The sequence below is a fragment of the Calidris pugnax genome, unplaced genomic scaffold (assembly GCF_001431845.1).
Source record: "Calidris pugnax isolate Ruff unplaced genomic scaffold, ASM143184v1 scaffold24, whole genome shotgun sequence".
Taxonomy (NCBI): Eukaryota; Metazoa; Chordata; class Aves; order Charadriiformes; family Scolopacidae; genus Calidris; species Calidris pugnax.
The window spans coordinates 27,246,030-27,308,390 of record NW_015090922.1 but is presented as its reverse complement, the minus strand read 5'-3'; the positions used below and the strand labels follow the sequence as shown (position 1 = coordinate 27,308,390).

General features: G+C 37.7%; 1 protein-coding gene across 1 annotated transcript; it reads right to left on the bottom strand.

The window, feature by feature from the left end:
- Positions 1-1,741: 1,741 nt before the first annotated feature.
- On the bottom strand, positions 1,742-46,234 carry GALNT2 (polypeptide N-acetylgalactosaminyltransferase 2). Its single transcript, XM_014951124.1, has 15 exons — positions 46,144-46,234; positions 40,076-40,229; positions 35,194-35,292; positions 34,550-34,617; positions 33,568-33,633; positions 31,587-31,708; positions 25,472-25,559; positions 21,600-21,687; positions 20,937-21,040; positions 16,292-16,418; positions 12,325-12,417; positions 12,038-12,121; positions 10,163-10,289; positions 5,926-6,045; positions 1,742-4,644 (listed from the first exon to the last, which is right to left on the bottom strand). Exons 1-15 carry the CDS (start codon positions 46,160-46,162, stop codon positions 4,489-4,491), a joined length of 1,515 nt encoding a protein of 504 aa, XP_014806610.1. The 5' UTR covers positions 46,163-46,234; the 3' UTR covers positions 1,742-4,488.
- Between the last annotated feature and the right edge of the window lie 16,127 nt (positions 46,235-62,361).

Sequence of the window (62,361 nt, the reverse complement as noted above, 5' to 3'; positions counted from 1 at the left end):
AACAAGAATAGTCCTTACCTCAAGTAGAGGTAGCCTTTTAATCTCTCTCGATATTCATCTTCCTTACCAAATGCACGCAGGCATCTCCTTGAAACTTCGGGATTTAAAATATGCTTTTTATTAATCCACAAAGAGGAAAGATTAAACATTCCTGTATAAAAGGGATGTAAATATATCTGGTTTTATGCAGTGTGGCAGGCATGTACAGTAAAGCTGTGCATAGAAACTGGCTAAAAAGCATGAAATTCCAGCTAATTAATTATACTGAATGGGAAACTTTTTTCATACATATACTTAGGTATAAGGCAAAGGAAGCAATGGAGTTGTGGTCAGAAGTAATGCAAAACTTGCTGGATGGGTCATTCAGTCCTGATACTTATACCAAGAAGTTCACTGAGAGCAGCACGCACAGAAAACCTGTAAGACTCTGGGCAGAGAGACACGAGAGACAGACTTCTGCGTTTAACACTGGATTAGATTAAAAGCTTCTACTGCCAGAAGCCTGTTGTAATTATCTTTTAGTATGACCTGTCAGCTGACAGGTGTCAAAGGTCATTTAAGATGGAGAATCCTCATCTGATTTCTCAGACAGAACCTGCAAATGCAAGGTTGTGTTTTTTTTGTTTACTCAGTTTGACAGGGCCTTTGTATTTTTGCCAACCATAAATATTAAAGAGCTATTTGCTTGATTTAATTTCGACTTCTTGGAAGGTACCAGCTAGTCACTGACTGGCACACGGGGAAAGCAGGTTTGTACCAAGAACTCTCCTTTGCTACAGCATAAGTAAGTTCAATCAAAAGAGTAGAAGTGCTTAAATCTTTCCTATAAATGCTTCTGCAGGTTGTGCAGGACGTGTCCTTGGGGCTAACTGTAAAACTAAGTTCCTTAGACCAGGAGCAAAGATCCTAGTCCTGTATGCCACAGTGGGAAAGAAGGATGTGCCCCAAGATCTGACTCGAGGCATCTCTGAAGCTGGACAAAACATCACAGATGAGATTTTTTTTTTTTACCTCCTTGATTCTCCTGCTTCCCATTTACCCTCCTGGAGAGCATCATACCTTCCCCTGCCTGTTTTGCTTGAGCCCACCTCTGCCAAGGTGACACTGCAATCAAGCACCATGCCCTGGCTGCAGCCCCTCTTACTCTTACAGCAGTAGGAGAATCTCACACTTTCACAGTTGTCCATCACCTACCATGGAGGATTTGCTCCCTCCCCAACTGTGCCAGTTCAAGTTCATTTAAGATCTAGCTTCCAGTGCACCACAGATGTCTGAATTGCTGCCCTGCACAACAGAGAGCAGAAAGACAATGTGAGCAGACGAGGACCCAAATCAACCCGGAGAGCTGCTGCTGCTGCTGCAATCACCTTGCAGGCTGCAGGAGGCCCCATCACACTTGACACAGTGGTTTCTGGCAGCAGAGAAGGTCAGTGGAAGTCTGGAGAAGATCACGCCTAATGGGGCAGGAGGGAGGGTACCTTAACAGTATATTTTCAGGTGACTACAGTCAGCTTTAACTCACTCTTCAATGTGAAGCAGCTTCCAAGAATAAGACAGTTTTCTCAACTATATTAAATACAGACAAATTATCTCTTCATAAATACAAATATACACCCACATATACACACTTTTAGAACAGGAACTTTATGAAACAAGTAAACTGAAGCATTTGAATACTACTTCAATTTACAAGCGCCAGGCAGACTTCTCGGTTCTAATGAGTTATATTAACCGCCACACATTTATCTATAAAGCATTCTTCTTTATTTAAGTTAAACAATTTTTCAAGGATGGTTTCCATCTATAAAATGAACAAAGTACAAGCTCTGTACAGCAGACTTTTCAAACCAACTGAAAAAACAGTTTCCAAACTATGTTTCGAAAATCTGCAAAACAATATCACCGTTCTTGCTCTGAAGACAATAAGAAAAGTTCTCAGGAGACTCCATTGCAATTTGCTTCAAGGGCTCTTAATTTATCTTTCAAATGGGCAAATTTCTTCAACATTAAAAACCCCTAAAATCACAGTAAGTAACTTTGGCACACGGTCATGTAAACATAACAAAAGGATACCACTTCTTGTGTGTTCTCTCAAAGAAAAGCAATGCTGTCTTTAATGTACAGCTCCTATATTGAAACCCCTATGCACAGCATCCGTGGGGAATTAGTGAAAATATTCCTGCCTTACAAGATAACAGTTGACATTAAAGACTTAAGAGATGGAATATGGATTATTTTTTTTTTACTGGCAATTCTGATTCAGAGTTAAGAGACAGGTCAATATTCAGAGTTGCAACTGCTGATTTCAGTTAGTACTACCCTTACTATGATCAAAGTTGCAAATGGAAATACCTCCATGGGAGCGGCTGAGCAGTGGGTTTTTTCTTTTAAATTCCATTTTTCAAAACCTCTAACAATTGACTTGCTGCTGAGCCCGTATTTCACCATTTATTTTCCAGAATATGAAATAATCTACTGCTATGTTTATGAATCACGTTCAAGTTCTCAGCTAGGTTAAAAGCTACAGATAGGGAAAGACTAAAAGCTGAAAAAATAGTTTATCCACTGCATGGCCTCTAGAACTGGCAAGTTTTGAAGAAAGTTGATTGCAAAGCAGCGGGGAAAAAAGGTATTAATTATTCATAAAAAAGTCAGATGATGGATGGGAGAAACGAGATTTAATGCCCCCATCCAAAAGGTATGCAGGTATTTGCAAGTCATCACTTCAGACACACAAGGTGTTTATGGGCACACTGACTAGCACAGTGAAAGGCATTTTGCCCAGAAGAGTACCACCCCTACACCGAGTGTACAGATGCAGCCAACAGAAAATGAAAAATAGGGAACTACTCTACTTCCAGGAACAAAGAAAGAGGGGAACTGTACCAGCATACTACAGTACAGCAGATGCTTTTCACCTCCTTATGATCAACTTTTACATTTTTCCAAGATCCATCATCTTACCAAAACCACATTCTAGCACTGCATGTCTGCACTGATTTTTGTCAATGCTGTATCACTTATTAATACTTATATACCTTTCCTTCTCATTTTAAAAGCTCATTGAAGCATTTGCTTTTAATAAAAAAGTATACAGTCTATGCAAACATAAGAAAGGACAGGTCAAAGTTGGGGTTAACTTCGGCAGTATTATTTTAATATAAAAATGACATCAGCTGGACTAAAGCTGCAAAATGCATGGGGTTCTATGGTTAAAAACACATAGAATTTGCTGGATCCAGGCTGATTCCCAGAGCCAGGCCTGAATCCATTCAAAAGCTCCATTTAAAGAAACAGAATGGAAGAAAATTTCCCAGTAGTAGGTCTATAAATTAAGCAAGTGCAATTCAGAGATATTACATAGCTGCTCATCCTTGCAAATTAAAATTCAGATCTTGTGCTCTCAGTGACGTTACTATTCTATCTTATTTCTACAATTCAAAAGGGGGCTTTGAGACAAAATTTTTTCTCATTAGGGCCCAGAATAAAACTGTGCTGAACCCACATGGCTGTATGAAAGATCTGCACTGTTTATATAATTTTGTAACAAAGGAAGAAGTATTTTGAAGACAAAGTACTACAGAAATGATCAACACAAATATCAAGTACAAGTTTAACGATGTCCAGAGCACATGTAATGAATTTCCAAGTTGGAATAAACAATCCGAGCAATCATCTGTGCAGATGCACTGACTTATTCTGCTATTTTCTTTCTCCTCCTGAGTTTCACGATCTCCAGTGAGGGTGAAGTGTTACGAAGTAGATCCAGTTTGCAAAGCAAAAGCATCCAGTGTTAGCACGGACATCATACTCAGCAGCACAAAATCCGCACCTTCATAAAGTTTCACTCTCCTAGCATTCCAATCCCATTTCTGGTTATACATATGTCAATCACTTCTTTGATAATTATAGGATGATGAGAACTGATATAAACCGTTGGGAGCTGACAATATATATACTTTTATATATTTATATTTAGAGTCCATCATAGAAAAGTTCATATTCAAATTACCAAGTACACATAGGAGAAAAAAAAAAAGCCTTCAAAATGACACTTCTGTTTCTGGAAACAACAAACCATGTTTTCTATGCAAATGGAGATTCCAAATGACCTTCTCCTAGTAATTTTTCCCACCCTCCCTCCCACACCCTGTTCCCCACAGGTGTTTCTTCAGATCCTTTTTTTATCATACATCAGTTGTTCCTAGAGTTAATTATCTGCTGTGCAAGTACATAACTGAAGACAGAAAGGAACCGTTGAAGTCTTCACACCAAGAAGGAAATGTGCTGCAGTCATGTTCAGTGACATCTTTGCAGTGCTCCAAGTCTCCTGGATCCCTGCTGTCGGCTTCAGCACTCTCCTACTTTCAGATAAAGGTGGAATACTGAGGTATATAAGTTCCGTGGAAAGTTTTTAAGAAATACATCAGTAATTCAATCAAAACTTTGCCCAACGTCTATGAAACAGCATTTTGCTTGTAAGTCCTTCTACTGCTGCAGATTAAGTGTGAATTTCCACTGTTGTGACAAAGAAGGACTGCAGATCTCCACAGTGAGACCACCATTTTTGGCATTTCGGCTGTCTAGACACAGGTTGCTGCCAACGTGCCTCAGTTTAGAATTGCTTTCAATTTGTTCCCATTTCTGGAAGAGAAAAATACAGTTACTGAGCTGGAAAAGCAGGGAAAAGATGAGTTCTACATCCTGCCATTTGAAGTCTTCATAAACTTTCCTGGCTTGTGAAAACTGCAATAGTAGTATGCAGTTTAGATGATCCTTGAATACAAGTACATAAGTTCTGGCAAGCCCTGCCAAAACAACTGTTTATTCAGCTGACGCACTGCAATAGATACAGAATGCACCAAATCATTTTCCTCTACATCAGCACTTCTCAAATATGCTGCCCCGCCATCTTACCTGTATGAAACCTTTGGTCTGATGAAAAAAATAAAAATCACAAAACCCATCCACAAAACACAACACTTCTCAACATAGAGAAGCAAAAAGCACAATCACTAAAGACAACTTCACAGAAATCTGTCAGACACCTTACAGTTATACAGAAGACAACCAGTCAATCTGCAGTCTCAGAAACTCTTTGCCCAAGGTGATGCCAAGGACAGAATAAATCCAAAATACAAGATGTTAAAAAGTAAAAGCTTTTTCTGTTGTATTTCTCACATATTGTGCCTTTAAATCTAATCAAGATAATTTTGATTCCTTAGTTTCCTCTTCTGAAGAGTGGCAAGAATATTCTTCCTTCATCAAGGAATAGGCTTTCATTTATCTGTCTGCAAAAATTGAGACACAGAAGCAAAGAAGCTGGCAGACAACCAGAACTGATGACTTAGCAGAAAGAGATGAATTGTTATAGGACTAGATCAAAAAGATGGAATGACTCTGCAAATGTGATTTTCCTCAGCCATGGAAAATAGGTGAAGTTACAATGCTGCATTAATAAAAATGAGCTGAAGGAGTCTAGTACTGTTATAAACAGGTCACAGCTGAAAAGAGGAAAGGAAAGCCAAATCACACTCTGACACACAGACTACATTATCTTCAAACTTCACTGAATAAGACCTTTCAAAAATACATTGTGGAATGTATATTCTATTTCAGAAAACAGACGTGGCAGTTGAAGACTGCTACACATCGATGCTGTTGGGTGAAACCTTCGCATAAGGCCAGCGTTGGGATAAAATCTCTGTATGTTCTTAAAAGATTGTCACTGGCATGTGAAAAGAAAAGCTATTTCCAGCTGCTCTGCCCAGATGTCACACATCCTAACTTTACACACAGAAACAACCGCGAGACAGTGATGAGTAGAATGGATAGAAGATACAATTACCAGGGCATGTTCTTGGATTCTCATTCACAACCCTTGTTTTCCCCACTGTTTGCAGAGCGCGTTCACAACATACTAACCTGTCTGCTGTCGTTTTCCCTACATCCCTGAAGTTTTATTAGCGAACCAGGTGCTCTGTCCACAACAGTAAGGCACAAATCCATGTGTTTCACCGACTTGTCCTTTGTTAAGGCCCACTCCTAGAAAAAGGAAGAAAAAAAGTGTACAAAATTGTGTATACGAACATATGGACACAGTGCACACGCAGTCTCAGTTAAAATCTTGTAAATAGCTCTGTATGAGCATTAGAAGAACCCATTGCTTCCCATAAAGCAGGGGAGGGAAAAATTGTTTCAGTACCCCAGAGTCAGTGCAGGGCTGGGCTGGCTGTTTGCTCCCTCTGCTGGCTTTGCACAAGTACAGCAGGCAGTCACACAAATCCTCGGGGTTAAAACATTTGTCCTATTATATTTTTATTTCTCTCTCTCTCTCTCTCTATATATATATATATGTATGTATGACGGGGGTGTGCGTGTGTTACATACTCCCCATATATTATATGTAGGATAAATTTATATATATGTAAAATATGTGTGTATATATAAAATTTATATAAACTCTAAAAATGTGGTTTGCAACCCTACCTACACTCTAAACAAAGCATATGTACTACAGCGAGGAAAGAATAGTTCTTAATATGATAGAGACCACCAGAAAACAATACACAAGAGGGCCAAACTCAAGGGCTGAGGGAGATTATTGCTTCCTATCCAAGGCATGATTTACAACAGAATTTTTTTGAAATGCATTTAAGTATACAACTCAGAGAGCAAAGACGAGCTGTTCTGTATGTATTGTTGCCCAGCTTGTTTGATCTCAGCATCCATCTAAAGGGCCTGATCTTGCACTGGTGTTCAGACTTTCCATGCCCTTCCAAAAGTTTGGTCTCCAGAATCCAGACTTGTCTTCATTTGTCTAATTGTCCTTAGAGTAAGAAAGCTGATCTATCCACTGAAACCATGCTAATTATCCAAATTGTTCTCGTCTGTACTTAAAATGGCACAATTAGCTTTTCTCCAGCAACTAAAGAGAATTCAGAGTTGTATAAGACAAAACGCTAGATATATTGGGTAGCCTGGCTACACTCAAATGTTATTTTGCAAGCAATCAGTGTTTCAGAGAAAAATTAAATTACTAATCCTATCCCATTTAATTATTATTATTTTTTTTTTACTTCTTTTCTGATACCGTGACTGAATTATTCACTCATGTAATCACTTTTGAACTCAGCAGATTTACCAGTTATTAAATTTCTTTGAGAACAGATGCTCAGGAAACAATCAGAACTCTAAGCCACACGATTACATAAAATCGCCGTTGTACAGGTAGCAAGCTATTAGATAGGTACCATATTATGCAAGTACTAGAATAATGACAACTATGCAAAACAAAGCAAAGACAGGAGACTCTGTGTAGCCCTTTGTCTCCAAAATCCTTAAGCTGAAAACTTTCCTTTCCATATGTTAATCTCAGATGACAGCAAAATTACTTGCTTTCTCAGCTCTGTCCAGTTCCTAAGATGTCAACAAGAATCATTAATAACACTTTTAACAACTTAAGAAATTAAACAAGTTATTTTCAGAGCTTATCAGGAATCACAAGCAACCCTGAAACAGATGGCCCCCTTATAAGATTTATACTGAGTAGTGACAGCTGAAAATACGGCCAGGGAAGTGGTAAAACTTGTTGGAGAACCCTGCAGTCAGAGAAAGTTAGAGCCTTGACAATATTGCTTTATACATCTTCACCTTTCCATCAAAAGGCTGCAAGAGCCCCAGACACAACAGAAGTCACACAAGAAATTAACACATTTAAAAGTCACAGGTACTGCTTCAAAAAAGTTCCAAGCTCTGCTGCTGGAGATAATTATGTGACAACCCTTTATGCTACGAAACACGGTGTATAGATGCTTTTCTCCAGCCATAAGAAACTATGACTAGCTATAATGCAGATTGAGCAAGTTCCACCGCACCAGAAGAGAAGTTGCAAGCAGTCTATGTGCTTAGTGCATGGGCTAGAAATAGGATAGCTCTACATAACAATTTGAAAATCAGGACACCTGAAAAAAGCCCGAGTCATAAATCAGAAACATAAAGTTAGTGGAAGAACCACTGTCCTGAAACCTTCCCCTTGCACTTAAGTGCACATGGCTTTACCTTTAGCTCCTTACCATAACCCTACATATTTGTACATAGCTGTCAAATACACCACAATTCCTTCAGCCCTTCAGACTTGGGCACCTGCCTTTTAAACCACGGAATTCTCGTAACCTCAGCAGAGGTGGGGGGAGACAGGGCAAAAAATCCCATTCTTACTTAAATTTTGCACTTAAAAGTCGTGTTAAGCGTAAGCCAGAGTACACTCATCAAATTATAGTAGAAGGCCTATAATGTTTGAGTACTCTTAACACCCCCCCAAAAAAAAACTCTTGATAAAAATAGGTACAAACCACACAATACAGATTTAATAACTCTGGTTTGTTGCCTATCCCTCTTCTCCCATGCTGTTCACTCCTTCCAACACAAATTATGCTTGGACATAAAAATCTTTTTTTGACCCATTCTGCTTCCTAATTTTTCTGCATGGCCTCTCAGAGACCTGTTCAGAGCAAGTGTACATTTCTTTGTCAAGGTCAGCTTCACAGGAGAAACTACAGAGAAAGGAGGGTCAGATACAGGGGAGGGGAGTTTGAAAGAGGAACATAATTTTGTTCATCTACAGAGAATATACAACATCAGCAGAAACTTCCAATATTTCTGCACCAAGGCAATTCTGACATGTCCAGCCTTTCTGCTAAAAGCCATTGTGGTGTTATGAAAAGATGAGTGTACTTTCATAAAGGTAAAAGAAAAAGCCTCCCCAAATATATTCTCTTTAATGACAAGAAAAAACAGGCGTATCTCAAATGTACTATGGCAATGCATTCAAATCAACACAGAATCATAGAATGGTTTGGGTTGGAAGGGACCTTAAAGACCATCTTGTTCCAAATCCCCTATCATGGCAGGGACATCTCCCACTAGACCAGGTTGCTCAAAGCCCCATCCAGCCTGACCTTGAACACTTCCAGGGATGGGGCATCCACAGCTTCCCTGGGCAACCTTGTTCCAGTGTCTCACCATCCTCATAGTGGAAAATTTCTTCCAGATATCTAATCTAAATGTACCCTCTTCCAGTTTGAAGCCATTACCCCTTTTCCCATCACTACATGCCCTTGTAAGAAGTCCCTCTCCAGCTTTCTTGTAAGCTCTTCAGATACTGGAAAACCCCTATAAGGTCTCCTTGGAGCCTTCTCTTCTCCAGTATGCTACATCTTCCAGAAAATAACCCCTTTACTCTAGTCTTGAGTTGAATTTAGAGTTTTACCATTCTAACTTAAAACAGAGTGAGCAAAATTCTGATACTCATTCAACAGTTGATTTGTAAGTGGTCAGCACTCCATTTTAACAGATGTATTTGAAGTATTAATCTTACATTTGATTTATAGTCAGGTTGATTTTGAAAGGAATTTAGCAACAAAGCAGCTCGCAGAACAGTGAGCACGTATGCACAGACTTCATGATAACTAAGTCACAACTGCAGAAATAGATTCTTTGAAATAATTAATGCTCTCATTTACTGATTTGACACATTTGCAATTAGTTTAAGAGTAGGATTAGGAAGGATTTGTTAAAACACTCCCTTTATTGTGAATGAATAGGATTATGACACTTAGGCACCTCTGTTTTCTAGAAGAGCCAAATAGGGATTTAAGACCAGTTGGTGGGGTTTTTTTTATATCCCGCTACCACAAATTTGAAATGACTAATAGGGCATCACAGTAAAGCATTCTTCTATTTTACTGGCCTTAGGCAATTTGCTTAATACAACCTAAATCTTTTCTGAAGTAAAAATCCTTCCCCCCAAAAAAATCAAACACACCAATTCTTTGAAAAAAGCTTTCTATACAAGCATAAAGCTCCGGGAAAGGAAGTTATTGGCCTCTAGTGTAAAAACAAATATTAATAGAGACAAAGGAAGGGGTAATCTGATGCACATTGAATGAATCTCTAGGCTTAGATTCTAATCCTGAAAATGCAAAATTATATTTGAGGGAGAAGTTATTTAGCCAATCTTATAATAACTGATCTGCTGATTGGGGTTCATCTTCCTATCACCAGCACACAGTACTTGCTTTAGTTGAAAAGTTTTACTTACTATTTTTATTTGAGATCACATATTGTGGGAGAGAAAAAAAAAAAAAAAAGGCATACAGACCTGGTTTCCCCCGGCATTATGACATTCATAAACTCCAACAACACCATCTGCAAAATGGCCCAAAGTGTCAAGGCAATTGGTACCCTGCTGCAAAGCCCCAAAAGCTATATCTTGATGATCAGGTACCCTAAAATAAAACCAGAAATATCTGCTTAATACAGGTTTTTTGTTGTTTTGTTTTGGTTTTTTTAAAACTTGTCTTTACTTGGAGTATTTTTAAGATGACAGGTTAAACATGAGTGATGACTACTATCTGGAAATCTCAATCATCTTCTGAACAGAGAAGGCAATTATCTCATCATGAACTGACCAAACACGAATAAACTTGCAAACTTAAGACAGAATATAAAAAGACTTGTACCAGAAAATGAGGATGAACATACAAATTCTGCACAAAAAGCTAATTAAAGATGACTTAACGTCCTCATTTAAGGTCACTCAAGCTTAATACTATCAGTTATGGTCATCAAGCCCTCTTGTTCTTTCAGCCAAGCTAGCTTGTGGCAGAAATATGACATTTTACATTTTTCCCAGACTGTTGTTACTGAAATGTTAGAAAAGGGGTTAAGAATTAAAAAAAAAAAAATATATATATATATAAAAAATCAATGTTTTGCTGATATCTATTTGCACATAAAGTACACTCATATAGTATGGAAATACTGAGGCAAACCCATAACCCAAAGTGAAGGGCAAAGGGCTTATTAGGTCTTTTTAAAACTTCAGGCTATAATACGAGTGCAATAATTCAGGCCAGCAGAATGAGCACATGAGAGATGACACAGAGTAAGACAACATTACACGTAAGTAATGCTTATGATAGCACATTTTCCAGCAGAGCTCACAAGGTATATTTTTTCTGACAAATCAAACAAAAATAAATATGCTCTGGCACTTTTAATAGAAAAATAAAGAATAATTTACTTCCTCAGCATCATCCTAGTTTATGAGATTCTTTAGTATGTGTGTTTCTGTACATGTTCCACTGGGCTATCATGGCTGGTGCTTTTGCATTCCAACCTGAAATGCCACTAGCAGTTACCTGACTCTACTGACATGAGGTGCCCCCAGGAAAAAAATGAGTATTCTTATAAGCCAAACACAGTATCTTACAATTACACTACCAATATTAGGTTGACAGCAGACAAACCAGTTCATAGACTTATATCTGACAGACATTTATTAACGGGTTATTGAACAAAAACCTTTTTTAGCCTTTCAAAAAAAGTGTTTCTCTTTGAGGATTTTTCATTACTTAGGATGCATTCATGTTACCAGGACTGTTAGCAAAGTTACCCCTCATTTTCCTCTTCAACCCCCCCCCCCCCCCCAAGTTAGCGATTATCCAGTGACAGCGAACAAGAGACAGAAAGAGCAGAAGACTCAGTTTCTTAAGGCTTCAGCATCTACCCTGGTCTGCCAAATGGACAAGGCTCTCTTGTCTGCCGACTCCCATTACTTGTTCTGTGCTGAGATTCAGCCTCCTCACTCAGTCAGGCATGTGCTTTGGTGAAGGCAAAAGCCTTTAAGGGGCAACAACCGGATACAGAACAGTGCACTTTTAAACAAATGGCCTATGTAGGAGACTAACTTCAGGCTCATAATTTGAGTCCTTTGGGCCCTGTTCTCTAAAACACCTGCCACTGCAGCTGTAGTCGCAGTAAGTAGAAAAAGGAAAAGGAGTTTACTAGGGGAAAAATGTCTCTTTATGAATGGAACTAATAAAAACAAACAAAAGAAGCCTGCAAATCATTCCTTTCATGAATAAATTAAAAAACATCCTTTAAATCCAAGGAAGGGGAAAGAGTAACTGATGATTTCTGGGGAGGGCAAAAAACAAAACTCCATACTATCATCAATTCAGCCAAAACTCACCGTAACTCAGGATAAACATTTTCAAGATACCACTTGAAGGGTTTGCAGCTAAGTCTCTTTCTGAGTTCCATTCGGCTTTGAATACTAGAGGGGAAAAAAAGGAGCAGTTTTCCAAGTCAGGCTGGTGTCTTGATATACATTAAGGAATACACAGAAAACTCAAGAAAGTAGAACCGTAGAACTATATCTTAAAGCAATAACACATGAGAGCTAGCACTGCTTTCACCTCAGAAGGTGCTGTCTCATGAGGAATACATGAATAGGGCAAAGAAGTACTTGTGACTTACTTGCCATAAGGTACATTCCTGGCTGAAGGCACTGCTGCATAATAGAAATTTTTATACTCATCCATCCAGACTTCTGCTGCCCTGCGTGTATTTCTAGGAACAACCATATGATACGCACAGGTTAAATTTTCTCTAGTTGCAATTAAACCATGTCATTTACCCTTGGGTTGATTTTAATCCCTCATAGTACTACATAGTCGGCTGCTTCATGCCAGGCATATTAAAGATCCAAGTAACAGAAAACCATTAGAAAGTAACATAACTGAAATCAATGCATTTAGAACGAAATAATGTTTTTTCCACACTCATCACTGCTTCCGGTTTTCATCCAGAATTTAATACGCATCTTGGAGTTCTTCCTGCAAACTTCATGGAAGTGTTAGGTTGTTGTTTGGTTTTTTCTTTTTATAAGAATAACTTGCCAGAAGCCAAATTCAGTGAGTGTTCACCTGGATAACCAAGCTAATTTGAAACATAAAAATCTCAACAATTGGCAATATTTAATAAATTTTTTACCTTTCTGAAAACATATGCTAAACACAGTCCTGACATTTTCAGTCTTCATCCTACTTCTACTATTTAAGGCTATGAACTAAGCAAGTCTGCTGTAGCTGAGGTAATGGAGGAGATCCAGTAATTAGAAAATACTTTTAATGCTAAAATTCCTGCATTTATGTAACTGGTGTCTCTAAATCTCCTTTTGGACTCCCAGAGGGTAATGCCTTTTACATGGAAGCCAAGGGATGGAAAAACTCATTTACTTCTATTGTTCATAATTTTATGTTTAGAAAATTAAGTCTTATTTCACTTGCAACTGGCATGCTCTGAACTTATTTCACATTTGGCAGTAAGTTCATCTAAAGCAACTGGAGTAAACTCAGTCAGCCAATAACTTCTTTTATATGATTTTTCCAATTCAAAAGATAAAAAATAGTCAGTATAAAGTGAGTTGTTCTTGCCGACTGCTGAGAAGGAAGGACACGGGGAAGGAAAAAACCTCACAAGACAAAACCCAATCTTTTATTTTGTTTGAGGACTCATTTCTCCCTGCAAAGATTCCTTTAAGGTTTTTGTAAGCAAAATTCCATTCAATCCAGATGAGAGAGCTATTTGAGTCTATCTTCCCTTGCAGTCTCTCAGGCCTGTGTGAGAGCCAGCCACTCAGCACCTGCCCCTGTTGCTTGCTCAATCAGCTTGGCTGCCCACAGGCCAAACAGATTTTGGCGGTGGGAGAGGAACTATTAATGTTTGCCAGGGTTTAACAACTCCAAAGGCACTTCCAAGGCCAGAATGCATACTTTCATCACGCTTCCCCATACTCAAAGCAGTTCAGATTTAGTGTGGCACAAGTTACAGAACCCATGTAGATGCTGAGAAGTGCCTAAACTAGAACGACCCCAGAGAAGGCACTGAGGAACACAATGTAGGGTGTACTCAGCACTTAATGCTGAGCGACACTCAATGAACCCTTGCACTGAGCGATCAGAGGTAGCTTTCCATGGAGCAGACCAGGGTATGCAAGGTTTATTAGCTCGTCTGAAGTCATATATTAAGGCAGTGCATAACAGTCTAACAAAACCTGCCAGACACAAGCTGTATCTGCCCACACCACAGAGCCAGGATGTGGTCTCCCCCTCACGAAACAGGACTCCCAGACTCTCATCCAGAATCACCCATGTGTTTTGGCTGCCAAAAAGCAGTGCATACTGACTAGTCAGATAAAAATAGGATGCTCTACCCCGAGCATTAACCCAGCACAAATTGCACACAGTCAAGGGACAGATGATGGTATAAGATAAGTCCTGACTGCAAGACTAGCACAGATTCCACACAGCAAGTTTCTTGGCACCATGATCCAACAAATATCTGATAAAACCTGTATTATACTACCTCAGGTTTCTTGTTCTGTCATTGCTAAAACTGATTTTAAGGCTTTTTGTTACATTTGACACCCAAGAAAGCTGACCGATGAGGAGACCTTCAAATATACAGCAACTTGTCAACCCTGCTTTTAAGTGACATGCAACTTTTCCAGGTCAATTTAAAAATAATTCCAATGAAACAAAGAATTTTAATGGCATTTCAGAATTTGAGACAGCTCAAATGTATCTAACGACACAGTTAATAAACCACTTGCATAGAAAGGTAGACCTGGAAAGGGCTGTAAGTACCCAAGACACTAATTTTCAGGCTTCAGCTGAGCTCACCATTCAAGTACACATGGGATTACTTTTTCAAGTCATTTTGAATACAAATGACTGGAAAACACAATGTGACTTTAAAAGAAAACTGTCATAGCAATTGTCAGGACATTTAAGCAATCAAATCAAGATGATGATTTGACTTCACCACAAAATCCAAAAGCTTTAATCCCAGTATGAATGCAGAATCTTCAATGCCTGCTAATATGATGCATTTCTGATGTCTCCTGTACCCTTGCATGCATATAGCCACACTTTTTTCCTAATTTTCAGTTCAGCTATGTTTAAGTATCTATTTAAATCACAAGAAAAGCAGCATCTTAGCAACAGCCCAAGGATGGAAAAGCTGCAGAGAAGTGGGAAAACTGCACAGCTTATATATTTATTTTTATTAACTATGCTCCTTGTTATGACACTAATTTTAAAACCTACCATGACATTAAAACATGGATCCCAAGCCTACAGGATACAGTTTAATTGGTAGATCTTTCTACCCTCCTGATGCACACTATAAATACTGGAATAGAGATGTGACATATTAAGATGTATATTTCATTGCTAGCTTTTGCTTTCCTATAAGTACTATTATTCATTTTTCACTGTAGCATAAAATACGGATCTCAATGAAAAAGACCAGAAAAATCCCTACTGGAACTACTGGAAGAACCAGGACAATGACTTTATTTTAGCAAACAAATTCATTAGAGCCATCTTGGTGGCACAACCAGTGTGGAAGAGAAGAATTACACCCTAAGGAGGTTCCTCAATCTAAGGTGAAACAAGTCCAAACATATTGGCAACTTACAACATTTTCATGAATTTAAGTACACTCTGATCTCTGTGTTTCTTCTTGTTAAACCAAGTTTGGGCTCCATACCCCTTCAAGGATAAATAAACAATTTTTTTTGCAGTTCTTAACCCACAGAACCTTTAGTTGAGACTTGTAATTCTTCAGCCCCCTGAGACTCAAGTCCAATCCTCTAAAACAAAGCATACAGTGATTCTTCAGCTACAACTGATAGAGCCTTGGTCAAAACCTCCACCGTACACTCATGCAATACATTCATCGATATTAAACATTATGAACATGAATCAGGATTGCTGTTCTCAGTCTATAGAGGAGAAACTGAGGAAATAGCTCAGTATTTTAGCAACCGTGGTATGTTTTATCAATAGCAAAATTAAAAGACATATTAACCTAATCAGTTTCTTAGACCTACAGAAAAAGCATTTTTAAACATAGCACAGGAAAGGCACATATGATATAGAATGAAGTTGGCAACAGAATGGCACAAATGCCAGAATCAGTCAACATAATCATTTGCATATCACTTACTGATAAAGTATTAGCAAAAAGCAAGCAAAGCATATTCATAACAGTGTATTCCGGCTCTTAGTGAATGATGAAACTGTTTCTATAAAATGAAGATTTATGAGACAGTTCTGAAAATAAAGCCTCCTTTAAAACCAAATAAACACAAACTTCTCAAAATTTATGGAATGCCAAGCTAAGCATTTCCTTCTTTACCAGTTTCTCAGGCTGCGCCTACTGGAATTTTTCCTTTTTGAACTTTTAGATTCTTCTCTCAATCTGCATAGTTGCCTCAATTAATTTATTTCCTTTTAATTAATAGTTTTCCATGCTAGATAACATTGTAAATATTTCTAAAGAAAAGATCCTTAAAATGAAATTACTGCCACCTGCTGATCATCTGAAGAAATCCCAAACATTGCTATGTAGCTGAAGAACTTGACTTAACAGTTACCTTGCAAAGACGGTACCGCTGCCACCAGGAAAGGTGTAAGGATGCTGTTTACGGAACACATGACCCACTCTGCTGCAAGGGATGATTTCTAGGCTGCCACCACATTGCCAAACTCTGAACGAGATCTCTGAAATGTAAACATGAAAGACAGACCTACATCACAAAATACTGTACATTTGTAGTATACTATTTACAGAGAAGGCTTTTAGTAATTATTGCGGAGAAGATCAATAAGATGGTTTTCTGATAAAATCTAGGATAAAGACATATCTGAGCATTTGTTATTCTCCAAGCTCAGAAGAAATAATTATATTAACTTAGAAGCAAATCAATGTGTATTCTCTTATCCAAGGTTACCAGCATTCCCCAAATTCATAAACCCCACTGCAATTTCCCAGAGTAAGGTAGGTCTATATGTACTATTACTCTGCTTTATCTAAAGGGTAAGCGACAGTATGTACCCATAACAGATAAATTAATGTTCTAACTTATTACACAATTTTTTAGCTAAAGATGGAATAACACAGTGGACAAAATCAAGGCTCGATAAAACAATCAATAGATTAGAGGTGCTAACTTATAACAGCAGATAACCAGTCACTCCCGAACGCTGGCTGTGGAAGGAATTATATTAAGTCACAGAATCACAGACTCGTCTAGGTTGGAAGGGACCTTTAAGATCACCTAGTCCAACCTTTAAAAAAAACCAACCAAAAACACCCAAAAAACCCAAAACCCAAACAAAACACACACACCAACACTAAACCATATTCCCGAGCACCATGTCAATTTGTTTTTTGAATATCTCCAGGGACGGTGCCTCAGCCACTTCCCTGGGCAGCCCATTCTAATGCCTGATAACCCTTTCAGTGAATAAATTTTTCCTAATATCCAACCTGAACCTCCCCTGCCACAACTTGAGGCCACTTCCTCTTGTCCTATTGCCTGTGACTTGGGAGAAGAGACCGACCCCCACCTCTCTACACCTTCCTTTCAGGGAGTTGTAGAGAGCAATAAGGTCTCCCCTCAGCCTCCTCTTCTCTAGACAATCTTTATTTGAAGACAGACTGAGCTAAAATGCAACTTCTGTAAACTGAAGGTTATGGACAGTACACTTCTAAGCCAATCTAGTGAGCTGACCCTGCTAGTGAGGTCAAAAAGGTTTCCAGTTAAATTAACATGGAAAAATAGGCTAAACTATTTTTTAAAGCAATTGAATGAGACATTGTCTCTGTACATTCTTCACAGCACTGACTTAATTCCTACAACTCTTATTTTGAACTTAGAATGAAAAAAAAAGAGAATCACACTAAATGACTGGTCAGCATTTCTATTAAGTTAATAACAAAAGCACTTGTAAGTTTCTACCAGAATAAATTACGCATAGAAGACTTCAGGCTTTCCCATATCTAGCTCAAATTTGGTCCCATGCTTCTCAAACTGTGAAAGCAGAGGAGTAATAGTTTTTTTGTATACCACTTTGAAGCATTATTTATGGAGTTTTGCTAGCAAGTTCATACAGTTATTAGCCCAGCGTGAGGGGATGCTGCACTCAGTGAGGACAGCCTAGTGAAAGACAACAGGGCGATCTGATCAAAGATAAAGATTTTTGCATTAGACAAGCAAGTGCAGACTAAACACTCAAATGTAGCTTGAGACTTACATAAGTATTAGGAAATAAATGCCTCTGAAATGACATAAAGCGAGATTTTGGTTAAAAATGAAAGGTCAATGGAGTATGCTAAAGCTCTTTTCTTAAATTATGCATTTGAAGGTTTAATAAAAAAAGTCATTGTCATCTATTGAATGTACATGGGCATTGAAAAAGTATTTTTGTTTAATAAGTAATTTAGAAATATCTTGTGTCAACTTTTTTCATTATCCATAACTTCCTCTACTGTGTACATGAATTTGATTAATTCCCCCTCCATAAATTCCCAGAAATGTAAACCCACATGTATACTTTCCAGCACTTTTGATTCTGAAGATGAAGTGAAAATGAAAAATAGCTCTATGGGAAAGAGAGCAAAGGACTACAATAGGAAGAAGCAAACTAATTCTTATTTACACCAACATGGCTTCTAAAGTCTGCATGGATTTTTAAAGAAAAAGGAATGTACAGCAACTAAAATGTAAAAATGCCCCACAAATTCCCTTTAAACATCTTTTCTGCCACACTCAGTGGGAGAAGAAATGTTACTATTGTAACAATTTCAGCGGACACAGTTTTTCATTAAAAAGGCATTAACAGCATGTCACACACACTTCAGTTGTGTGAGATTATGTTACATCTCTCATAACAGATTTGCTCTTTTTACTGTAATGTGTCATTGGCACAGAAGACAGGGGATGTCTTACTTGCTCCCTGATTTTAGCAAAATTATTACAAAAAGCACAGGTTTTCAAACAAGACCCAAACCTTCTAATGGTCCATCCAGTTCTCCAGCGTACTCCAATCCTTCTCTGCTTGTCAAAAAGCATTCTGAGCATTAGAGTTTAGAATTCAAGACAAGACTGAAGAAACCTTGATCCACGTTTTGTACAGTAAGCACATGTCATCGGTTACATTTAGCAACAAACTGAAAATGTACCATGTCCTCACAGTAAGAGCTGTCTCTTGGCTAATTTAGGGAAAACACTACAGGCCCATCTTGAAATTTGTGAAGATGAGACTATACTAACTTATGAACAAAATCTCATATAAAAGCTGCTCTATATGTGCTTGAAGGAAAAATGTTAAGTTTTATGAAGCATAAATATCACGTATAGAATTATTTTGCAAGTCCATCTAGCAGGTTATTTGCATGAAACATCAAGCTGCTGATGTAGAGATACGCTTGAGAGTAAAAGGCCTGATGAGTGCGCATGTTGAATTTTAAACTGCGCTACACAGATTTCCAGTATCTGGTGCCTATGTCATTTATTGCCAATAAAATCATATGCCACATGATTTTTACTCATCTTCAGTTAGTCCAGCAGCTATGAACAAATCATTAGCTGTCTGCTGTACTGACTGACTTTGCCTTTTCAGGGAGAAAAGGTACCCCAAAGTCTTCATCTCCTCCTTGTGGAGGAGAAGGAACAGAATGCAGCAGGAGTAACAGAAACAGTCTTCTCACCTTGAGTGAGGAGTTGTTGCTTGTGCCCTTTCCTGCTATCAAGGCCTCAATTACCAAAGCAGCTGCTAAATTTTCAGGAAAAACTTGGTTGCTTAAGTACATGCTTGCAGCTAATCAAATATTTAAGTGCTCTAGTGGCAGAAGAGGTTTTCAAAGTGAATGCAAGTATTACTGTATTAAGTTTATCCAATGACTTTCCAGGACATTGAAAAAATGAAAAATTATGATATTACTATTAATACAATTTAGCAATATACAGCCAGAATAGTGAGAAAACAGAAACAAAGAAAGTTATTGTTCAAAATATGTAAGAGCTTTTTTCGAGTATTGCATAGGAAGGTCAGAGACTGGACTGTAAGGATGCCTCTTCCAGCCTCTAAGTTTCTTACAGAAGCGCTAAACATTTGATTCCCATGTCTCCATACTCTGTGTGCTGTATACAGCAGACATTTCCTTGTAGGGCAAGCACATGCTCAATGCATATGCATATATCAGTAACTCAAAATACTCATGGGTTTTTACAAGTTCAAGGTATTTTAGGATTTTGCAGGTAGCACGTGCAGTACAGAAGTTTCTATCCTTAGAACTGGTCCCAAAACCACTATTTCGAATGTCTGAGATGCATCTCTACCTAAAAAAAAACCTAAATTAATGACAGACTGGAAGTCTTGAGAAGTTGTACAGTTCTGGTCCTCCCACATCTGTTTTGTTTTAATACAAGTATAACAGTCTTAACTGGAGAAAAACTTGGTACAATACTGTAATGCAAAGCACCAAAAACCTACTCAAGTCAGATCGAAACACCAGGTCAAAGAAATGGCTAAAGCACAAGTTCTCTCAGCCCCTGCTACCTCTTCCCTGAATCCCACCCAAACATCTGAAAATAAGCAATTTCAGCAAAAATGCCTTCTCAACGGTAGTTATCTTGAAGGGCTAAAATAGGCGTGTAAAATTAAAAAACTCAGTAAGTTTAGTAATACCCCGGCACCTGCCTGGTATCTAAAGTTAAGACATAGATTATTCTTCAGTCAGCCAAGTTTTAATTGATTTAAGGTGTATGTAAGACCAGTAAACTCATGAACGCCCGCGTTCTACTTTTTCCAATTAAATTTCAGCAACTTCCTACAACATGCTTTAAATTGCCAGCATTTAAACATTATTGTATTTTAATCAATAACTTTAAATAAGGATATGAATTTCAAACAAGATAACATTTTTTGAAAGTAATTGCTTATCTATATCCTGTAAATTTTTTTTATTTTATCAGCCAACTTCCATTACAAAAAACCTTCATGGCTTAATAAACAAATGTTTATTCTCTCACATTTAGCATATAATTCCTAAGTTGTTTTAAACCTTTAATTGGAATAAACCCTTTGGATTTTGCCAATAATTCATGTGAAGATTTAACTCTGCTTTTAACCCTCTTCAGACAAAATCAGGGAGACCATGATTCCGTGACAGTAAAGTCTATGATGAAACCCAATTTCTTTCAAGACTGATCCAAAGGTAAATAATATACATACCTAAATTTTCTCCACCCCAGACATCCATCATCATGTCATACTTCCCTAGTTCTTCAAAATAGGATTTGTTCATCACAAATAACCCACCAGCTATCATGGGTGTCCTAAAAAGAGGAGAAAAAAAAAAAAAATCAAATACTTACAGAACCGTGAACTGGTAGGTAGCTATTACTTGCATCTCAAGGTTAATATCTCCTTGAAAAAATTTGCAATGCTTTGAAGTGAAACTGATTTTGTATCTATCACTTCAAATGTTGTCTGCACAAATTTCTATAGCATATATGGTATTATGACCACCTTCTGAGACAGTTTCCAAATCTCCATTTGGCAAACAAGTTCTTTATGTGAAGGGTAGCAATCTGTGCCAGCAATAAAGCATTAAAACTGATGCTGTATCATTAGCCCTCAAAACATACCAACTTTAAACAAAGTCACATCCACTTTTTCTTAAAGGGAAACAATCTACTAGCGTGCTTTAAAATATCTTTTTCAAATATAATTTATTTCTGAGAGTCTCATAATACTACATAAATACAAATGAAATTTCAGTATTAATGAAAGCTATAGTAAAGATCCCCTTTCAGACTTAGAGAAGATGATTTCTAACTTTGCTCAGCTGCAAATTACAATCTTTTAGAGGGAGAAGTGGTGGTACAGACATACTTTATGGGAGCAACTGGATTTCCTTGCCGTGCTCTTCTTTGCTCTGGTGTCATGTAATCCCACTTGAACACTAGGTTCCAATCAAAGCCTTCAAGAAAAAAGAAAACAGAGTAGGAAGCAAAAAGTTACGGTCATCATTCAACTTGTAGTAACATAATGTTGACTGAAAACACTGGGAACCATTATTTAAATATGTAAAAACTTCTGGGTAGAAAATAAACAAGTAGGAGTCCAGATGAAAGGTAAAGAAGTTGACGGGACAATAAGAAAAAAAAGTAATCTCAAGTACAAAAACCCCTTTGATTTCCCTTGTTTCCATCTATTACACAAAGCAAGAAACTCAGACAATAAATGACAAAGCAAAAAACCTTGTATATGAATCCGGTGTCTCATCTTTACATCAAATAGAACATCATATGAAGATCTTCCAGCCATTTCAAATGCACCCAACAGTCTGTACTTTACAATTGCTTTTCAGCTCATATCAAATGATCACATATTTATGTTTATACAGGCTTTAAGTACTCTTAGTACTCCTCTATCAGCAGAAGCTCTGTATCATGAAGGTCACAACAGGTTATGTAACTGCCACTTATCTTATTAACATTCATTTAACTTCCTGCTTTCCCACTGCATGCTTTAAGTGCTTCACTTCTTAAATCTGAGGCAAGTGCTAAAGCACTAAAATCTTACTTCCCTTATGTATACACATATATGTGTGTACACACACAGCAACAGCTGTCCCAGTCCTTTGGTGAGTTTAGCACAGAAGCACATAGAGATCACTAGAACAGACAAGACCAGTTAGCCACCAACAGCAGCAAGGTTGTCTACCTGACAACCATTTGAATTCACTCCTTTAGGCAATAATACACAGTTGGTATAAGACTAACTTCCTATAGGAAACACTTTCATAACAATTTTTGAGCTGTTACGCCCATAAGCATGAACATCTATTAAAAAAAAAAAACTACAGAAGGTTCATAGCCTTCTCCCAGAACACCTAGCAATCAGCCTGCTGCCACACATATTTAGATTCTATTAGGTCATATAAGGAATGACTTCCAGATTTCTGGTGCACAGATGTCAATAGTTTTCTTTCTCCAGCATGAAGATAAAGCAATTACTTTGTGGAGAAGTGAGGAAAAAGCTAAGGTAAACAGACAAAAATTACAGTCCTACAAACTGTCTGTCTGCATCCATAAACATGCACAGCAATGACTGATGCAGAGTTAAAAACTAAACAGTTTTTATTTTAACTCACAAGATACTTATCACACACAATATCCAGAAATTATCCTGAACAGACTTTACAGCACACATGCCAACTCTTTCTCTCCATGTTTGAGTATTTCATGAAGCGTTGCACCGTAAAAATGAAAGACTAACTACTCCAAAACTCCAAGTAGTGAAACAGTAATATGGCTGCAATCGATAGTACTGCAAAGCCTCCAGCATGAAAAGCAAAATGAGCTCCAGTATTTCCATGCAGTTAAAAAGTCACATTTCATCATATATATGTAGCAAAACTACTTGCATCTGGGAGAACTTGAAAATACCTACTGTTCTCCAGCAGAAGCTGTAGAGATAGTTACGTACACTCCAGTGAACACAAGGGGTCTCTTTTGGAACACAGCACTCTGTTACAAACTCTGAACAAGTGCATAAATTGTCTACCCATAAAAACTGTTTTTCCATCTCCATTTTCACTGACTCTGGGAAAAATCTGCACTCAATGAGATAATATCAGTAACTCTGTAAAAGGAGTATTTTTAAACACAAGCGCATATCCAATATGAAATTCTATCCAGTGTAAACTGCATCATAGGCATAGTCTAAATTATTAGATCTCAGTTAACTACAGTTTATTCCAGTACTTAAAGTATTTCTCAGGGTGGCATAAACATTTTTGCAAATCTCCCCTCAAAAAAAAAAAAAAGAATTGTAACATGAAGTGCATGGATTTAGTATCAGACTTGGGAAGTATTTCAGCCCTGTCAGTTATAAAAAGTTTGTAGCATTTGCCAGGTTGCTTGTCTTGGGTGATTAAGTCCTTTCAAAACAGGCCAGGCACAACTGCTGTCCCAGCTGTCTCAATTCTCCCTGCTTCAGCCACACAGATACTATATCTAAGGTTGAAAGCATAGTTTGGTCTCCATGTTTAGACTTGGCCCCAGTGAACGCCCTGTGATGCCAAATGCTGTAGCGCCTCTAACACTGTAATCTGTCCTCTGGGAACTGAAAAGAAATATATTATTCATGTTTCAACAGACCGCCAAATAGCTTTAAACACTGGTATGTGCAACATTCCTATTGTTAACATTAAAAAAAAAAGACAGCCTCTCACTCCTTAATCCAGAAGTATGAAGGTTTCATACACTTTAAATTCTTTTTTTTTTGAAAAAGAACCTCTCTCTATTGTGTGCGAGAGGACAAAATGAGCACTAGAAAGTAAAAAAAAGGAAAAAAAATTGGGAAACGTAGTTCCAAAGATGAAACATGAAAAGCAGTAACAAGTGAAATGATCTCTCAATCTTCTACCACTTCACTTGGGAAGAATTAAAGAGCATGAACCCCACAGGAACCAATCGAAGGTTTCAATGGAAGAATTCCTCCTCCTACTGCAGACAACAATAAAAGCAACATAATGGTATAGAGATTTCCATACTCAAGGCATAATGAATAGACTGGGTAAAAGCCTTAAGGTTTTAATAAAGCTGGCACGCCAACAATAGCACAGACCTAGCCATTAGCATACTGTGAATATACGCACTGTAGGTGTCATTTCAGAACGTTAATTAAAAGGATATAGAACCTCTCACCTCCAAATCACTGACTGGAAGTTGAAGCATATGTGACATTATGCAAATATTGCTTTTATTTTAGTATACATGAACAACACTTGGTGGCCAGCTAGGGACTGACAGAACAGGCTCAAAATTGCTTTTTCCTTCCTCACTCATTCAGGAAAAGCTGAAACACTGTGGGAACAGCAGTGCATAATTTCTGTATTGTGGCTCACCTTAAACCTTTGTGCAAACAGTTCGGTTTCCAGGGCTGTGGGAACAATTATTTCAGAAAAAAAAAAAAAGGGGAGAGGGTGTGGTATGTATGTACAGAACAGCTATTTTAAATGCTAGACTCTTGCTTACAGTGAAAAAGGGGAGGTTTGTGGGGGTTTTGGGGGGTTGAGTGTTTTTTTCTTGTCTTTTTTTATTTGAGAGCTTCACAGGTCTTTTTACTATTTGCTGTCAGCAATTTATACTAGCTAGACATAATGAAACTAGTACTTCTAAACTCAATTTAACAATAAATTTTGTAACTGTAAAGGTATAAATACTACAAATTTTCAGGGTCACATGTTGGTCTCTTCACAGTTACAGATTACGGCCAACAAAAACGTTCAATTTTGAAACACATTCCAAAGCTTTCTGCTTATTCAGAAGAGTTTAATTTTTTAAGCAAACCAGCATCTGGAAAAAAAACCTCATAGGCAGTGCATTGCTGATGGGCTTAAGTTAGAGAGCAATTAAAGCCTATCTTATCTAAAAAGAGAATCGTAAGCTCTAGCCATAAGCTGCTTCCAACACTTTTACACAATCCTACAAAGACTGGAGTGAGTACTGCACATTGGAAAAAGGCAGCATAAACTTAAGAATTAGTATAATAAAGATAAACTGTTTTAAAGGAGAAGGCAATAAGGCCAATTAAAATCCAAGCCTAAAAACAACTGACCTATAGAACTTAAACTAGATATATGAAAGGGAAGAACAGTATGTTAAGTGCCCATTCCACAACTGCAGTGATTATGAGCTTTGATTCTTGATGCTTTTTAAAAAAAAAAAAATTTGTATTCCAGTACAGGTACATACCGCCTTTTAAATCAGCTGACGCCCCCACGTACTGGAAGTTGTCCATATTAATAACATCAATAATAGGTGACACAACTCTGGTCTTGTCCTAAAATAAATATTAGAAAGTAATATTGAAATAATGAAATCAATATATAAAGGTTCAGGCAGAATGAGATGTTGAACAGTTCAGCAGATTTCATTAGCACGTCTTCCCCAGCTCTCCCTTCAACTTATGGCTGTGAAAAGCCAGTGCTGCGAATAGCATTGCTCAGCGCTGCTTCAGAAAGCAGAAACCACACGATAGGGCTGGGAATCCTGTTTCTCTTCTAGGCTACTTAGAGTCAAGTAATCCCCCTCTTCTGACTTGCTCTTGAAGGTGGCAGCAAACTCGTTCTAAAGGCAGTCAAGCAAAGAGCACTTCCATTCTTAGTTTTAAAACTAGCTCAAAGAAAAGAAGCATCCAGGCAATTCTTATTTTCCACAGGAAATCTCTAGCCATGCAATGTATTATGGTCTTATAATTTCAACCTTTAAGAACACTTGGGCCTTTCTGCAATCAGAGAAGTCTTAGGTTAACACTAACCCATTTTACCCTAGAAGAATCACACTTCACAATCAGATACTTATATAAGAAAGAGAACCTAAAACCACCCCAAACTAATGAATGCTATTAATCTCCAGCAGCCAAGATTCCACATTCCTCTGTCCAACCATGGTCTCATATACTTCTCTGAGCAATATTAATTACCTTAACTGATGTTTTTGGCAAAATAGTTTAAGAAAAAACAAAAATCTTTCCAACAATCCCACGTGCATCATCCAGTAGGATCACAAGACATCAGTACTCTAAAAAAAGACTCATCTAATATTAGAAATGCAGTATCATGGTTAAACCAGTTTGTCTCCATGAACTATTGGAGAAAAGAAAAAAAGTTACATAGTGAAGCATAACTTCTATGATAGTTTGATGGAACACTTTGCTTGAGTTCAAAATAAAAGTTTAAGGTCCACAATTTAACATCAGTCAGAGAGCACAGATAACTTCAGAACAGTGTATCACCAAAAGCGTGAACATAAAAAATTGCTGAGTAAACAGGAGATATTTTGGTAGCTCTGTTATAAACAGATCTCAGTTAAAAAACATACCAACCTAAACATCTCCATTTTAAGAATTTATTTTATGTCTTCAAACAACAATACATATATCCTAAGCAGTGGTTCAGCAAAGCATCCCTTGTGCTAATCAGTATTAAACAGAACAGATTGGAACCAAACTAATGTAGAGAGAAAAGCTTGAGCTCGTAACAAGAGACTTAAAAGCCACTCTTTCAGTCAAATGGTTTGCTTGGTCCAATAACAACATTAAACGCCCGTTTTCACTTACTGAATCTTAACTCTTCAGCCTGTGCTGATTTTAATAAGCCCTAATTCCATAGTTGGCATTTAGTAGGTCATTCTGCCTGAGTGAGCAAAAGGTCACTAATTTCTGTATCAGCCAAAAGGAGAATCCAAGAGAATCCAAACTGAAGACTAAGCTAAAAGCTGAAGTCTCATTACTGATTTCTATATTCCTTTTAAGTATCACTGCAGCTATAGCACCCGGGCCAAATATCTGCTTTTATGAGGGATGTAATATAAAACCTAATCAGGTCTGCTACTAGGTATTAATTAGCTTGGCCTAAAGCAAACTAGAAACACAGACAAAAAAAGACCAACCTGTCCTACCCCCATCAATCACATCTTTAGCTCCTGTTTCTGTTAGCAGTAGCCCCAAGTCTACATTTTTAATGGCAAGCATACAGTTTTGCTGTGTTGAACTTGAAAGCCAATTATGATTTACTGCACCTTAACTGCAAAACGCTAAAGCACTTCAGATGCACCCATGATCTTACTGTAGGCATTTTATAAAAGCGATAGAATTAAAAAGCTCCTTTATTTATAGGCTGATGAGACAGAAGATATCCAGCCTATCCAGTTATTCATAATACATCCATCAGCATAAAACACAAAAATGAAACCACTCTTCCTGTCTTTTTCTTTCTGTCTGAAATTGAAACACCTTCTACACTTATACCCATCTCTAAAAACCTTTCTTGACAAAAATTTGCATTTACTCAAATGGTTGTACTTGGCAGAGTTGAACATGGTGGTAAAAGTTGCCCAAGCTATCAGGTTTCACGTTAGGTAGAGCTTCAGTTAAGCTTCAACTTTTCTTCACTGTGCTGAGTAAGTGAGTTATCATGCTGTTACCATACTTTTGGTATTTCCTCAGGATTTTACTGCTGGTCTGATTAGTTTTATCAATATCTGTGCAACGCCACGCTAACATCACTTGCTATACCTAACATATTATTTAAGCAACTTACAGTTGTTTCTCTAACACACAAATAGCCAGGTTGTCAACATTCAGTTTGATGTGTAACTGCCACTTTTGTTGGCTTGGAAACATGCTGTTCCTTCCGTGATTGGAAATTACAGATTTGCTAAGCAGCAAATAGACAAGACTTGGACATTAAGGTGATCCTTTGCAGGACATTACAATGTTGTCAATCCAGAGACTGCTAAAAAGAGCTTGTGGGTCTCCAAAGTACAGGGAGCTCATTCACTCAAAATACTAAAACACTGCTGCTCCCTTTAAATTTTCCTAAAGCTAGACACTTATTCATAGTATGATTGAAGTAGAAGTCTGATGTGCATTTTAGGTACAAATACACAAGCAAAAAGGAACTCTTCTTTTTGTAATCTCCTGTTTTGTTCTGACGGGATGACACCATAACTCATAATGGAACACACAACTGGAAAACCATGTGCTTCTTGATGAAGGATAATGGAAGGAAATAGCCTGTGAATACTGCAAATCTGTAGTGCTTGGATATTTGTAGCAGAATATTTCATTTTAATATTTCATAAGGAGGCTATATATGCTCTAGAGAGTTTGACTATATAAATTATTCTCATAAACCATCAGAAATTATCCTCGATTCTGCATACATTGCTTCCTCCACTCTCTAAAAATCCCAAGACACTGCAAAGATTAAGTTTCACAATGTTCTTAAGAGAAAATATAAATATTTTCCTTTCAGCATTGTGCCAGTTAAAGGGTGACTCATTCAAGGTCACAAAATCTGAGACAGATATGAAAAAGGAATCCACATCTCAATTCTTAATTTTAGTTCTTTCTTTTAAGATCCTCTTTATTTAGAAATACCTTGATATGTGGTACAGGTTTTGCAGCTATGCCACAAAAAAAAAAAAAAAGATTAGTCATTTTTTTCATATAACTGATGTTTTATAAGACTAGAAAACCAAAGTGATTAGAAATTGGAAACAGAAAAAGCCAAATAGACAAGCGTTCATGGAATACCTAGTAGTTAACATTGTTTTCAAAATTGTGTATACTTATTGCTGTGTTGACATTTTGGGAGAATTAAAGGGCTAAACTGCACTGACTCCTCATTTAATCTCCCCTAACCAATGTACACACAAAAAAAACATCTAGAGGCATAAAAAATAGCCTTATGGAATCAGGCAGAAAATCATTCTCCAGGAGGGAGCAGATATACCAGCTCCAGATTACACAGGTATCTGTATGTTCTGAACTCTAAAATAATCACTTTATGTGTATGTTGCTTCTGCTTTAAGCCTTTGCTCAAATTACCAAAGAAAAACCCTTAGCAGTATCAGAACCCTCTAGGAGTGCTGAGGAAGTACAGTCAATAGGCAAAGATACCCTAACCAGGAAACCATCTTAGAGAAAACTGTGGGATGGATCATCCTTCAATTGAAGGGGAGAGCTTGACGCCTCAGGGGCTCCTAACACAAGCAACAGTTCAAAGACACAGCTTTCTAAGAGGCTACAGCACATAAGATAAAGTATTGTAAAACTGATTAAATTAAGACTTTTTTTGGAAGCTACAAATTTGTATGTTCTAACACACAGAACTAATCCCCCAAAACTCTGGCAGAATTAAATGCCAAGTAGGCAAATCCAGAAAAACCCCAAACTTTCCACCACATACAGTGTAGATGCAGCAGCTCATCAGAAAACACTGCATTAATGTATACTAGCCCTGACCTGCAAAAGTTACCTTTGAGGTCAGAAGGAATTCACATCTATTCAGCTTCCTGTCACTGAGATAATCAAAATTGTTTAGCCTGGAAAAAAGGAGGCTGAGGGGAGACCTTATCAACTACCTGAAAGGAAATCATAGAGAGGTGGGGATTGGTCTCTTCTCCCAAGTAACAAGTGATAGGACAAAGAGGACATGGCCTCAAGTTGCACCAGGGGAGGTCTAGATTGGACACTAGGAAAAAATTCTTCAAAAGGGTTATCAAGCACTGGAACAGGCTGCCCAGGGAAGTGGCTCAATCACCATCCCTGGAGGTATTTAAGACACATAGATGTGTGCTGAGGGACATGACCTCAAGTTGCACCAGGGGAGGTCTAGATTGGACACTAGGAAAAAATTCTTCAAAAGGGTTATCAAGCACTGGAACAGGCTGCCCAGGGAAGTGGCTCAATCACCATCCCTGGAGGTATTTAAGACACATAGATGTGTGCTGAGGGACATGATTTAGTGGTGGGTTTGGCAGTGTTAGGTTAATGGTTGGACTCTATGACCTGTTGTCCCTTCTGACCTAGACGATTCTATGATTCTATGAAGAAAATGCTACCAATTAACATCAAGTAACACAGTCTGTACTGTGAGCAAAATCAGCCATTTAATAATGAAGAACTATCATATACTATACGTAAACACTATCCATGCCTTAATCAGTTGAACAAACAGAAAGCTGAGAAACTACCTCAAACCCCACACCTGTTGGTTGGGAATCTTCAAGACGAAGGTAAACTGGAATTCCATAGCAGTTATTTAACAGTACCTCAAGCTTTTAAGAATGGAAAGCTACATTCATACAGCTGAAAACTATTCAATGACACACAAGATCAGTGTGTATCATGGTGACAAATATGAGGAACAAAGCTTGAAGAACCTAATTCATGTGCTGCTAAAAAGTAGCTGCTACACAAAGCAAAATATGCATTTTTGCCAGTTTCTCACACTGAGGATACCACATATAATGCTGGATCTTCACAAAGCTGTAAACAATTTAGTAAGAGGTTTTACGTTATGTTATTAGGAAAATGTAACACTTTTTAATATCCCATTATCAGTTTCAGAAAGCTAAATGAGTATGTCCTGACAAGAAAAAGGGTAAATGACAAAATAGCTGTCTTACTAAAAAGCAGGGGTTTGTTGACCAAAACTACCATTTCTTTTCTGATTTCTCAAACAAGTAGATGCTTCAAATCAATGACAAAAAAACCATCCACACCCCCCCACCTCCTTTTTGGAGGGAATGCAAAGGGAAGCGTAGGGAGGATAAGCAAAGAACTGGATATTAACAAAGACAGAGTGGCTTAGCAAAACCAGAAGCATTTTGAAAGAAAGCCTTTCCTAGAAGGGGAGTTTACCATAAAGGGAATGCAATAAAGAAAGAAGAAAAACTCTTGTCTTGAGTGTTCCCCAGTGCTTCTCGGGATCACACTTGATTCGCTTTCCACTTCAACTAAGTTCCTCCAGAGCAAGTATAACAAACCCCTGGAGAAAACAGTGTACTTTCACTCTCAATCCTCTGAATTGCTTTTCTGGGGCACAGACTAAGCATCATTTTAATAGAAGCTGAGAGCCCACAGTCCCTGATAATTTCCATGAGAATTTTAGTTTCACAGCTCAACCTCTCTCTTATTATCACACTGAATCTTAATGAGCCATAAATACACAGGTAAACTGAATTACATTGAGATAATATTGGTTGAGGAGAACTACACTTTGGCTCTAAAGATTTTCAACGCTTACTGAGGAGTTCCCTAAAGAACCAAAGATGCATATATTTGAATTGCTTCTAAAGATAATAATAAATATTCCCATTTTAGGTTCCTGTGCTCACAGATTAAATGAAAAAAAGTGGGTTTTAATCACGAAACTCTCTGATCATCTCCATTATCTCACTTCAGAGAAAAAAAGCTCCCTTAGAACAATGCATAAAATTAATGTAGTATAGACCAGATGGCTTTAAAATTTAAAAGCTATTCTTTCAGGAAATTACTTTATAAGAACTCTTTACTAACCTCAGCTACTCTTTCCAAAAGCGGTTCCAGCCAGTGTTCATTGCATTCACAGTGACTATCCAGGAAGGTCAGTACTTTTGCTTGTGCTGCATCTGCCCCTCTGACACGGGAGCGCATCAAGCCTGAGAAGTAAAGATAAAGCATATAAAGTATTTATTGAGGAAAACAATCAACAGTAGTGAGACTATTGCATTCCACGTTAGTCATGAATTAAATTACTCTAACTCAGGACAAACACACAAGTTCCATTATCAAAATGAGAATCTAGCTACAATTCAGTGAAATGACTTCACAACAAACAGCCTGCAAGCTCCCATCTACTGCACCTTAGCCTACAGGTTTCAATCTGATTTAAGCAGAAATATTAAAGTACCTTTTCAAAACGAATAATACACAAGTGCAGCTGGGTCTGCATTAGAATAAATGGCATTTATACTTTATAATAAATATATTTATTAATATATTTATTAATTAATATTAAATATATTAATTAATATTATAAACATTATTCAAGATCAGTCCTGAAAACAAACACTTTTCCTACAGTTCTACAACAGAACTGCGGAAAGCACCATCATTAACTTACCCTCCCTGCCTTTTTGCTGTCCCCTAGTCCCCACCTCCCACTTTTCACCACAGTCTGTTCAGTCTTTTATTACTTTCTTCCAAAAATAACCATGTTTCAGTAATTCATGTCCAAAAGCCTTCCCCCACACCCCTTTCAACCATCTTTCCCCTGCGATTCTTTCAACTGTCTTGTTTTGTGGCTTGGTAGGGTTTTTTGTTTTGCTTTTTGTTTTAAATCTTATCTGAAAATGAAATTTTCAAGATATACTGATGCATATTTTTAAGTATGAATCAAAATTAATTTAATCTGTATATGTAGTACAAAGTTAATATTTATAAATATTAAAAATTACTAAAAATAAAAAATATTACTTCCTTCCATTTTTCCATTACTGTTATCTCCATCTTTAAGTGCTGTAGTGATCAGAGGAATCATATCATCTTACTCAGAGCCCCGCAATCATGCATGTCGTCAGAGACCTGCTTTTCTAGCAAGCCTTCATTCACAAGTATATCCCATCCCAAAGAAAATATTTAAACACTAAGAGCCCAGCAGTTTGCAATTACTAATTACAAGACAACACAGTTTTGTGCTTGACACTTCCAGTTTCTGACAATCTAACAATTCTAGCTGCTCCTCAGGCCAGCCTAGAAGATATGGCACCTATAAAAATAAACAAGCACATATCTGCTAACTCAGTCAGCTATTTCAACTGTCAACTCTCAGTTATTATTTCAAACAGCTGTAGAATAACAGTTGCCTGTATCTAATTCTTTAAGCTCCATAGCCAGGAAGCTGCTGACTGAAGGGCTTAGTGACATGAGAGCATAATTTACAAAGCAACAAAGAGGAAAACAAAAATGTAAGACAAGTTTGTTACATGGCAGACTGGCTTCAGCAAAACTGGCATATGTGGTCCCAGCCCTCCTGGCTGCTCAAACTCTCTCAAGTCTGCCTAACAAACTATTTCCTGGGCTATCCATCAACTGGATCCTTAAAATGGTCTCTAGCAATAGAACCAGTGAAAAAAAGAGGGCTATTTTTAAGCTGGAGCATTTCAAACATTCATACAGTTTACAGTGAGACCTTATGTACAATGGGAGCAGCTTAACTGAGGATTCAGTACAGTAAGAGAAAGGAGAGGCTGAGGGTGAAAGGCAATTTCTTAAGTCAGTAAAAGCCAACAATGGGCAACCGCACGCACAACAATATGGAATGAATCCGAATCACTGTTTTCACTTGCATAAATGCATTTGTTTTCATTTCTTCCATTAGTAAGGCAATTTATAAAGTGAAAACACCCCCTCCAATATGGAATTTATAGCAGAATGTTTCTTTAAAAGACTTGATGAAGATTAACAGAGAAGGCAGCACAGAGGAATTTGCATCTTCCTTCCCCCAGATTAAGCCTACCTTCTCGGCGATCATTTCGAAGGACTTGTACTTTTTCAATTTTTCCCAAGAGAGCACCATCCTCAGCTTTAAAAAATAAAATAATAAAATTTAAGAAAAAAAAAGTTATGAGAATCAATTTAATATCCATCACTGTATACCGTAAGGGAAGCTGTCCTCAAAGAAAAACAAAAGCTTTGTAGTGGAAAATGTTTATGGTCATAAGTAGTTAAATATAAGATATATGCTTAAGAAAACCCCAACCTGCTTGACTCAACAGAAATAAAGCAAAGTTACTAGGCTAAGAAATTACTAACCTCCTTATGTTATTTAAAACTATTTTAAACTCTTGACATTTTCGTTTAATTGTATTCTCTTTGCTTACTTTAGCCAGTTTCTAGATTGCATAAGGAAAAAAAACTTTTATAGGACTAAATAAACTCCTGTCTTTGCATATAAGAAAGTTCACTTTTTAGCCAGCATTAAGGCTTAAACCTATCCTAAACTAGCTATAACCTAATAATGCAATGCAGACACTAACTTCCTTTAAGAAATGTTACATTTCAATTATTCAAGTTTGTATTGTGATACCCTAGTACTTATAAAACCTTGAGTTATTTTAGATTCAGTAAGAATTTTCCCAAGGCACTGATGGAGACCAGCATTCATTTAAAGCAGTACTACAAAAATATTTGGTTGAAGCACCACAGCTTTTATTTTTTATGTCAGATAACCTTGCATGTTAAGGCTGTTTTCTTTTACATACTCTACTCCTTCAGCTAATAAGTATTATTAGGGGAAGTAATAAAATATACCTGAAGTATTTATCAGAACTTTTCACATTTCCGCAATGACAGATATGAAAGAATTAATAGCTAGTTTTAGGTCAGTCTCTGCAAACCCCTATTCACTTGACCTTTCTTAACCAAGTCACCTACTAGCATTTACGGAAAGCCGTACCAGAATAAACAAAATAAAGTTAAGATCCTTTAAAAACACTTACGATCATTACTGTAGTCATCCACCAATATGATTTCCTTAATAAGATGTGGTGGGCTTTTTTTAAGGACACTGGAACAGAAAAAAAAAAGCATTCAATACCAAGCAGTCTTAATTTGCCATAATAATATCATAAAAGCAGTTACTTTGTTAAACCACAGTAGAATCTAGGCAAGGATCCTATCTTCGGTGACGGCTATTGGCTTATTCTTATAGAAATCACTTGTGAAGAAAGGTACACATAGAATTGCTCCCCCCAAAATTCCAGCCTCCAGAAACAAGCAGATTAGACAACTTATAACATGGAAGTCTTGCAGATAGCTTTAGGTCAAACATCCCCTGAGAATCCATCTTCCCTGAGTTGTTCTTGAAATTAGTTACACAGCCAATCTCCAAACATCTTCTAGTAATCAGTTCCACACTTCCATGCATTTGTAGTTAACAGGAGTGACTTTGTTTAATGCCACTATTTCAGAACATAAGAACTGGAGGCATCAATGAAATTAAGGCTCAGCTTTCCCTCCACAAATGGTTCAGAAAAACATAATGGATTATTACCTCCTTTTCTTATCATAAACTATTATCTCACACAAGACATGGGAAAAAAAAATTAAAAAAAATCAATGTCTCTGTCTCTCTTAGTTATACCTGACAACAGTTCGAAGCAAAGCAGATCTTGCCTCATTATGAAAGGTGATCACCACACTAGTGGCTGGCAAATCTATCCGCCACTGTTTCCGTTGACACCTGGAAGACATAATACAGTGTCATTTAAACATAATATTAACATCCCAGGTTTAGCAGACAGGCTTCATCATGAAGCAGTTACCTATTCAACTCATATACACAGTAAACCTACCTAGGAAGAACGAAATATCTTGTTTGCAGGTGAGATCACAACCAACTCCTGACAGTTTTTTTTGGCAGTTTTTTTTAGTACATAACAGGTTATAAAGTCAGTGTCAGATATAGGCAGGTTCAGAAAAGTCACCGGATTATCATAACTGAAGTATGCATAAATACCTTTCATGCAACTGAATATGAAATCAGAGTGCTTATTTTACATTAAAAGCATTCAAGAAATCTAAGTAAATGAGCATGTTTTCTATGAAAATACATAGGCTCACAGGCTACCATATGTCTCCTCTTCAGAATGGCACGAGTCCACTTTTCCTTTTATTTTTAAAGCTCCTGTAACATCCTGGTCTTATTCATAGATAAAAACAGCTTTCTATTCTAATGAGAAGTCGTAAAGATTGTAACATTCAGAATTTGAAAAATAAAGCTAGCTGTAGCTGTTTAAACTAGCAAGCCACCTAAACACAGAACCACATCTTACCAAACCATAAAGATAATGAAATATTCCATCAATCTCAACTCATTTTTCATCACCTTTAGTAGCCTGAAATTAATATAATAAGCAAAAAAAAGCAAATCCCAAAATACTTCCTGCAGGACTACGTGAAGGTAAGCTGTTTAAATCCTCTGACATTGAACATAAAAAAGGTAGTACTCTCATTGCATTACACAGAATCACATGGGGTTGGAAGGGACCTCTGGAGATCATCTAGTCCAACCCCCCTGCCAAAGCAGGTCGCACAGGAACTTGTCCAGGCAGGTTTTGAATGTCTCCAGAGACAGAGACTCCACCACCCCCCTTGACAGCCTCTTCCAGGGCTCTGCCACCCTCAAAGTGAAGAAGTTCCTCCTCATGTTAAAGTGGAACTTCTTATATTCAAGTTTGTGCCCATTACCTCTTTTCCTATCCCTGGGATAGGAAGAAGAATAGGAATTAGAAAAATTATATATTAGAAATATATTAGAATAGAAATTAGAAACTAACAGTATTAGAAAACACTGTATATTGAGTTTATGCTGAAAGCATTATAGTCTGACAGGTCACAATACTGATCACCGTTCATGCAGTAACATACAGGAGTGATTATTTCTTCACATAACCTTTACTTGGGGGTAGAGTCTTCACAGGCCTAGTTGTCTTCAGAGGGGATAAACCCAGCTAGTATGCACCTGTAGCAAAATTGGCAAGTAATTTTGTACTCTGTGCAGTATTAATCAAACTAGCTTTTAAGGAAAGAGAGGTAAGTTACATTGCTACCTAACCTTCTAAAACTAGGCCTCTGCCTGTATAAAAGGTGTCTCCACACCTGATTAAACATCTGCAACATGGATCATAAGTCACCAACCTTCCACTTCTGGGAATCAGAAAGCAAGCAGCAACACGCTGTTTTTCCTTGCCCACCCTACAAAATCCCAAGGACCTGCAGTGCTTTCCATACAACACACCCATAACATCATCCACTTAGTGTGTGCACTGAAGCAATAAATCACAAACGTGTATGTTTTCCTGGAAAGCAAAGAATTCAGGCCTCCTCTATTGCGAGCTTCTGGCAATTCATCTAGACAGCTACAAGACATCCAGCTACGATACACCAAAGCCTATAGTGCCAAAAAAGATAGTCTTTTTTTCTGCTAACTTTCAAATTGCCCACAGAGGACAAGCCTACTGTGCGTGCAGTTATCACATGAAGCACTTACGTTAGAATTATTTAAAAAGTCACATTAAACTTATACTGATCTCTTTGCAAAAGAGAGCACTTGAGCCAGAGCACATCTTAGGGTGGAATTACTCAAGGCAATGAAGCCTCTCAATTTTAAGAAAACTCAAGAGAAGAGCACTCCTGCATATTTTTAAGGGAGAAATTAAGATCTTTAGACTTTCAAATAAAACTGGAGGAATATTTCACTCAATATTTCTGCTCTCAAGCTTTTAAAAAAATCCCTGCTTTAACTGACTCAGTAGCGACCCTCCTCCTATTCTGCTGTGTCAACAGTGCCACAGTTAAAACTCAAACCAAAGAAAGAAATTTCTGTGCCAAAAGCAATGACGTTATTTCTCAGATTACAGCACTATTTTCAATGCAGAATGAAAAAAGCCATTTGAATACAACAGAATTTGAACTGAAAACTTCAATCTAGAGCTTCAGTGCTCAGCATAGGTCTTTAAAATGAGTTAAAACATGGAAAGTACATTTCTTTTTTCCCCCAGAAATTTGAGTTGCTGTACTAGTTCATATTATTAACAAATTTTCTGAAACCTCTGTGGTTTGTTGAAACCATTTTTTGACAGAAGTATCCACTTTAACTAGTACAAAGAGAAGGTGAATGTTCTCTTTGCACTAGTTAAAGTGGATACTTCTGTCAAAAGCTGTACTACAGTCCAGGTAAACAACATCCACAGCCTCTCTCTCATCGATTAAGTGGGTCACCTTGTCATAGGCAGAGATCAGGTTAATCAAGCAGGACCTGCCTTTCACAAACCCATGCTGACTGGGCCTGATCACCTGGTTGTCCTGTGCCTTATGATCGCACTCAAGATGATCTGCTCCATAACCTTCCCCAGAACTAAGTTCAGATTCACAGGCCCGTAGTTCCCTGGATTCTTCTTCTGGCCCTTCTTGTAGATTGGCATCACGTTTCCTAATTTATTTCCTCATCCACATTTAATTTTTTTAAGAAAAAAATTGTAACATCTCCATAAGAGATCTCAATCTTAACCCAGTTGCCTCTGATTTTATTTAAAATAACATGCTTCCAAGTATCACATGCTCAGATCTGCAATATTTTCTTCTTCTTTTGGCTATTGATCTTTCCATTGGACAGTTCCCAAACAAGTATTTCATGCAACCTTTTTTAGCTTCTGCAGTGAATGTCCTCACCAAAATAGAAGGAAAATTAATTGCAGCATCACAGGGAAAGCATCATGGACAACTTAATGGAATGACTGTTTCTTTGGGTTTCTTTGTTTTGTTTGGTTATTTTTTCTTTAAAAAGATGACCATTTGCAGACTGATGGCACTTAAATCTGCTCCATGACAAAGTCTAAGTAATCATCACAGCACAGATACAGCTTTTCTCCAGACACGTCTCTCTGACTCTCCTCTCTCCATTGCAGAGTTCTTTTCCAGCTCCATTAAGTGACAAAAACCCAGGCAGGTCAGCATGTAATCACAACATTGACAGTTAAAACAAACATAGCTACTGTAATATAAATCTCTCTCTTGTCATGTCTCTTATTTAAGTTCTTCTCGAAGGAGAGTGTTTGTGTCTCAGAGCCCCCTCAGAGGTTAATAAATATCTACAAAAATTCCAAATTCAACATATGTGAATCATAGAAGCTTCTAGAAATTGGTGGCTAAGCTTTCTCCTGTGGGAAAAGAATACCTTGCCTAAAAAGCTAGAATGCATTTCTTATGACAAAAAAAAAAAAAAGTATGTGATGAAGAAAACTCAAAAATAATTTTAAACTCCTCAGTATGGGCATTGTGGTTTTCACTGCTTTCATGGCAACAAGTGAAACACCAGATTCTTCCTATTTTTCAGTTCAATTATTGGCAAATTATACACGACTTGCTTTACTCTATCTACAAATCAGCTGCTTAAAGGAACATAAGCCCATGCTATTATACAAAGAATTTTAAAATGACACAGTGTCCACTTTTTTATACAAATCTCCTTTGCTGTGCCATTCCTGATTAAAAAGCTTTATGGAGAAAAAACAGGCAACTTCCTTTTCTCTCCCTCTGGTGTCTCCTCCAGCTTCTTCTACCTACAAAGCTGTGAATGTATGTTCATACTAACTGTAAAATTAGTTAGGCAAACTAACTATACAGAGTTGGCAAATTTTATGCTTTGAGACTATGCTTGCAGAGATTTTAAAATCAAGTTCAACCTGCTTTTGTTATTTTTAAGTCATGGAAGTCCTAATGAGCAACTGCTGTTTTAATATTAATCAATTCTTCTTAAACAAGATTAGTTCAAGTCACTCAAATCCTTTTCTAAATGAAAATTTTCTCTACCCACAAGAAAATAATGTTTTTCCTTACTCTGAAGTGTACTGTTTCCTGAATCTGCACAAGCAGGCTGACATAGCAATGTTTGTTAAGCATCTGAAGTGTGATTCTGTTCTGTGTTCACTGGGGTGTGCATAAATGGATTCCTTTAGGTCTGGAGTTGACAATCATCATATACTAGAAGAACAGAATCACAGAGAGACTGAGAAGGAAGGAGCCCCTAGAAATATTTTAGTCCAAGCTCCCTGCTCAAAGCAGTGACAGCTGCAGCAGGTGTGCATTGGACTTTGAATATCCCCAAAGCTGGAGACTTCACACCCTCTCTGAGCAACCTGCTCCACTGTCTCATCATCCTCACAGTGAAAGAGACTTACAAACAGAAACCAAGAAAAGCCACCAGATAAACACAAATAAAAAGAGACTGAAATGCAGCAGCAGTTTAGATACAGAATACACGCTGATGGAAATCATGGAAACAGAAAAACTTGAATAAGATTCATTGTTCTTTCACCCACTGGTTCAGGTTTCACACCACAGTCTAGTGTTCCCGTCATTTTGAAAGCTGGAGAGCTCCTGCTTTAGAAAAAATACCTGCTATTCAAAAGCCATAACTACAAAAAGGTTAATCTAAGTCAAACATGGCTCAGTTTGGCACTTACTGATCATGCCTGGTGTCAGGAATGCTTCGGTCCATTCGCAGTTTGTCGCTTTCCACCTGATTGAACTTATTGCGGGCATACGGATCCTGACCAGACCGCACCATGGTAGCGCCAACATACGCATCTTGATCAAAGTCTTGCCACCGTACTTTTCCTACAATAGAAAAATCAGGAAAATATTCAATGTAATCTTCACAATTTAAAGAACAGCATTCAGCAATACAAGCATAAGAGATCAAATAGCAGGTTTTTTAAATTTTGTAACAAAGTAATTAAGCCTCTACAGTATTGTTAAAGGTGTAACATCAACAGTCACTTTCACTTATTAAATTCCTCTAGAATACCATGCAAATCAAGTGATCACCAGACCATGTTTTATCTTGTCCGTTTTGGGGTTTTTTTTTTTAGTTTGTTGTTTGTGGTTTTTTTATACCCTAAATTCCACAATTTCCATTTTAAAAAAAGCCCTGCAAATATCAACAGACATTAATATGGCAGATGATCTGGCTATAAAGTTATCGAAGTAGCATTTATCTTTTAAGATCTAGTCCAGACTTCAAAGACATTTAATTTACCCTCTCATTACATAAATTAAAAAGTCAGTTATAATCAAACTATTTGAGGACAAGGCTTTTTAGAAGTACAATGCAACATTTTTCTCAAAAACAAGCACTTCATGTAGGCAGAGCGCTAGATTGCTCTCCAGCATGACATAACTGCAGCCTCCTTCACAATGCAAGCTGATTCACAGATTAATCCCTTTTTACAAAGGACTGTGTTATTATGTGACTGGTTGTGGCACTAACACAAAGTTCTATTAGCATCCAGCCACCAGGAATGAAATTTCAGGACTTTCACCATCTTCAGGTATCAACTGTATGATATTTACCAAATGTCTTTAAACTACCAGTTCTTACCTCTGGTTGAACATTTATGTTTTTTGCCTACTGACAGCCAAGCCTATATTACCTACAGCAAATTTATACTTCCTATAACTCAAAACAGAGCTCAAGTTCTAATGCAATACAGACATTCTTGTTTTAATGTGGACGTGTATGAGAACGTCTTCTAAGTACGTTGTGGTGAACACAGCATGCTGTTGGCATAAAAAAAGATGTAAAGCAAAAGCTGTTTTGGAGATCAATGTTTATTACAGATGAGGAGTTAATATCCATTGTTTTTTTAATTAATGTAGAAAGTTTTTGAGGTATTATCAATTAAGTTCAGTAAGTAGCAGGTTACAGAGATGCCACTACATTCAATCTCAGCTTTTAGACGAGTATTATAGCTCAGGTACATTCTAAACTAAGCTGATATGCCTCATGGCAATACTGTTCTAATGGCTATTAGCAAGAGTCAGAGGTTGCTCAGATATTTTAAGGTTTGCCTTTGCTCCGTCTCTCGACCTGCACAGCACAGAAGCCAAGGCAGGCTTCATTTACAGCTTCCTATCCATAAGCCATACCCCAACTACGGTGCACTAACTCCTGCTAGAAGATTCTGATATTGAAAGAATACTTTCCATCATTAAACAAAATACATGTCTGTTTAACTAGACAAATACTACCAATTAAGAAATTCTCTATAATGTCAGTATCATCTAAGGAGCTCATCTACAAAAGCCACTTGGACCCAAGGTGTGATTTGGTTATCAGGTGGTAGTGGAGGTTGTAAGGCAAAAATATCAAGGCTGCAGGGAGGTGGTTCGGGGTTGATTGGTTTGTTTTTAAGAAACTTCTAACATCCAAGTAAAGTCATAGAGTAAAAAAACGTGCCCATATTTTAGAGCTCACCTAGCCAGTTAATACAAAACAACTATTTTAACTTCTTTAGGATGGTTATTCAGACATAAAAACATGCACACACACAGAAGCCAGAACTAGAGAGTTAAACACAGACTGCAGAACATTTAACAGACACTGGGTGAAGCCACCCAGAGGGGAAACTATAGGAAAATAACTGGAGGGAGAAATACAGATTTTCAAATTCCAGTTACTGAAAGAACTCTACAGAGGAAACTTTCCAGCTGTTGTTTGTAGCCCACAGACTGCCAAGAGTTTTTCTTCGCCTTTCAAGTTCTTTCTTCAGAATATTTCCAGGAACTTACTTTGAAAACAAGTTTACACCTCAGCCAGCTACCACACTATAAATAACCCAATACAGAATTGTTTACAAAAATTACACCAAACTGCATTTGCATCAAAACTATACAAAATGCAAGAGTGGCTGATTCAGGAAACTGGAACAAACAGCAGAGATCACAAGATCATGTCCCTGTATAACTCTCTCCCTCAGCATTTCCCAATGCTTTCGCAAACTCCTTGGTAACTCAACTATATTACCATCCTTGCTTCTAATTCATAATATAGCTTCAATCTGGAACATATGTTGAATATTTTCTGAAATACAGAACATGTCATGTCACTGCTTTTCTGGTCTAAAAATAAAAATTTTAGAACATTTTACAAAATACAATGTACATTTAAAATACAGTCATATAGGACTTGCAACTTTCAAACACTCCAGCTTCCAATGGATTTTAATGCTATGCCTGTTTCAGCACTGCCACCCCCATCCACTCCTCCAGTCACCTTCCATCCAGTGGAAAGAGCAGCTAAAACACAAGAGGTCATGAGGGCATGTCATCGGTGATAAGGGTGATGCTGCCACAAGCATTCTTAAATAGCTTGTGTTCTTTATGAACTACAACATGCAACATGGGCTGCCCACACGGTCACGAGTGCTAACGGCTCAAGTTAACTGCTGGAAAATGAAAGGTGGTCCAAAGCTAAATATATCGTTCAGCCTTACTTTTGCTGAAAGGCTTGCCTTTCTGACAATTTATCAACTAAATTTTGAAGTTAGGAGTGGCTTAACAAACCTCTTCCAATAATAGGTACTGTTTCTGTTATATGCTTCCCACATATATACACAAATAAGAGCATGCTTCATTTAATTTCTTCTGGGGAGTTTCCTGGCTCAATAGCTTTCTGAGATGCAATGAGTATCAGAAAATGCAGCTACATTATTCCAAACTTCAATTAAGCAAGTTTGTAACTTCAAATTCAAGCAAATGTGTGTTTACCTGTACAAAGGCCTAACATGACAATAAATTATTCTTTTAAACTCAACAGTAACTGAACTGTAGAGTTTGCTACCAGAGTCAAATAGAGCCAAAAAAGATAAAAATCACTAAACCAGAGCCAGGGTACACTGCAGTGCTGAATTTTTGACAAGAAGTGCTTATTTTACAGACTGATCTGAGCCTGAGAAGCTGAGCAGAAACAAGAGAAAGATGAAATCCAGTGGAACAGCTTCTTTTTGTCCCAGGTATTTCCCAACTCTGAAGTCTTGGAGAAGGCAATCACTAAAACTAGTGCAATTAACTGGTTGACTTTTAAATTTTTGATATTTATTTTGCTCTGTATTAAGTAGCTGTACTTAAAAAATAGTGCTAGTTTGGTACACTTTATTCCATTACAGTTTCCATCCAACTAGAGCTTGATATATATCATTTAGAATGTATTACTTACCATTTTCCAAGACTTTAAAACCAGAAAATGCAACACTAGTCCTGAAAGCATAGAATAAATTTGAAAAGAAAGGACACTGCTTCATATGGCTAAATTTACTGAAAAGCAGTGACAGCCCACAGAATCTAACAAGTGAATCTGTCTTCTGGAGCCAGGAAGGAGGCAAAGCCTGGCTCTGGCTCCACCAGAAGTCCCTGTCAACTGTGTGCAATATGAATCAGATCTATTAGGGAAAAGTCAGATAACAGTAATAGCAGCTTGAACTGAGTTAGAAGAGGGAAGAAAAAAAAAAAGCATAGCAGATAAATCTGCACGCAACCAAGCAGCAGGCATAGATGGATACAAAATCCCCTAAATAGCCTGCACTCCCTCTTACAGACTCAATACAGCTTAAAAGCAATAGGATACTTGAGATATATATATATAAAAATATATATATACATCTATTTTGACTTACAGGCATTAAGAGATTTCAGTTCTCCATTAACTAACCAAAAGAACTGTTTGAGTAAGTGCTGAACCTCCAATCATTTCAGAGAACTGATTGTACATTTTTGCTTTAGCTATCCATGCAGACAATTCATTGGTCATTCTTTCTAACTACAAGAACATTGTTATTTTCACAAAACAAGAAATGAGACTTTTGCAGCACATAAAAAAAGTCACCAAATGACAAAGGATAGATACACAGTGATGTACAGAAGGTAAAAAACCCAATAGTTTAACCCTTATATAAAGCTATTTTAAAGATAATAAACAATTCCTTAATTCTGAGAAGTTCTGGAAGGTACTACACTGCATAGTGATGAAACCTAACCTACTGGTCTCCTAACCTCTGTCAAAATGCAAGAAAATTTTGAACCAAAGCCTTCCTGAAATTTTATTACTTTGCTTTAAAACAGCATAAAGGGACTGAAGAAATAAAAATTCCAAGCTTCATTACCATAAGGATTCAAAAGCTTGCCTACACAAATGGAAAATAATCAAAATAGTGATTTAGGAGTGCATAATTCTGTCTGTGTAGCCTTTGGCATTTGATTCAAGACTCTCATAGTACTTTGCAGTAATGATTCTCCTGCCTGTTAAATCAAGCCATTAAGAGATTACTAATCAACAAAATGGAAAAAAAAAAGCCCTGACCTGCTCTACTTTATACTTAATTTTACTTCTAGCTTCAACTCTTCCAGCTTCTGATATCTCTCCCTTTCAACCTGTGACACCTCCCGCTTTCTGAATACTCAAATGGTTACTTAGGGTCACTAGGAAAGGATAGTCTTTAAGGAAATGTACAGTGTTTGACCCAGAATACATAAACATTCAAAAAGGGAAAATAAGAATAGTAGCTATCTGGAAGGTACAAAATTGGCTGACCTATAATCCCAGTAACAGTATTTGCAGAGAGTTCTGCTAAGGAAAAAAAAGATCTGCCAGAAACCAAGTTAAGTAAGCCAGGCTCTTCAGCTTTTTAGGATTTATTTCCTAATTCATACACAAAGTAAAGGTTTTGCCAAAAAAACATACATGCATAACCAGAGTCTTGTTTCCTCTCTCCAGAAAGCAGCTAAAACAAGGTAGGCCAAAGGCTACAGGAAAAAAGCCATGAATGTCAAACAGCTTATGCTGTACCAGGAGTCTAAGACTGTAAAAAAAAAAAATCATACCTCACACGTTATTGGTGATGGAAGTTTCCAGCTGCTTAAAGTTTACCGTAGATCTTTCTTCAAGACCTCATGGTATTTCAAATGTCTGGCATAGACAAGTTAGTCTAAGCCAACCATTAAGATTAACAGAATAAGAATAAAATGTGTTGTGCTATCCTATCAGAAGTCATCCTCATTCTATGGTAAACTTTCAATACAGTGTAAAAATATTCAAATCCATTTTACTATTTTTTTATTCCCTAGTACATCAGTTCTAGCTATATATTAAATCTCATTGATGTGAAACAATTAAGCAGCAAAAGAACTTTATGAAAACAGTCATATAAAGTGAAGATTCCTTAACACTTAGCCTTCCTAGCTCATGCTCAACACAAGACAATTTCACTTAAATAAAACAAAAATCATGTTGCTCTGTTATTTGCCAGTCTGTGACAAATACTGAGCAAATATGAGAAAAACAAGATAGACCATCCATACACTCAGGAAAGTCTGCCACATCAAAAGCAAGACAAAACTAAAAAAGTATGAGCCTTGGCTTAATCTTCAGTCAGAAGCACAGTTCCAAGGCAACTTGTCTATTGCCTGCCAGTATTATCCACTGAGAAATAGACTACTTTTGTACCAGAGGCTTTTATGGCACATACTAGTAAAGAGTCACATTCTCTATGGTTTTAAACCCCAAAGGAGCAGTGAAGCAGGTAAGATTTAAGGAAGCCAAAGCTTTAAGAATACAGAAGTACATATTGCTAAAATAATCCTGGCACTCCCAAACTACAAAGAATTATTAGAATCAGAACAACTGCTTTGTTTTATGGCTTTCAAGGATAAATGTTTTAAGGCTATGGATCTTTCATAACAAATGTTACTGCAATACCTGGAGGTAGTGTCTCCATGCTTTGTGCTTTGTCCTCCCCATCACTGCCACGCACGTCTTTCCTTTTGGGGTTGATATCATTTGGGTCCTCCTGAAAAAAGTACATAATCTTTAAAATAATCTCCTTAATTGATTTAATTTTGTGTTTTCAATGCAAACAGAAATAACTAACTTTTGTGGACTTTAAGGTTGTGAAGTGGTCCAAGACAGCTAACTTTGGATTTTAAATGAAAGGATAATTTCCTCCACTACTTGAAAAACACAAAAAAAACAGAGCAAAATTTTAAGACAGGCTTTTGCATTTAATTTATGCAGCAATTCTTATTTGGATTAAAAAAAAGGAAAGGTTTAAGAAGGAAATGTATTAAGACAGACGGAATAACTTTTTTTTTTTTTAAATTAGTAATACTCAAATGAGCAGTGCAGCCAAGAACATTAAACAAAACCTGGCCCTACTCTAGCAAAGAACAGCCCAAATTGAATATAACTGCTAGATAACCTGACTTCTCTTTTTCAGATAACTTTCCAGACAGGCAGCCTTACTATTGGAAAAAAACCTTTGAAATTATCTTCAAGTTGGTATTTTCATATACTCATTTCAGTGGAGCTTATTCTGGGCTTCACAGGCAACTCCACTGGATTTGTCATTCAGTAAAATTGGTAATACTCATTTAGAGAGGGGGAAAAAAAGTTTCATTCCCCACCCTCCCCCCCACCCCCTCCCATTTCCAACTTTTATACTGAACCTGTGAATCTCATTTTCCTTTCAACAGAAAAAAAATCCCACGCTTTTGTATGCCCATTACACCAAAAATACAAAATGTTAAGCTGAATTACCCTGCTATGCATTTGGAAGAAGCAGGTAAGATAGTAACTTTTAAAAAAAAAAAAGATAATTAGCAACTGTATGTCGATTTGCACAGTACACTTAGCCAACTGATTTAAGTCCCATCAGCCTCTGTTGTTCTTGCACTCTTGCCAAAGGAAATTCCGTTTCCTTTTTTACATCTGCATTGAAGAAGTCCTAATTATAAGACAGGTTTTATTTGCACAACCCTGATAAAGACAACACCTTTCTACATCACGTAAGATGATAAAATATTGTTGTCTATACTAATCACTGAATGTACCTAAAAACATTACTGGGCACTGAAGCCAAGCAATGCAGAACAATTCATGCTTCTTCTAGGAATCTGTCAGAGTCTCTGGAACAGGGTGAGGGGGTACAACCTGCACGCTGCAAACTGCCTCTGCCACCCCAACTCCTAAACCACAGCGACAAATTCTTTGGGTAGAATAGTAAGTAGTTGGATCAGGCCAAATTCATATTGGAGAACATTTCAGCCACAAATGATAGCATTTCAGCATGTCCATGCACATCTGAGTTTCCCAGTGTAAATTCAGCTTAAGCGTCTACATTAAGTAGGCACTAATCTTTGGAAATATGTTGGAAAAAAGGCAACCGATTTCTAAAATACTGAAATGCAAAACCGAAGATTGATTCTTTTTTGTTACTGTTAATCATTTTCAGAGAAACGCAGCCATATAAACACTAAATCATTTGAAAATGAAATGCTACAAATTTATGTTTTTCATAGCATCATGCATCAAAGATACCAGAGAAGGAATTTTTTCCAGGTTCTTATACTACATTTCACCATGTTGGTACATCCTTTGGGCCACTGGGCTTCATGGAGGTCAATAACTTAAAGAAAGATTTAAGACAACAGTGAAACACAACCGAAAAAAAAAAAACCCAAAACCCAAACCACCCCCAAAACCACACAACACATTTCAAGAAAACGATCATGGCTCATGCTGGTGAGGGAAGTTATCTGTCACTATGCACTGAGTCCTGCTCTAGAGAGAGCTCAAGTGCACAAAAGGAGGAGAAATCAGACATAAATTCCATTGACATAAGTGCAACGGTTTCTTTACATCTCTTGACTGTAAATTGCTTCAGCATGTTAATCTGGTGCATTACACAAATGAATCATATGGTCAAATGACATCCCTATGTTGTCATCATCATCATAGGACAGAGTTGCTTTTTCAGCTTGCTTGGAGTGAAACAAAACCCTAACTTGTAAAGTGATCTTAAAAAGCTGCTTGCATTTGATGAGTAAGCTTCTCGGTAGAAGATAATTCTTGCAGTGACAAAAATCATTCATACAAAAAAGCTAAGCTTAAGGCAAGATTGAAAGGAACTGAAAACGTTTAAGAGGAGGCGCAGTTCTTTAATCATGAGAGCACAAGAGGGAGATTTAATGAATTAAAATTAAAAAGGCTAATGCCTTTTTCTATATTAAAATATTGTTAATACTATTAGTACTTAATACCTCAAAATACTATTTTCCTGACATACTAAAAAAATCTGACAATATCAGGCCAGAACCTAAACATGTAAATGCTGTAAATACATCTGGACGAGTATTTTGAGCTTATTAAAAGGTAGCTGGCCAACTAGCAGAGACACTAACCAAACATTAGATGGACGTGGAACACCACTAGAATAATATATTTGTGGTCATTATTCATGCAGTTATGATCTCAGGCCAGGACACAGCAACATCAAAATAAGTACACGCCAGCTATAATGCATGTGTTGCGGGGATTTAGCATATGTTAGTTTTACACATCAATGTCACTGCTTTCCATTAATTCCTGATTCAGTGCCAGATGACACGCAAAAACAAAATTGGAGCCTTTCGACTCCATTCAATGCGAAATCTTATAACAGCATTGCAGTCCTATTTTAGATGTAGCAAACAAACCTTAACTAAATGTAGCTTTTAAATTCAATTATCTAAATACCACAATTCATTATGGTTAAATTGAAAAAGGGGGAGGGAGGGAGGAAGGGAGTGGGTAGGATTTTAGGGTTTTTTCAGACTGATTAATCGCTGCAGTGCAGCAACTTTTTCTTTTAGGATATGGTAAACTCCCTGTGCCTTAGAAAGCCTGTATCACTTTACAAATCTTGATATTACCACTTCTTTTCCTGCTCAACTCACCCACTCCATTAAGACTGTAGATTGAATTTGAGATATGACAAAGATGCAATATGAAACTCCCTTTTCGAGAACAAGACTTGAAAAAACTCTTTCATGAAATGATTAGTTACATACACATTTGCAGCTGCTCTGACTGGTGTGTGGAAAGGGAGGATGAGGTAGTACATATGCAAACCAAGATGCAAACACATTTTTACAGCACTTCTTTCTTAAATTGTGTCTTGTTGTAGATGTGTAGAAATTTAAGACTAGTGGTATTTGAATTTAGAAAGCTGTAATTATACACAGACATGCATTAGTGGATAATTTCATTACCATTACTTAGATCTTCCAGACCACTTATCCTTCTGGTTTTGGTATATTTGTTTCCATTGAATACTACATTTCTTGCAAGCATTTCAAAGCAATTAGCGTTTTGTCAATTGTTGTTTTACTTGGCACAAAAAAAAAGATTATTAAATTGATCCAAGTCCCTAGGTATTGCTCCTGTATAAATAACTCTAAAAACCACTACCGGTTTTCCTATTTCTGTCTTCCAACACTTTTTTTCTTTTAATTAAAGTTTCAAGTATCACGGATTTGACATTTAACTGCTATGTATTAGATCTCATTATAGCAGAGATTTCTATCCTACACCAGCTTCTTATCAACAAGAGAACAACTTACCAACATGTAACATCACCAGATATATTAAGATATCACACGCCTTACAAGTGGCAAGTCAACACAGACTTCAGCAAAGCTCTTGTGGTTGAAAACATCTGAAGTGGGAGCTCAGTGCGCTTCCAACACCAGCCGTTCCTCTCACAGGAGTGCTGTGATGCAGCATGACAGATGCTGAACAACATGCAACATTGGGACGCAGGAGATGGCTGGGAGCTATGACCACATCAGGTGCTACCTGGCTAACACACAGGTCTGCCCCAGGCCAAAGCCATCCGGCTATCCTAGACACCTTCAAACCAACTGCTTTGCTTATCACCACCTACCACCACCACTTTTCAAAGAAGTTCACACCGAATACAAAGGAGGGAATTACACAGAATAAAACTAAGTTCTACTTGCCTTTGTAGCGTACACACAGAACAATTGAGAAATGTGGCTTCATGAGACAAAATACATGCTAAGGTTTAATATCTGTTTTGGCACTTGCTTTTAAGATGTTGGCCAAGGGCCAACTGCAGACAGATTTTCTTCTGCTGCTGATTTTCTAAGAGGAAAGCGAACACTGGCAGCATCTTCAGAGAGCACCATTTGATCCAGCTGGCCAAATACAAGGCTTCGCTGCATCATGCGGTACAGATCAGTCAAATCAGTTGATGATTTTGGAAGGGGTGCTTTTGCTGCAGATCACACTCCTCTCAGCACTTCATGCACTTCTGATCACATACATGGGGCCAGATACACAGAAACACTTTGATGTTACCTAGAGCAGCACTTGGCATCACAACAGTTTAATGCCTGCTACAATTCAGATCCCTAAACCAAGCCATGCAGCCAGAAAGCTGCCAAAGCCACAGGTGTAGCCAAAGCCCAAACTTCTTCGCTACTGCTGGCACTTAACATCTGTCTCTTTTTCCCCCCCAATTCAGTTTACAATTAGTTGGACATCACTTCAGATGCTTATAGAATAGCTAAGCAGGCTCTGAAGTGCCAGTTCCTCCTAACCCAGGAGAACCTTCAGCAGAGGACAGTGTTAGGAGGCAAGCGTGTCAGCTTGCCTTCTGACCCAATGCTCGCACGCCGCCTTCCAAGAGGTCTTCAGAAACATGATTCCAAGATTCTCTCACTGTAGTAAACGAATCCAGCTTTCCTGTGTGCCAGAGAAGCACTCTAGCAATTTAATATAATTACATTACGAGGCACCCATGTCTTCCCTTGTCAGCAAAAACGTTTTGTACAAAACTGAGATAAAGCGTGCTCTGAAAATGCCTGGAATGCTGCTTCTTACAGGCAAGATGAGCAGGAATTATCCAGAAACAAATGCTGGCTTCCTTTTATTGCCAACTTACTTAACATTAGTAAAACAAACATTTCCAAGTACACCAAGAAGCAAAGCTTAAACAAACAGAAAAGCCACTGAATATATATATATATATACACACACACTTTGAGATGTTTAATTACCACTGTTAGACATAATGTCTGAAATTATTACAGCAAAGATGATTTAATTTTCACTCTTATTCCTCTACTCAGTTTAAGTAAATTGCTGCCAAAGGTACATTCCTTTCATATGTTTGGATAGTCAAATCAAAAATAAATGTTTCCAGCAGGGGGGAACACACACATATACACACTCCTCATTCACACAAGACAACAATTTTAAATCCTCAAAAAAGGGGCAAAAAGTAATCAAGATTATACTTTGATGGCTCCATATATACAAAATAAATTTAGATATACTCTCAAAACATTTTGAAAATGCCTATTGCTACTACCACACGCTATAGTCTCCAGACAAAATTAAATGCTGTAGCCTCCTACCCTCTTTGTAAATTTTACCTTTGCTTAGGGCAAGGTACATATTTTAGAGCTTACAGGCACTATTTGAAGTACCAAAACACCTATAAAAACTGGCATTTTATAAAAGCATTATTTTTGTCTAATCCATTCTGGATTATCTGAAGTTTCTGGTACTCATAGGAAGGTCTGATCCAGCTTTGCAGCAGAATGGTATCAACTGGAAGTTCTGGTTCAACTTCACTTAAGGTTTCTGGGCACAATAAACTTAGTCAACTGAAAATAACCAACAAGCAACAGAAATCCCCAGGTAGGGAAGGTAGGGCTATTCAGGCACTAAGGTTTTAAGTACAAGTGGTTAAATATTAAAATTTGCATTTCAGCATATTTTAGGAACTAATTAACATTTGAAGATTACCTAAAAAAACCAGCATGACTTAATCCCAAATCGTCACATTGGTTTAACGTACACTGGGTTAATTGATTAGCCCGCATAAGCTATGCAATTTAGGACTGTCAGTATTTTACAATAAAAGGTAAACTCTTTTGTAAGCATCTGACATAATATAATGTGATCCTAAAGGTATAAAAAAAACCTAACAGCACTCTTACAGCTCCATGAGAATTCAGGCATCCAGCTCCAGGTGATCTCTAATAAACCACACTCCTTTTTGCCTAGAGATTTCCTCTGCTCCATTAGCAAGTGTCCAAACTAAGTGGTCAACCTTATCATCTACCAAGAAAGAAGAAAACTAAGTGTTACTTGCCTTACAAAATTGGCAAGCTACTACACCACGAGCAAAAGGAAACAAAAACCCACAAAGCCCACAAACCCAAAAAATTATGACACACCCTTTGTTTTCTTCAGCGATACAGTGAAAAAAAGCTGTTGGAGCAGAAGTGATCATCAGACTGAGAGGACAGTCAAGAAGGTGCAATAACACACACCCCTGCTCAGATGAAGTGTGAGTAGATAAGAACACATCTTGCCAGAGGCTACTTGTAACAACATCAGCTAAGCCAAGTCTACCATGCCTAAAAAAGCCCTACCAACCACGCAAAATTCTCCAGAGGCTCCCACAGACAGGAGCAGGACCGGCACCCATTCTTAGGGCCCAAGGACCAGAAAGCAAAACAGAATCTTGCTCCAGCTCATGGGAGAGACTGTCACCTCTCCACAGAAACAGACGCAAGAGGAAAATCTCATACACCAGAAAGAACGCGAAAGCAACAGAAACACTGCAGATGAGCCATTAAAAGGCTTTGCTGGGGTCTAAGACTATTCAATCCTCACGATTCATGAAGCTGCACAAATGTCTAGGGGTGGATGGGGGGAGGGAAGAGGAGAAATACTGAAGGGTTCCGTGGCTGATAGAAGGGTAAATTCTTAAGTGCACCAGTAACTTTGAAAGCAAGGAATAACCATCTCTAAGGATGGCTACAGGGAGTCAGAAACAGTATCCAGTATTTCCTGTTAAATTTATCATGTCTCAAAAAAAAAAAATCATCTCAATTGTCTGCACTACCTGCCACAGACTATGAAAATAAAACATCACAAAACATTTGCAATGGATTATTTAAATTCAAGATAACATTTAAGTCCATTATCACTCAATTTTAGTTCCCAAAAGGAAAGATTGAGGGAGATAAAATAAGACATTTCTTTCAATACTTAATTCATGGAGTTTTTTAAATAACATTTAAAACAGCCTTCTATTCCAAAATTATTGTCAGTGCAGACACATAGTTCCACTATCTACTCAGTAAGTGCACACTCAGCAGCAATGGTGTTTACGTTGCTCTTTCAGTTGTGCTACATTGGGAAAAAATCCAAGAATGAATTAATCATAAATCATCATCAATCAAAAGAAGCTGAGTGATCTGATCTGTTATACATACGGCAGGAAAACAAGCTTCAACAGCAAAAAAGAAGAGTCAGGAAGATGTCACAAAACTTCACCATTTGCAACTTGTTAAAAGCATCCTATTGGTATGTCCATATCCAGGAAGCATTTTGTCATCATGTTTCACATGGGTTAAAAAGCACTTTGAAGAACATGCAGCAGCATTCATTTTAGCATACCTAGCATACCTACTGCTTTTCCCACACTTTATAACATTTTCAAAGAATACTTAAATTGTTTTGTTAAATTGTTTGAATTGACCTGTTTCTGGAATGGGACAAGGTAGAAAAAGTGGTGATAGGTCCCAAAATAGTAGTACAAGGCTTGATGCACAAACAGTACCTTCCCACTGTGCTTTTTTCAGAGTCTACAGATCTTGTTTGATAATTACTGTGCATATTCATTTGTTCGCTTGAGCACTTTCCAAGATGTGAAATTTAAACATCCAAGTAGCTTAACACAAGTACGCAGACTCCAAAAGATCTAGTGGACATGTTAGTCATTCAAAAGATTAACGAGACTAAACTAAACCCCTGTTTAACAATCCCAGTTGATTTTACTTACAGCAGATGAAAGGTCCCATGGAACAACTCATCCAGCAAGAGGAAGAAACCAGAAGGACTATATAAACTTGAACTGCTGCAATGCTTTGCAAAGCAAGCATTTGTTGGTGCTGCTTACCCTGACAAGTCAGCTGCTTTAAAAGCCAGCTGCTGCTGAAAGGGGCTGTTCACACTTCACCATTATTTCTATCCTGAGCTGCTGGACTGGCCCCACTTCTCCCTTATGGACACTGGTGTGGCAGATCAGGTGATCTGATCCATTCAGCTGACTTGACAATGGGCTAGGGGGTGGTGGCATATAAATGTATGGTTGTATTATTTCACTGGTTGGGCTTTTTTTAAACTACAAGATCAACCACTAAATTATCTGAGGTAATTGATGCAAGGGAAGCAGCAGTCAGGGTAGCAGGGTAAAACGTGCTGAAAGAGGTGCTCCCATTAGAAGTAAAGGATTATCAGTTTAGTTACAACATTAAACCACCCATCACTCAAAACCACTACATATTTTTCTGCTTGAAAGAAGGCAATTACTCCAACAAATGCTCAGGCATGATTTAATGCCATCTCTTGTTAATTTTACAATATCAAAAGTGTCTGATGAATTAGCCTGCATTTCAAAGTCCTGTCCCTAATACTCTTTGAATTCAACTCATCACCGCTTGCTCTTAGCTCTAAGACTGACCCTCCAAAGAAAAAAAAAAAGTTTACCACAGGAGGAGGTGAGGGGCAAGGACAGAAAGCCAAGTGTGTGGTGCTTTGTTTTAATGCTTATACACATGAGAAAATCTTATATTTTCTGGAAGCCCAGGAAACAGGAGTTAAATAATTGAAAGAAAAGTAAAGGAGTGAAGAAATAAGCAGTACTAAACTTAAAATTAACGTATCTAATAATTTAAGTATACTGAAGTATTGGAATAACCTGAGTATTTCCAATTCTCCAGCTACATACTTCTGAAGGAAGAAGAACCAGCTGGGGCAAAAGGGAAAAAAAACCCCAAACCTCCCATGCCTTTACACACATCTTGAAGCATGCCGATAGCAAAAAGGGAAAGCAATTAGAACTAAACCCTTTTCAGCTTAATTGTGTGTTATAAATATTTAAACCTGCAAACATAACTGACATCAAATGGATATATATTTATCAGAAATGCAACTATATGTAAAGGCAAAACTGCTGTGGCAGTCATGTCCACAATTTGTTAGTAAAGGGAACAAGGCGACTATTATAGCAAAACAACACAGAAACAGGATCCAAGAGAGCAATCTCAAATGAGGAAAAAGAAAAAAAGAAACATGAGATGCAGTTAACAGGTTGAGTGTTTTGCTGGATCAGACCTGCAGAGTTACGATGCAGTGAAGTAACACAACATTACACTGTATTTTCTTGGCTGTAACAGAAGGTTATCGCAGACATAAGGAAACTGAAGATAGGTTGAGACAAGGGAATTAAAGTTGCTGTGTCTTAGATCTTTCCTGTAGCATGGAAAAGCATTGTTTTGTTCTCTAAGAAAATAATTGGAAAACAAATAGCAAGACTGACTTAAAATCTTACCCTTTTTAAAAAAGGGGGAAACATTAACTTTCAGATTCAGAAACTGACTCACTGAAAAACACAGCAACTATTTCCTTCTATCTCTTTCAAGGAGGACATCTTTGAACACAGATGGAATAAGTCCCAGAAGTCTGAAAAACTACTGAGTAACTCCTCTAATTAAATAACCTTATGACAAGCCTGCATTTGACAGATGACTCCTGCCTTTAATAACCCTGCATATTTTCCCTTCCATCCCAACATTAGGATTTATGGACAACTCTCTGCAACCAACTCTGGGCACATGACAGTACGTGTAGCATCATTATTTGGCATCATGGTTTAACTGCAGAGTTTATTTTTAAAAAACTTAAAATGAAAAATATTGTGCAAAGCAAGTATAAAGTTTTAGTACAGTCCAAAAATTTTGACAGTAAGTGGTATCTACTATTGCATTCACACAGTAAAGGCACCATAGTACAAAATCCACACAGATAATTGCCAGTAACATCTTTCAGTTTTGCCAGACCTAGGCAGCATTGCTCATCTGAAATACTCTCAGACTACTAAATCAAAGCTCAATCCCATAATGAATTGAATGCCAATCACAAAACAGACAAGAACTGTGAAAGGCAGACTTCTGCATCAGGAGGAAAAAAATACTAATCGCTACAGAGATAAGGGACATCTATACTTCCTCCAAATTCTTTCTGCCAAATTTTACTACTTAGATTTGGATCTGAAGTAGGCAATGCAGATCTTTGTATCTCTGCTCAACACAGAACAAAACTATACAGCATTACATCTTTGAAAGACACCAGCTGGAAAAAAAACCCCTTGCTTTTTTTGTCTACTGAGGTTAACACCCAAACTGATGCTATTACAGGAAATCGGAGCCTTCTATTAGTAAAATTTTGACCATGCACAAAGCCACAGCTTCAAAGCAGGAAATGAAGCATTTTGCCATGCTGGTACATGTTCTGCTCCTAGTACACAGCGCTGCTTCTCCTCCTTCGTTAGTTTGACTGTACTCTCTGAGAAGGTACATTCCTTCAAGTCGGGATCCCGTTTGCTCAGCCCTGAGCAAAGGCAGACAGCGAGGCACAGAGGGGAGCAGCACCTTTATGCAGCTAAATACTACACCAAGTGTATAAACGATTTAGGCTCTCCATGCAAAACCTTTAAGATTTCCATTGTGTATCAGAAATATCTATGAGACCTGGGAGAACATAACCTTCAGTTGTGAGACAAAGCTCACAATACACAAACCTATTCATAGGAAAACAAGATTTTCAGGACTGAGGGGAAGATGTTTAGAAAGGACCGGGCAATTTACTGAAGCATCCCAGGAATTCTGCACACTTGGAAGCAGCAAGCTGGAAGGCTTTACACTATACAGGCACACCGGAATTAAGCTCACTCCAAAAAGAGATAGGAAACCTCCTCCTGGATATTAAGACCTAGCTAGAAGAGGATGGGGGCTAGAGTCTGCTCAAATTATGGCTTATTCATTTGCAGTTCCTCAGAGGAGAGGTCACCAACTGTGCACCCTTCAAGATCTCACACAACCTCCACAAAGAGTCTTTATCCTAGAAACTGACCTAAGAGGGGGAAAGCCAGAACTAAAGGTTGAGCCAAGCATGACGGCTAAACCAGGTGCAGTGCAGAGAGCTTTTGTGCTGCCCTCAAACCTACCAATAAGGAAAAGTCTTGGAATTTAACAACTCAAAAGACTCCAACGGGAAAGATGACTCCAATTCAGATTCCACTTTAAGGCTGCCTAACTCAAACTATTAAAAACTTCTGAAAGCTGACATTTAAACCCATCGCAGGATTTTATGAGCTACCATTTCCTAGAATTCATTAGCTCAAACAAGGTTTTCTACCACCAACTTGGAAATGGAATATTAGCTTGAATGTTGGAAAATGCTAAAAGATGAGGTAAGTAGTCATCATCTGTTTTGGAAGTCATGAATGGCATATAAAAGATAAGAGCAAAACGTCACTCTGATCATCTACTGTTTCCACAATACATACTACCCTGCTATTTTCAACAGCGAGCTCTCTGCCTCCTCTCACTAGACACACTCATATACTGACATTTAAAGTCAGAAGTCATCCTAAAGTCAGTGAGAAAATTTTAAAAAAGGATTTGAAAAGAAAGACTCCTTAAATTCATGTGCTTGTATACATATATATGCCCCCACAAAAATATATACACACATGTATACACAGAGATAGAAGTATCCTTTCACATTAGTGAAAGGCCAGAAGTGAACTCAAATCACAGATTTATTTTGTGGCGGAAAAATGGGTGGGAGACCAAGTGCATTTTCAAATGTATAACAGAAATCTTAAGTAGTTTGAACTACAAGACGACAGGGAAAAAAAAATTAATTGCTCCCTGGCAAGTGGGGGAAGAGCTGAAATCCTGATCACAGCACAACAGCAAATAAAATTAAGAGATATACTACCCCAAAGAAGAAAGAAAAAAAGAAAAACAAAACACTAAGGAGAAGCACCAAGATTTCCCAAAAACTAAGGAAAAAAAAATAGTAATATGAACTGTCTTGAACCCACCACAGCAGCATTTTCAAATTTAGGTGTGGCGAGTAGAGCCCGAGAGGTGATCGTCCCCCTGTACTCGGCACTGGTGAGGCCCCACCTCGAGTACTGTGTCCAATTTTGGGCCCCCTACCACAAGAGGGACATTGAGGTGCTGGAGCGGGTCCAGAGAAGGGCAACGAAGCTGGTGAGGGGTCTGGAGCACAAGTCTTACGAGGAGAGGCTGAGGGAACTGGGGTTGTTCAGTCTGGGGAAGAGGAGACTGAGGGGAGACCTTATCGCTCTGTACAAGTACCTGAAAGGAGGCTGTAGAGAGACGGGGGTCGGTCTCTTCTCCCAAGTTACAGATGATAGGACAAGGGGTAACGGCTTCAAGTTGCGCCAGGGGAAGTTCAGGTTGGATATTAGGAAACATTTCTTTACTGAAAGGGTTATCCAGCATTGGAATGGGCTGCCCAGGGAGGTGGTGGAGTCACCATCCCTGGAGGTATTTAAGAAACGTGTAGACATGGTTCTTCAGGGCATGCTCTAGTGCCCAAGATTACTGGTTTGTGGTGGGGTGCTGTGTGGGTGGGTGATGGTTTTTTGGTTGGAGGTTGTTGTGTGTTTAGGTGATGGGAGCTGGTGTTGTTTGTTTGGTGTTTTGTTTTTTTTTTTGTTTTGGTTTGGTTTTTTGTGGTTGGACTCGATGATCTCTGAGGTCCCTTCCAACCACTACAATTCTGTGATTCTGTGATTCTGTAATAAAAGGGTGTGTTCAGCTTTTTGAAAAATACATTGTCACGTGGATTAGAAAAGTCCTTAAAGATGAGAGAGTAAGGACTACACGATACTCAGGAAAGATAATGTACATCTATACAACAGAAGGCAGCTACAAATCACAAATTAGCTTCAGTAAGAATATGGTTACCAGTTTGATGCTTGCACCAACCAGCAGGCTTCATATTAAGAAAGATCACTGCACTGCTGCGAATATTTTAATTATTCTACATGAACTTATTGACTCATTCATATGTTGGTGGTCAATAAAGCAAGGTACAGTCAGGTAATGCAGTAAGTATCTAACACTACAAATTATTTTAAAAAAATAGCACAACTCATAACTGTAAAGAGTTTGTTTCATTAATAGGATATTCTTATTTCTCTTCATTTTTCATTTTGTTTTCTGCAACAGTCAAAACAGTAGCAGAACTGACAAAATGAAGTAACTGATGCAGTGGGAAAGCAGCAAGGATTATTTCAGTATTGGCTATTCCACAAAATACCCAGGGAAAAAAAAATATTATTTGAAACGGCAGCATTTTCTTTCCTTGCATCAGTCTGAAAACACGGATTTTATTTACACTCTCACTTACACTGTAGATGTGGTCCTCAGCTTTGAACAGCAGCAACACCACTTCACACCTGAAATCTGACTCATGTACTCTTTTCAATTGTTATCCAACAAGAACATCATCTCCACAGGACAGCAACCTTCCTTCTGACTAAAAGGTGATCCCTATCTTTACGTCAGTCTCACACTCCATTATGAAGTGCCACTGTGCTGACTAAGTTAATCAGAGACATCTCATCACACACAAAAAATTATTTTCAACACTGGACTGTGCAATCAGATTGCTATGGCTGCATTTTCCACTTTTACTGATTATAGAGACTGTATAATCTCTCTTTTATATGGAATCTCATTTTACACAGAACTTTAAGAAGGCTCATCCTTTACAAACGCATGAATTGAAACAGCTGTCCAGCCCCAACAGTTCAGAAAACTGGAAGATGAAGGGAACAAGTAGTAAAGTAAGATACCACATGTAGATACCAAGGCAACCACATCAGTGGCTTCTTAAACTAATTCCTTCATCACTGTTCCTTCAAATAGTCCTCAATTCCTCATCACAACGAGGCATTACAAGTGTCAAGCTTCACCAGCCAGTCCTTCACTTCAAGGCTGAAGGATATTTTTTGAGAGCAACAGGTTACAGCTGCAGGCATCCAGGATTTAACTTTCAGGCATGAGATAGTCTAAGGCAAAACAAAAAACCACACTCAAACCAAAAGAAATATCTAGAAAAATTGTTAAGTCCTAGAATAGTTTGTTTCTTATTCTCTCCTCTAAAGTTTTTAGGTGAAACAAGTTGTTCAAACTTGGAGGGATTCAAACTACACGAGTCAGAAATTCTTAGATACTGTCTTATCTTCGGAATGACTTGTTTTAAATAGTGTAGATAAATAAACCAGGTATAGTCAGCTGGCTTTAATTTTTGTACCAGTCATGCTATCCAAAAGTTAGAGCTACCAGACTTTAGAAAACCCACATACTGCTCTAATTTCTTATCCCATTTTTATCTTGGAAAAAAAACACCAAAATACTGAGCCACAGCATATAAGCTGAGCTTTAGAGAGGTAACAGCAATACTTCTTGCTTACACAGACTAATAATTCAAAAGCTATTTCTAGACTAATGAGTAAATACAGTCTGTCAAATTCCTTAAACTCTGACTCACGTAGCCAGATTAATAGTTGAGTTGCAGCCTAAATGCAGCTTTACCATCATTTTTAAGATTTCAGTAAGACTACGTTAGATAACAGAACTACGTAAGCAGCAGCATTTATAAGATAAGGCCGTGAGAAATTTGGCTTCGTAATCTTAACCCACAAGGAGTTACAAATATTTCAATTCACGATACGGCTGTTCCTTCAGGGACTCAATCTGATCTGTCCTTATCTACTACATTGTCTAGTTTCAAAGAACCTGACAAAGATGAAATACTGAAGTTATTTTGAATTGAGTAACAGATTCAAAAGCTGGAGAAGGAAGAAGAATAAGGAAGAAAAGAAACAGGACAGCCCATCAAAGGAGTTTTCTGGGGCAGGAGGAAGGCTAAAAAAGTACTGACACACACAGATGTAAAAATAAAAAACTCCTAGAGAAAATGAAGGAAAACTTCAGCACCACCAAGTAACAATTCAAAGCAAGTATTTCTTTGACATTTAATTCTCACTATGGGATACATATGTTTCAGATAATAAACCTTTTAAAGTTGCTCTCATTAAAAACATAAACGGATTGAAAACTCTATTTTGCACTTGCAGGAAAATGCAGATAAAGACAGACAGATTAGTTCACCTGCTCTTAACGTTTGTGCTATTCTGTTGATAGATATTAGTTACACGTTGAGATTAAAGTTGAAAAAACAATCTGTTAAAGAAAAGTCTGAAAGATAAAAACCCCTAAATTTTCACAAGTACCAAAAGCAACACTCACAAATAATTTAAAAGGAGAAAAGTCGCGGAGACGCATTAACTTCTCTAGCTACTGATTGCTACTTTCCCAAAGCCAAGTACCTGCTACTTTTTGCCAGCCCTGAGCAATATTGCTTGGTGGTTCCAGCCTTCTCCGCCTTTCACCTTTTCATTTATGCACTCACACTTCTTTCCTCTAAGAGGATGAATCAGTCCTTAAAACTGAAGTTGAATTCTTTGATGCTCAAACTGATCAGGTGTCACAGAATCAAGCCATAGCACAAATAGGAGAAAGTTACGGTAGCGTTTTCCTACATCACTTCTGAAAGCCACCAGCTCTACTTCCTCAACCCAACATCAAAACCTGTTCTGATCCCATATTTCACAAGGCTGTCCCTTTCCCTTTCTCCAAATATTTTTGACTGCTGGCATTGTAAGGAGGAGTTGCTTACTGTCAGCATTAGCTGCACCTCAAAAACCTATGAATTTTAATTTGGGATGGCCACACTTGGTTCTAAAACAGAGCTAACTGCTACCACTTCAAAGTCATGTACTCAGCAACCACCATTTTTACAGTTTCTTGTGCTTGTCCTCCTTTACCACCAGCACTTAAGGCAAAACACTCAAAACCCCATTGTCAGCTCCATACCCAATGCTAACCATTTGTTGCAATGACACATTTTTGGAAATACTGCTGAGATTATATAAAGGTAATCTCTAAACTTTCTTATATGGAGAAATGCAACTGGGCAAGCGTTTCCCTTCATAAGCCAAGAATATAAGTTGGTTTGAAATACTTGTTGCAAACCATAATTATTACTGGGTTTATTCCTCTATCAGCGGCTTTCATTACTACCAAAAGGAATTATCTTTTTTGGCTGGAGTTACTGAAATAACAACTGTCCCATTGCTAAAGGTTAGATAGGTGAATTGTCAGA

Coding starts and splice junctions, on each gene's coding strand:
- GALNT2 (XM_014951124.1), bottom strand. Junction 12,122..12,324: donor AGGAATGTACCTTATGGCAA/GTAAGTCACAAG, acceptor TTTCCCCTCTAG/TATTCAAAGCCGAATGGAAC. Junction 10,290..12,037: donor AATGTTTATCCTGAGTTACG/GTGAGTTTTGGC, acceptor GTTTTATTTTAG/GGTACCTGATCATCAAGATA.